Below are 65,127 nucleotides of genomic sequence, written 5' to 3'. Positions count from 1 at the left end.
ACCAATCAGAATCAAGCATTCTAAAGGCCGGAGTGTTTATATGTAAATGTTTAATTTGTGGGTGCATATACCCGTGCACAGGCACTGCAGTGGCGTTGTGTGCTTCTGCTTGGCGTACTCTCTGTGACATTGTTGCTTTTGTTCTTCATCTCTGCTCCTCCAGCCTGACCAGATGCCTGAAGTCAATACAAAGACACTTATTTAAAAACGGAGCCATTATTTATTTAAACAATAAAATATTCTCTTCCAGTGCACTCCTCAACCTCCCCGGATTTTCTGTAACCATGCATTACAGATCTGAAACGGGGTCACAATGTACCTTAAAAATCTCTAGTGGGCATGCACATTTCTACAGTAATATCTTTAATTTGTCAAGACGTAACTAAGTCAGTGAGCGGATTTCACTCTGAACCATCACATATAACGGAACATTCTCAGGAATTCGGCTAACATTCTGGCAAGCTTTTCTCAAAGTTATGAACAAATGTTCTTCCAGTAACGTTAACAGAATGGTCATTCAAAGTTATCGGTTCTCAAACGTTACCACAAAATATTATACATTTATACATTATTGATTATCTGAAACATCTTAGTTTGACATTTGTCTTTTATTGTGACAACTTGTTTCAGAATGTTAAGAGAACATTCAAAAGTAACGTTTCCATAATGTTTGCAAAATGATCAAATGGAATGTTCCTTTAACATTAGCATAACCAAGAAAAAAACACTTTTAAAACTTGACATTTTAAACATTCAGCAATAACATTTTTTAATAACTTATTGGTAACGTTAGCTAAATGTTCTTAGAACATATTTTTGTTAGCCAGGCTTTAGTTTTAAACAATGCATTTACTCTCTAAGATACATATGTTTTCTACATACGGTTTTCTTTGGCTTTGTCTTCCTTTCTTGTACCAGCTTTCTTTGGCTTTCCTCAGTCTTCCCTTTTTTTCCAGGTTACTTATTATTGGTGATATTTTCAATATATAGATCTCTCTGTCTCTGTCTCTGTCTCTCTCTCTCTGCGTGTGTGTGTGTGTGTGTGTGTGTGTGTGTGTGTGTGTGTGTGTGTGTGTGTGAGATATCAACAGTGACAGCATATTTATTCCTTAGAGAAAAGATGCTTTTTTTTTTGAGTATGAGATCCAGTCAGTTAGGTGCGTTTGTGTTGAATCACATTGTGTACAGTTCGCTGCTTTGGGTGACTTAGTGCACATGAGATCAGACTGCAACCTAACCCTACTGCACCGTTCTGCCTGTGACCAAACAGTCAGTCAGATTGTGTGTGTCTGTGTGTGTATGTGTTTGTATGTATGTGGCTAACACCACATGCATAATGGGGTGTATGTGTTTTTATATGTACATTGTGCCTAAAAGCTTGAGTGCAGTAGTGTGTAAGCATGTTTGCATGTTACATGCCTAACAGCATCCCTAAGGCAAATGAGGGGGCACAGCGCCACCAACTCACCCACTGGGTCTCTCTCTCTCACACACACACACACACACACACACAGCCTGCCCTGCAGGGCGATAGAGGGGCGATGGAGGAGGAATAGAAAAGGACAGGATAGTGTAATATTTATTCTCTCTGCTCTTTGTGTCAGGACAGTGTCTGCTGTGTCCAAAAGAAAGCCACGATGTTCTCTCAACTAGCTGGTTAGGAGTAAAGATAGGGAAATAACTGCAGTTTCTGCTGACAAAAACTCCTGCGAGGAATCTGGGAATAGTCTTCTATTCCAGGCAGACAAAGAGCATGTGTGGGTCATAATACAGCTCAAAAATCAGACAAAACGAGAATTTATGTGTTACATCAAGAAAATGAAGCCTATTTTTAGGACCATTAAAAGTGCATTGCGAAATTTTCATGACAAGCACAACTACCCCCACCCCATTCTCATTAGCATAATGCATCTGGATGTTTTTCTTAAGGGTTTGTTTGTATTTTTTAATGGAACACATATTAAAAAAGAAAATTAGATATTACTTTTACTCAAATAATATATATACACTACAGAAAAGTAGGTGTTGGTAAGATTTTTTTTATGTTTTTGGAAAAAGTATCTTATGCCGACCAAGGCTACATTTATTTGATTAAAAAATATGAGTTAATATTGTGAAATATTAAAATCTAAAATTACCATTTTCAATATTAATATATTTTAAAAGTAATTTATTCATGTGATGGCAAAGCTGAATATTTAGCAGACATTTCTTCAGTCTTCAGTGTCACTTGTGAAAGAAATCATTGTTTTTTTAAGAGTTTTGTGAAAAACATGATTTTTCACAAAGTCTTTACTGTCAATTTTAAACAATTTAATGCATCTCTGCGGAATTTTTTATTTACTAACAAAATCTTACTTAAATGGTAGGGTAAGTACATTACTTTTATTTGTACAGAATGGTAGTATTTGTTGAACTGAAAAATATATTTTTTATATTTATTACTCTTTTGGGGTAAAAAAAAAATTGTACAATTATGTTCTTGACAAGCTTCATGAGATTCACCTTGATAGTCATTGAGTATAACAAAGCAAAATACATTTCTTAAAACTGATTTTCAGTGTCAAAACAGGGTCTTCTTAATAATCAGACATCTTAATATTTATAAACTATAAGAAAGCCATTTGTAGGTTAAATTCCCCCAAGCTCTGTAATGCTCACAGAGTTTATTTGAGCACCCGGACCAGCTTGACCCAACAACACTGGATCAACCAATGGTGTGAGCTTTGAGCAGGGCCATCTGTCTTGCCAACCAATCATAGATTCAGGTTCAGAAAACCTGTTTGAATACAATTACTGCTTTAGCATTTCCATTTGGTAAAAGATAAATAATGCTTAATTTATCAGTTCAGCTAAGCATTTGATATTCTGCTTCACTGGGACATTTTCCAGATTTAAAATCCCGCAGCTCCTTCACTTTCTTCCCATTCGTGTTGTCCCACATTTTGTGTGTGGAAAGAACAGTATTACTCTGTGCAATATTCATGACATGGCTTTATGCCATCGCTGACCTTCCCTCCCTGCTCTGAAGGGGCCAGCAGGCTGCTCTCATGAAAGATCACAGGCACACAGTGATTGTATAGTATCTTAAGGGCACTCAAAGCAAGTCGCGTGTGTATGACAGAGGAGAGTTTCAGACTGACACTCACAGCTCTATAGCGTTGCTCTTCCCGCAGTTTTCTCCTCAGTCTGAAGAATTCTTTATGTTGCCGAGAGACAAAGTTAACTGCTGCGTACTCCAGCAAAGCAGCAAAGACGAACAGCAAGCACACTGCCATCCAGATGTCAATGGCCTTCACATAGGACACCTGCATGCATGCAAACACGGAATATTCTGGATTTAACAAAAATGTAGCATCTGTCAAATGCTGTCAATTAACATAGAAATCCATTTGAACAAAACATGCAGGTTTGGAACAACATCAGGGGGATTAAATAATGACTGAAAGAAAGTGGATGATATGGATAGATAAAGTAGATTCCTACCTTAGGCAGTGATGCTCTGGATCCAGAGCTCTGTGTTGTCATTGTGAGAACTGTAGTGATGCCCAGGCCAACACGGGCCGGGGCGGCATCCATGTTGATCCAGAAGGAGACCCATGACAAGATAACTGTTAAGAGGCTGGGAATGTACATCTGGATCAGGTAGTAACCCATCTGCCTCTCTAGATGAAATTTCACCTCTATACAGGTGAATTGACCTGGGTTAAACACGCAATCATGTTAGACAGTGAAAATAAATGCATGCCATTTGTATTCACCAACAGAGCTGTACATACATTTTACATACATTTTACATGTTAAAACATACATTTTAACATAAGATGTTAAATCCACTATTGTTTTATATAGAATTTTTCTACAGTCTATAAAGTAACTGATTCCATGTAATCTGTATTACCTAATCAAATTCCAAAAACTAAGTACTTATAATTAAATTAAATGTCATTTTAAAATACTCATAATCAGATTAGTTACTTTTTTATGGATTACATGATTACATATTATTTACACCGTTAACAATGAATTATATCATCATATTCATAATTTATTGATTCTCCCTAATTCCTCTTTTTCATCTTTTAACTTTTCTTTCTAAAATAGCCTACTGCTTATATACACTCAGAAAGTCTTCCAGTTTTGTGGACGAGATCAGTCATTAATCAGGTGGCTATACAGCATTTGACCACTGGATTAAAAAAATCATTTCAGGTTTAAGAAGTGTTTCAACATTGCATCAACTACTGATTGCATCAACTACATTAATTTTTATTTGAATTATCACTCAGTTGGTTACTTTACCATGTATTACTTTGGAAGGCTTTTGTCTTTCAAACACATTAAAATGCACAAATTCACCAACTTTTCTGTCATCTGATCCTCTTTCACCAAATATATTTTTATATAAAGTACTCCTGAGATTTTAAACTAAATATTTTAATAACAAAGCATCACATTTGCATGGTTACGGTTCTCTGACATTGGTTATGGTCACATGACATGCACGTAAACAAATAAAATATTTCTTTTTTTTTTCATTAAGTGTTTTATTTTGATTCATTTTAAAATTCTTTGTTTTAATTTAACATTTTTATGATTTAATTAATCATTAGCTTTTCATTAAACTCATGAACCCTCTGCAGTTCCTTCACAAACCCCATAAGCAACCTTGACATAATGTAATGTTTAATGCACTTCATGTTGTTCATAACAATAAATGGAATATGTTTTCCTCTCTTTTTATTTTTAAGTCAATATGGTACAAGATGATCCTATTTAAATCAATGTGAAAAACAAGAGAGGGCAAAAGTAAACTAAAAGTAATCAAAAAGTAGTCTGTATATTACCTAAAATGGCAACCACTCCAAACACCTTAGCAACTGCATAGCAACATTCTAAGAACCTCTTTAAACAACTGAGAAAATGCATAGCAACCCCTTGACAACCACTCAAAGCAATACTAATTACATTCTCAACAGCGTAATTAGATTACTGTACTAATTACTCTCTCTAAAAAGTATTGTGTTACTTATTACTAATTGCTTTCTAAATCCCATATCAGCATCAATCAGTTGAACAATACATGATACTGCTCTTTTAATTCTATCAAATAAATAATGTAAAATTGCATAAATTATTCTTGAATGGACCAAAGTATTTAAAGTGAGAAGGTTATATTAAAAACATACATTTTAACATAAGATGTTAAATTTTGATGTTAAATCCACTATTGTTTTATATAGAATTGTTCTACAGTCTATAAAGTATTTAATGCAATTACATCAGAGGTAACTTGAATCAAATTACAGTAATTCCCTACTCTACTTTTTCAAAGGAAAAGTAACTAAATTAGAGTAAGCTTAGTAATGCATACACTCAACACTGGTTGTAAAATCAGTAAAAAAAATTATAATGGTGGAATTGCAATAACATACCAGTGTTGTAGTGTTTTGTACAGTATCCCAGATCTTTCTCCTCTTTCAGGACAAACTGGGGCAGCACAAGGTCATCAGCCACTTGCACTGGGCCTTCATCCAACCACTGAAATATCAGATCATTCATAGTGTAGCCAACTAGAGAGAGAAAGATGGAGAATAATGAGCATATAAAAGAGAAATAAGACAAGCATGAGATTAGTTGATGGAGGCTCAGTCTTACAGCTCTCTAACTGCATAGTGCAGGTCTGTGTGTCCATTGGAAAATTCTTCAGATCCATAGGACACGACAGAATCAGAGTGAGTCTGAAAGAGAGAGAGATTTCGGATGATCATTCATGTAATGGTTTGGAATGATATGTAATCTATAGGGGGTGATATCGCACCTGATGCTATACAGCACGTTTCCATTCTGGAAAATCCTCAGCAGTTTGTTGTCCGTGGTGACCTCGTGAAAGTTGGCGCCTTTCTCATTGGCGAAGAACAAGTCTGGCTTCCAGATGGAGTCCAGCATGGATGGGTCCAGATCCAGGGAATCATCTGGATACTCTTTATAAACCAGCCGTGGGTCATTCCACTGCTGTCGTAGAAAAATGTTCAGCCGATAATCCTGAGGAGTTAGTGTTCAGAAATACATCAGATCACATTCACAGCAGCTGAGGCAAAGACATTTGCTAAAACATGACAGATGTTAATGTACAACAATTATTTCCAGTCCACTATTTATTTACTTATTTATTTATGACAAATTAGTGGACTTAATTCATGTAACAGCACTGGACCTTTCCATATCACTCCACTTGCCTGTGTTAATTATGGTTGCCAAATTGTGTCTAAAATGTCAGTTACTAACTTCTTAATAGCTTTAAGAATCTATCATTCATAAAACTGAGTCTGATGATTCTAGTCCGAATAAAGTCTGATTATCATGTTCAGGCTTGATTCTAATTATTTTAACTCTGTTTTAAACAGTGTACTGTGGTACATTCTAGACCAAACATATTTCTGATAAGCTATATATGTGTAGGCATCCCTCCCATGTAAATATATGTGTGTGTGTGTGTGTAGATTCCTCAAACTCTAAACCAATGTAATGTGTAAATTTAATGATCATTCATTTAATGCATACTGAAAAATTCTCCCTAGTAGATATGAGTATATGTTTAGTGTGTGTGTGTGTGTGTGTGTGTGTACCATGGTGGTCTCTGTGATGGAACCAAAGCTGTTGATAAAAATGTTGCAAGTAACATTTACCGGAGGACCTAAAAAATGAAAGAACAACACAATATGAAACATTAGCATATTTCTTAAAAACTTAAACCAGCTTAAACCGCTTTGCTGGTCTTTGCTGGTTTAGAGTGGTCTAGCTGATCCCCAACCTGGTGTTTTGCTGCTCATCAGCCTGACCAAAAAGGGGCCAACATACCAGACCAGTCTGGAAAATCAGCAAATCATATTAGGCTGGTCTAAGCTGTTTTTTTTTCATCAGGAATAAACAATCCACTAAAGATAAAGCTAAACTGAAAGCCAAATGTAATTTGCGCAAATCTTAGCTGAAAGAAAAACATTAAAAACTCAACCTCTGCGTCTCCCATTTTAACATGTTAGATTAGATGAATAATTCACACAGAATTGAACTTCAGTGTCTTGAATAAAAAGAAATCCACAAGCAGCAAATATCAACAGATAGTTTCCAAGACAAAACACTTGAAGAGGTTGTCCAAGACTGTTAAGTCCAATTACAAATTATCAAAATAAATCATTTTCGCAAACATAGAGAACTAGACAACTGTAAAATGCCCCATTTACTTAAAATGAACTACACAGCTGTTCACTGCTATTCAGCCAATATGTTTAATTAGCATTCAGTTACTTTGTAAATATTTGATTGCAGCATTTTATTTATTGATTTAACGTTCATGACATTAGTGATATATATAGCTTATCAGAGGGGACATTTCCCTCCACACATGCTGACAGACAGCCACATCTCTAAGATGTAGAACAGATATGAAATATACACGAGCTCAGCGACGCCTACTGAGAGAGAGCAAGAGATCATGAGAGAAAACGAGAGGAAGGAGGGAAGAAAAAGTATGAATAAAAAAAAAATTCCAGTTTTAAAAAACATAAGCAAGAGAATTGAGAGGAAAAGATTTATTTAGGTCTGTGGGTTAACACGCACTCGAGTGGACAGCACAGCAAACTAAATGGCCCTGATGCCAGCTGAGAAACTGCCCCTCACGAATCCTCACAGAGGCTGTTGTGACACTTTTTACGGAGAGAAATCTAGCGTGAGCTGACAGCCGTATCCTGCATGTTTCTGAAATCATTCTCATCGTCTGGGGCTGAAATTCTGTCTCATATTCTGTCGGTTTTCGTCTCTGAACGCCTGTGGGTTTCTCTTGTTGAATGGTGGGGATGGTAAAAAATAGACCTGAGAACCCATGGGGCGGGGTCACATAGTTTAATGAGATCTTATGTTGCTCTGTGTTTTCGGGCCGCAGCACTTTTTCACACACGAGGCTCACAGAGAATGTATTCTTTAAATATATATATATTCTTTGCTGACCGCATCACATTTTCACAGAGTTCTTGCCAAAACAATCTATGTAAAAGAGATTAAGCTGCAACAGCAGTTTTACTTACTTCTGTGTTGCTTTATATGATGTTGAAAAAATGACCAAGAAATCGTTGTGGATGTCTTTAGTATGGTCTGCATGTGATTGCTTTTATTATACAGTTAATAAAATCATCATATAGGCTAAATGCATTTTTGCATTTGGTTTCCAAATGTCCATTGTATACATATAGAGATGCTTTAATAAAAGAATTGGGGTCAGTAAGAGTATTGTTTTGAAAGAAATGAGTACTTCTCTATCCAGCAATGGATGCATTCATTCAAATGATCGAAAAAGAAAAACATTGAAAACTCAACCTCTGCGTCTCCCATAAATAAATGAACTTTTCCACGACATTCTAATTTATTGAGATGCACCTGTATGTGACCTTGGACCCAGTCATTGAAAACCAGTCATAAGGGTCTTTTTTTTTTTAATTGAGATGTATACATCATCTGAAAGCTGAATCTTCATGGAACATGATCTTAATATCCTAATGATTTTTGGCATAAAAGAAAAATCTATAATTTTGACCCATATAATGTATTTTTGGCTATTGCTACAAATATACCCCAGCGACTTAAGACTGGTTTTGTGGTCCAGGGTCACATATTAGATTAGATAAATAATTCACACAGAATTGAACTTCATTGTCTTGAATAAAAAAGAAATCCACAAGCAGCAAATAGCAACAGATAGTTTCCAAGACAAAACACTTGAAGAGGTTGTCCAAGACTGTTTACAAATGATAAAATAAAGCATTTTCACAAACATAGAGAACTAGACATCTGTAAAATGCTTCATTTATTTAAAATGATCTACACAGCTGACTACGTTATTCAGGCAATGTTTAATTAGCATTCAGTTACTTTGTAAATATTTGATTGCAGCAGTTTATTTATTGATTTAACATTCATGACATTAGTGATATACGTATATAGCTTATGAGAGGGGACATTAAGCAGCACAACCGTTTTTAAACTGTGATGACAATAATGCATGTTTTTTGAGCACCAAATCAGCATATTGGAATGATTTCTAAAGTATAAGACTGGAGGAATGGCTTTGTCATTCTTTGCCATCACAGAAATCAATTTAATTCAAAAACATGCAGAAAACAGTTATTTGAAATGGCATGTTTGACAATATTAAAAACATTCAAAAATCTTACTGACCCAAACCTTCTGAATGGTAGTGTGATAGAAATTGGCTGACAGTGACCGTCTTTGCCTCTCAGTTGCATAAAGATGAGCATTTCACAGTTTTTGATGCACTCATCACTTGCTATACTCACAGAAATCACATTTTCTTTAATAGAAATTAAAACTATAAATTACATTAGAGCAGATTGGAGTTGAAGTCAAACCTTTAAAGTTAGGCCTGATGCGAGCATCATATCCAGATGTTTTTCCCATTAATTTATCCAGAAAATCCGATGGTGACATGGGCTTCACCCTGCTGCTGGGCGATTTCAGCTCCTTACTAAACACACACCTGGGAAAAGTTAAAAAAATACACATCAGAACATCATATCTAGACCTGCCTCCAACAGATCATCATAGAGAGCTGTTATTGTTTCACAGCGGGGTCCAAAGTCTAAGACCACTAATTTGAATCTTTCAAAATCTTAAACTTTTCATTTATATTCTGGTTTTGTTAGCAACCAGATCTCACTCCACCATTTATATTGAACAAATGACACTCTTTGCATTAATGTCTTCCTTTTGGTCTTCAAAAACTTCAATTAAGATTTGGATTTTAAATGCCCAGATTTACATTGTGGGCTTTTGGACTGTATATGTGCGTGGTTTATTAATAAGTATGCTCTCTATGAGCTCTTTCAGTTGTTCTTTTTAAAATTCACAGTGGCCAAAAGCCTTTGCTATCATTCCATTATTGACTGAATGCTTTGGTAATAATGTATGCCAAATTGAATATTAATGCTATAGAGGGAAATCTGGTTGCTAACAAAATACCTGAGGAGTCTACTTAAAACCTTTAATAAGGCTTTAAATGAGCACATCAGAACATCTGTCTCATGTTTTATTAAAACTCCTCTCCACCTGACACGTTCTGTCTGTTTCTCTGTGTGTCTGCAGTATAGCGGTGACATCTTTATTGCCTTAAACTTAATTGCAGGTTGTCGTAGGTGTTAATATTTTATTAAAAAAGAATTCAGTAGAAGTCCAAGCAGAGAAAAGGACAGCACTTTCTCTCAAACGCTTTGAATCTTATTCCATATTTAGAGAAATTTTCCGGTCCAGTTCCTCTTCAATTTCCCTGTCTGTTTGTGAGCAGAACTGTGGCAAATCTGATTTGTGAAAGTATAAAGTCCGTCTCACACAGCGTATAGGGAGTGGAAATAAGACACAGAATGAATGCATCCTCAGGTGAGACTTACAAGCCCTTATTGTCATTCTAAAGAAACGTCTCGTTCCAGACAGGCCAATAATAGTTCTATCTCATTATGTGGACTTCAATAAATCTGCAATTTCAGTAACAGTGAAAATGACTTCAGACAGAGCTGTCTCTATGTGTCAGCCTCATACTTCAGAGACCCAGATACATAAAGCCAACAAACACAAGCACACACACACACACTCAGAAACATAAGAACGCTCTCCGGGATTAAAATAAACCTATCACCCATGAAGACTACTGAACTGAACACACAAGCCAAATACAGACGACTGAGCACACAAAAGCGAACAAGTATGGAAATTCAAATATTAGGGAAGAAACAGGTCATTTTAACACCTGAAAACACTTCAAACTATATTTAAATCTTCACAAACAGCCTCTACAAGTGTTTGAATGAATCACACGGTGATGCCAGTGAGGAATGATGGCACACCTGTGAAAAACTCACCTGATGACCCCTTCAAACATCCACCAAACCAGTAAGAGCTCCAGCAGGATCCTCCAGAACAGAGAAAACATCCTTTCACTATTCAGCTGCTCTCTTTTTCTCCCTGGTGTCCTGTGGCTAAATCTCAGTAAGCAGATGTGTTTTGGAGGGGCAGGGCGCCCATTCCGATGCACTCTGGTCTCTCCTCCACTGCCATCTGACTGAGCACCGCATCCTGAGACGGGCACACTAAGAGACGTCTGTGTCTGTGTGTGTGTGTGTGTGTGTGTGTGTGTATACAGGGGGTCTTCTGCTCTTTCTTTCTCTCTGGCCACATGCTAGCCTGAGGTGCAGTTCTAGCATGGAGAAGAGAGAAGGCAACAGGGCGTAAGATGCGTTTAAAGACTTTTATCAGAATAAACAACTGTAACACGACTCCACCGGAGGGGCTCCAAATCCACATCCCAAGACGCACTGCAGCAGAGGACAAACATCCATCCATCCACCTCCTCTGATATCTTGAGTATATTCAGTAGATGACAGAACAAGTGCTTCCTGTTATTAAACAGCAAGAATTTAGGTTCAGCATTGTTCAGTTTTTTTTATTTACATTTTAGGTTCTGTGACTTGTCACTATTTCTTTTGAATTTTCCAACATTTTTAATTACCTTTGTGTCTCTTGCAGTTCACGTCAATAGTCCTGTGGTGACAATATAATAATGTCTCAGTTTATATGAAACATAATGTACACACTACCATTCAAATGTTTTCTCTCATGCTCACCAAGGCTAGATAATGTTTATTTGGTTATATGAAACATCTTTTAATACAGTTTTAAAAATGTTACTAAAATGTAACTTATTCCTGTGATTTCTTTCAGAAATCATTCTAATACGCTGGTGTTCAATAAACACTTTTTATTATCAAGAATTATTATCAATGCTGAAAACATGCAAAACATCATCTAGCAATATTAAGAACAAAACAATATATTATTAATGATAAAACATTTTTTTCCAGGATTCTTTGATGAATAGAATGTTCATAAGTTTATATACATTATTCGTAACATTGTAAATGTTGCTCTCTATATATAGATGTGTGTGTGTGTGTGTGTGTGTACTGGTATTCACTATGTAATGGGGACCAAATGTCCCCACAAGTACAGTAATACCAGTAGATTTTGACATTTTTAGGTCCCCATGAAAAAACAAGCTTATAAATCATATTGTGTTTTGAAAATCTAAAAATGTAGAAAGTTTTCTGTGAGGGGGAGGTTTAGGTGTAGGGTTAGGATAAGGGGATAGAAAATACTGTTTGGACAGCATAAAAACCATTACGTCTATGGAATGTCTCCATAATGATAGGAATACCAGTGTGTGCTGTTGAGAGCAAAATGTACAGCATCCCCCAGTTTCCATCATTCTCCCCCATCATACTGTTTTACATGAACCGGCAGCTGTATAGGAGAAAGACATGGAATAAAGAGGAGAGAGAAAAATAAGACAAGAATATAGTTAGGGTGGGTGTAAAAAAAAAACAACTGAAAGAAAGAGAAATCCGACTGAGCTTTATGTGCGTGTTGAGTCACAGTGGATAACTAGGCCAGTGTTAATTTTAATGTATCTTCACTCCAGTGTGAACAAAACTAAAGAATAACAGACCCAGTTTTCTCAGAAATCACACACACAGCGGTCACGTCGATGATGTGTTTAAACATTGCCTTGACTTGCCTTGGAATTAGAGCAAATGCCTAAACTACACCACACACACACTTTTGCTCTCAGCTAACGTAATTATCCAAGACCCTCCAAATACACACACACACACACCACTCCACTGATTTCTACTCATTAACATGCATGAAAACAGTATTATTAATTAATTGATCGTAAAATCTGAAATTCGCTTCGTCAGTTTCCACAGAGGTTAAAGGTACTCAAGTCAATCTCGACTGAGAATTGCTGGCAGACTCCAGAGTAACTAGCAGGGAAGCAGACATTTATGTGTTTGCGTGTAGGCCTATGTATGTACGGGTCAGCGACATCCACCCTGTTCATATGCTTTAGAGAATATCAGTCCTGAGGAAGTTTATCTCGGAAACATCTGATCTTGTTTTTGTGGACAGATTTTTGTCCCTGCATCCTGGTGCTTCTACGGAACTCAGTTATTGCAATCTACCAAAAACACAAATTATCTTGCAAAAAAAATAAAGCGTTTACTCAGAAATTTTGATTGATGATCGCACTCCCCACTGATAATATTCAGCTCCACAGCAAAATAAAATTACCTGAATTGTGAATGTTATCCAAAACGAACACTGTGTACAGAGAAATAATGCCAAAATTGTCTTTCTGCTAAGCTGTCCTTGCAGGAAAACAATGCGACTCTTATGATCAACCGACTCTTATAAACTGGTTCCTATTAGTGAATTAAATACTGAGTGTGACCAGAGCAGTCCAATGCACTATTAATGATTCTTATCAGCCGGTTCTTTTACCAAATATTAAAAAATGAAATAAAATTTAAATAATTATAATAAAAAAAAACTAATTATAACCAACCTTACTGAAAAGCTTAATCTGGAAACTCTTGAAATCTAGGCATGTTTGATCCTCTTTTTTGAACATATAGGTTTATATATCATTTTAAATATACATCTATATATATATATATATATATATACATATACATATACATATATATAACCAGAGCAGTCCAATGCACTATTAATGATTCTTATCAGCCGGTTCTTTTACCAAATATTAAAAAATGAAATAAAATTTAAATAATTATAATAAAAAAAAACTAATTATAACCAACCTTACTGAAAAGCTTAATCTGGAAACTCTTGAAATCTAGGCATGTTTGATCCTCTTTTTTGAACATATAGGTTTATATATCATTTTAAATATACATCTATATATATATATATATATATATACATATACATATACATATATATATATATATACACATTTTTTCCTGCAAAAAACGTAGAGCTTAAAAATAAATTATTGTAACTGTCAGTGAAGTCAAACACCTATAAAGGCATAATCTGTACATGGTACCCAACTCAGTGCTGATTAAAGTGTGACTGATGCATCGAAATAACATTAACAAACAGTATTTGGAGACATTAAAATATTTCAATAAACATCAAAGGCTATTTTTTCTATGGCTATCACTCAGCAGAAAGACAGAATGAGCAATTTGCTATTACTCTGACCTGTATATCAGAGCACTGGTGCATAAGGAAATAGGTCAAGGCTACTTTAGGGAACATGTTTGCAGGCAATCACAGGTTTAATGAGCCTTAACATATTGCATCTTCTCTACATATTTCAAAAGCCTCGGGGTCACACCCATACTAGACACACAGGCATTCAGTGTCTTGCACTTGGCAAAGGGTTGGTACAGTAAATTCCTCTGACCTCTGGATTGGCCAGATAATCACTGTACATTATTGTGTTGGAAAATGTTTTAACAAACACCAAAATTGAGACAAATTTTGAGAGATAATTAAAAATAATTTACTTTTATTTAGTCTTCATTTGTACCAGCTGCTTTGATCATGCAGGCAGAAAACACTGTGCGAACAGGTGTCAGAGGAATGTCTTTCATCTGGCTTTGTTTTATTTGAAATGCAACTTTATTGCAGCATTCAACGGAAGTGGATATCCTGTCTGATTTTGAGGAGGTGTTTACATTTAAGTAGTGAGATAAACATTTACTGACCTCGACAGAAAAAACCCAACACACAGCACAAATTTTCAATACAAACAACAGGTATAGATTTCCCTCAGTAGAAAATTGAGTGGTACAGTTTTAAACAATCCATGGGCACAGCGCCATCTTGCAGCCTGGAGTCAGCATGGCATTTCCTGATCTCAGAGACTTCGAAGTCAAAATGGCAGAGGACAGGCTGGTGTAAGCCTGTATGTGTTTGTTCAGTGTGTCTTTCCCAAGTTCACTCCACATAGATTTGGACTGAATGCCCTTGATAGAGTAGAAAGAGAAATGATTGTTCAGTCTTCATGGATGTTGAAAAGCTTGGCCACCTCATTGAGATCGGCATGTTGTTCTCCATCTTTGATTATCTACAAATAAACAGAGAAAACAACCAATTAAAATCTTTCTCAGAGAAACACTGAAAAAAGACGGATAAAGAAAGGGAGTGATATTTCTGCTCACCTTCCTTGCGATGGGCATTCTGTTGAAGACGTTCCACAGTACAATACCGACCACCACTTGGTCCCTCAGGTAGAATATCACGCCTTTCCCATAATCCTCCTCCTGCTGGATAGGAGGTGGAGTGGCCGTTGTTTCTGCCTTTAATGCCCCGGCAACTGCCTCTGTCTCACTCTCTGAACGGATTCCGGTGCCTGCAAGCAGAGAAAATGTTGTTTTAGTGTGTATTTTTGTTTGCACTCTGCTATTGATGGTACCTTGGAAGTGGTAATTCACAAATCCATAGTAGTTGCGATCTACATGTTAGCAAATGTTTGTGTACCTGACTGTTCGGTTGCAGCTTTTGGTGTGTCCTTGGCTGTGGCTTTAGCAAACACTCCCACGGTGGGCAGACTGCTGTCCACTATACCGATGGCTTCATATCCTACATCTGGACCTAGATCGCTCCTGAAGGCAAGGGCACATTGTGAGTGCTGAACAATGTAATTAAAAACACATTAAAATGTGCATTTGTTGAAGATTTGTTGATTACCAGAACATTGACTGATGCCAATAAGGTTTGCTGGCTCCAGTCATGTTCTCTCCAGCAAGCCTGCCGCTGACCACCGCGTGATCGTGATGCTCTACACGCCGACGGCCCAGGTTGATGTCATAGAAACATGCAGCATCTCCTGCCTAGAACACAAACATTGAAGAACCTTACTTTTCAAATTGATGATGCAATCAGAACCAGTACAGTTCCTATGAAAACTGAACCAGCCATTCTTTAGGATCTTCTGGCTTGGTACTGTCTCCTGAATACCAACAATATCAGTGGTATTAAAAGACCTCCTTTCTCTCTTTATTTTGTTTTTGCTGGAGAAGCCCTCAGCCTTACGTACCACCCAGATGTTGGAGCGAGCCTGAAGCTCAGCATTAACCCGGTACCCTCCGAAATCAGAGTCCACCTCCAGCCCGGCAGATTTGGCAAGTTCCATACTAGGCTCCAAACCTACTGCTGCCACAATGTGGTCTGTCTTAAACTAAAACAACAACATAATAAAAGAAATTACAAAAATATAACTATATTACAATGTAATTAGCATACAGATGATCAGGCCAGGTTATGACTGGCTGATGGAAAAGCAGACTCACCAGTCGTCCATCCTTCAGTTTGATCTCCAATTTGTCATTTTTGTAGGTCACATTTTTCACTACAGCATCTGTGATTACGCTCACACCCTCTATGAATGGTCAAAAGGTTAGCTGTGGTTAGCTTAAACTTTTCAGAATGCCTACATTAGATCTGGACATTCACAGCTAAAGGAAGCAATTCCTGTGATAAACTGAACTAGGAAAAAACACAATAGGTTTCAGACAGGTTTCTCAAACACTGAAACAGGTCATCCTACTCCCCCAACCTCAAAACACACAGTATTTGTTGAGCCAATGTTGGGCTGCTTAAGCAAATGTCCTTTATTCGTTCTCTCACCTTTTCTGACTTTTTCAGTGGTCCAGTTACTCAAGTATTCAGGCAGTACTTTTCCCATGTTGCCCTTCTCTGGGAACATCTGGATCACCTCTAAACCAACGTCAGTGGCTACAGAGAGAGCAAGGGGAAGGTAAAGGAGAGAGAGGGAGTAGTCAGTAGCATTTTCATAAAAATAAAAATAAACTTTATAACATGAGAACCTCAAAACACTCTCTCGCTCTCTCACACACATATACATGAATGACGGCTGAGTGTTTGGACTCACATCTGCGACCCAAGGCACATGCTAGCTCGCTACCGAGAAAACCTCCGCCAATGATGGTAATGGACTTAACCTCTCTGGACATCTTCTCTAGAGATCTAAAATCTTCAATCTACCAAAAAGAACATATGAAGGTTATATATATATATATATATATATATAGACAGGGTTCTGTCCAACAGTACCTTTTGACCAACACGTTTCCATTATTTTTCCAGTCACTACATTTTTTTTAAGGATTTACAAGATATAAAAAATAAATAGAGAGACTGCATCAAAGAGCAATTTCAAGTGAATAAAATATTTTACACATGAGAACTAGAACTTAATTTACTACATGACTTTCCATTTCCAATTTCCACTATTCTAGGACTGTAGGAACAAGATATAGAATTTGTGGCCATATTTCAGAATGCTAATATCTAATATATACCACAACACTTATCGTTGTAAAATTTGTACACTCTGCTTAATGTTTTATAGTCCTTTGGTTAAAAAAATAAAAAAAAATACTCTAGTAATTCATAGTGGTGTGCTATATGCTCCAGTGGTATTTTTTCACATTTACATTTATGCATTTGGCATCTCACACGATGATCTGTGCTTAGTAAAAGAGCTCTTCTTATTAAACATCACATTCTGGCTTGAATTTCTAACTATGCTGACACTGTAGATTGAGGTATAACTGGATTCTGTCAACATAAAACCACGTTCACAACCCATTTGACGTGCATACGGTGAAGAGTTTAAATAACAGGATATTCAGCAAGGAAAAAAAAAACATGAAGGACTTTATCCATCATCTGATAAGGAAAGTTTTCATTGTCTGAATGATGTATTTTCCTAAATTTGATTTCATGTTGACTTTAACATACTAATGGAGGATCTCATTTGGACACTGGTTTAATTCTGCTTGTCCAAAAACCCAAAAATGTGCAGTAAGACATACTTTTCTGAAGAGGGTTGTCCTCTTCATCACCTCCTCTCCTGCTCTGTCAATCACTTGCAAGTTCCTAGGCACCCCACCTAATACACACACACATATATATATTTATAGGACAGTCAGCAATAGATTTTACACCTCTGTGCATGTATATGTGTATATTGTACATGCATTTTACCTGTGGCAATCAGGCACTTTTCATATGAGATCTCTGCACCATCACTCAGTTTGACTTTATTTCCTCTGACATCCATGTGTACCACCTACACCACAGGTACAAACACACACACACGGGGGTACGATGAGGACAACTCATCCACACACACTTATGCATCCATAAAACATTTTCTCCTCTCGTGTGACCTCAGCATTTTTAGACTTGTTCATGTGGATGTAATTAAGAGCACAGCTTCGCAGTAACATGAGATGCTGATGTCAGAGTTTCCCACCTTACGGCCTGTGAGCACAGCCACACCCCCATTCTCCACTTTATCAAGATCCGTGGGACTGACGTAGAACGAGGGAGGCTGGAAGTAAATGCTAAAACAAGCATAAATAAATAAATAAATAAATATCACATTTTTTTTGGTATAATAAATATCAACATTTGCAATGGTCTGAAAAAAAAGCCAGCACATTAGCGTGGTCTGGTCTTATGTGGTCTGGAAAATTCGGACACACACCTCCTCTCTTTGCCATTCCATTGTTTGAAGCGCAGTGTTTCGATGGCCTTGGGGTCATCGGAGAACCAGAGTTCTTTAGAGAGAGGAGGTCTCATGTAGGGCAGGTCAGACTCCTCTGTTACAATCAACACCTGTGTAACAAACAAAAATACACTTTTTGATTTAAGCTAGTTTAAAGCCAGAAGTAACACAAACTGCGCAACGATACAATCAGAGGACTTTTCAATCTACAAATCTCCATCATTTACCATGGATTTACTGTAGTAACACTAACTGCACCACAGTATGGTGGCAGAAATGTGGGAAATTCATATAGAATTTTATTATATTATTAATGTAGACGTATTAAATATATTAAAGGAGTAATGGAATATAATTACAGTATTTTTTGTGATTAAGCTATAGCGTTTGTGCATTTAAATGTATTTAGACTATTGTTTTTCATACAAATACCTAGAAACCATATAGTTACATTTGTACCATGGTATTGAGGCACTCCATGTGTGGTTTTAACTGTGGCTATCACAATCTAAATGTATGCTACTATGGAAGACCAATGATTAATTAGAATAAAACTCAAACAGTCAGAATAGATACATTTCTACATATAAAAATGAGGTTGTAACCAACTTTCACTTAGGAGCAAAAATCTGCCTTTCAATTTGAAAGAAATAAAGATTTGAAATTTATTGTCATAATTATCGAAATCGACTGATATGAAACATTTGTGACCCTGGACCTACACGAGTTTCACAATTTGAGTTGAATTACTGAAATAAACAAACTTTTCCACGACATTCTAATTTATTGAGATGCACCTGTAAGGATCAATTTTCGAAATTGATCATCTGAAAGCTGAATACATAACATTTCCATTGATGTATGGTTTGTTAGGATAGGACAATATTTCGCCGAGATACAACTATTTGAAAATCTGGAATCTGAGGGTGCAAAAAATACATAAATATTGAGAAAAAAAAAATTTGAAATATTGAAAAGTTGTCCAAATGAAGTCCTTAGCCATGCATATTACTAATCAAAAATTAAGTTTTGATATATTTACGGGTAGGAAATTGACAAAATATCTTCATGGAACATGATCTTTACTTAATATCCTAATTATTTTTGGCATAAAAGAAAAATCTATCATTTTGACCCATACAATGTATTGTTGGCTATTGCTACAAATATCCCCCGTGCTACTTAAGACTGGTTTTGTGGTCCAGGGTCACATTTTATCATGATTATTTTTTTGGCCATATCACCCAGCCCTAGTAAACCTCTGCTCTAAGTATTGATGATTACAATATCATGTGAGTTTTATCATAATTCTGCCAAACTGACACCAAACTGACAGACTCACCCTGGCACCAGGGTCACGTGCTCGGATGGACCTAGCTGCAGCGAACGAAGCCGTGCCTCCACCAATCAGCAGATAGGGAGCATGTTCAGGGACATCTGAGGGAGCAGCAGTGGGTTCAACGGGCTCAGCAGCAGGAGCTGCTTTAGAATCTGCAGCTGGTTAAATAAAGAGATGACTAGTACAAACAAACAAGCGTTTTTGAATAACTTGACCTGAACACTGAATTAGTGAATGCACATAACATGATCCGTACAAGAATATGTGAGTGATCTCAGGAACACATCGCTAGATGAGGGGAGAGATTAGCATTTTATAGTCATTTTAGTGCAAGCTGTACCTCAAGTAATCTGGAAACGTGGCTGCAAATTGGTCATAAGTGTGTGACCTTGTAACATTAGCATTAGCCATTAGCATTACAACAGTCACACAAAACAACCATTCAAAGCAATGAAATACTTGAGTGGGGAAAAATATAAGGCCTTGAAAAGAAGAGAGGACAATGTGGTTTATACAGACAAGAAAAACAAATGAAAAAAAAAAATCTAAGACAGGCCAAGACATAATTCATAATTCATAAATCAACTCAAAAAAAGAGCATATGTAGCCATAAAAATCAAAAGTGTAGTAATGGAAAGTTTTGAAATAGGTGTCCGTATGTGTGAATGAAGCAATTATCAGTATCTTTATCGGTAACATGTTTAAACTGATTCCCATCCAGTCAAAACTGGACTCTTACCACTCTCAGAAACAGACGAAGCCTCCGGAACATGCTCAGCGATGATTACAGGTGTAGGCTCTGTTTCTTAATCCCAATGCAAGAGGAGAGTAAAGACGTTAACCTCAGTTTCCAAAAATATTTTCCGCTGTAAAAAAAAAATTTGACTTCCATGCAGATGTGTCAAGCTTACCACTCTCAACTACAGGAGCTAAGGGCTCTTCGCTCTGTGCAACTGCTGGAGCTTCTGCAACAGGTTCTGTTACAGAGGCTTCAACAACAGGCTCTCTTATTGGGCTTTCCACTGTGGGTTCCGGAATAGAAGCTTCTACAATGGGTTCAGTTACGGGAGCTTCTGCAACAGGTTCAGTTTCAGTGGACTCCACAACAGCTTCTGTTACCAGAAGTTCTTCAGCAGGAGGTTCTGTTAGAGTAGGTTCTTCAGCAACAGGCTCTAAAGCCACAGAATGAGCAAAACACAAGAAGGTTTGACTGAAACAGAAGAAGCACCAGAACAATCCTCCGCTCTATATTCTTCGGCTCTTACCACTCTTAACTGGCTCTAAAGATGGTTCGGGGATGGATTCCAGAGGTGCAGCATCTAAAGCAGGATTATGAATAGATAACGGACTTAATGAAAAACACCCTTAGCATTTTTTCACCGCTCTAGATCGAACATTTCATGCTTTGATGGGTTGTATGAGTGGTTCATTTGGGGTAGGTTCATCCAGTGAAAAAAAGGAAAAATAAAGGATCCAGGACCAGGAATGAATTTGTAGGACGGAAAAGAATAAAAACCATGAGGAAAGGTTAAGTTATGGGTGAATGTGAAGGTGTGTTCTTCCACTTCCTGCATTAGTTGCAAAATCTTCTATGACAGGATCTTCATGTTTTGTTGAGGATTACCATGTTATCATGAAGAGCATCATATCTTCTGAAACAGTGTCTGCACATCAGAGACTATCATGATGGATAATTCCCTGGAGTTCTCTCTTAAGACTACTCCACATTTACACTAATCTCCTTCCAAGAATCTAACTCCAAAAAACTGAAAGCTCCTCTTTGGTGCTTTTCTGTTAACACTCGTAGCTGCTAGTTGAATCTGAGGCTGGGTCCATGTGTCAGTGCCAATCAAAAGGTCCAACAGAAACTTGGGCATTAACAGAACATTTTTCCAGAACAAGTCCTGATAAGAGTTTCTCCAAAACATCAGCTTCACTGTGCAAGCGGAGGACAGGACAGATAATCCAGACAAATGGATAGTCTAGCCATCTAAAAACCTTTCCAAACACTTTAACATCAATGAAGAAGTTAAAGCAAGAAAATTAACAAGGCAAAACAGCTTTTTTTCTAAACAACTGAGAGTTAGTGGGACGAACGGAAAAAGGAGGAAAGAAAATAGTGGTGTCCTTGTGGTAGAAATGTTTGGTTGGTGACACAGACAAAGTATGATGCAAAATACACAACTGACAAATGAAAGACATGACGAAGAAGACAAGACAAGCATCAGGCATGTCCATCAATGAAAGAACTTCATAGAACATCACCTCAATCCAACCATTTTTGGCCCAATGGCAGAAAGAAATCTCCGATACATTTTGTACCATATTACCCTCTTAACTTGAAAAGGCATAGTACGTGAAATTTAGAATAAAAACAAATGGATAGTCAGGTGATTGGGTGAGGAATGTCAATGGAGTTACCCACAAAGCAGTCGCACAGAAACAAATACCCACAGTCAAACGCCTGACAGTGGAGAAAGTTCACCATGTATGAGTAGAAGTGGAAGGTCTCAGTGACAGTTCTAAAGACGGCTGACAGTTTACATGAGCCCCTTTCACACATACAGACTTTAGTGGAAAATTACTGGTAAATTGCCATAAAGAGATCATGTGTGAACAGGACCTTTTCAAAAATACCGTCAAATTCGTGTGTGAACGCAGAATGAAGATTACCAGTATGAGCATGTACGAGCTCAGAATACTGTGGCGTAAGAGGTTTACTCTTTGAAACCTGTGTGTGAACGGTGTTTTTCTGGAAAAAAAAGACAGAACGTCGTTGCCTGTGTGAACAGCACATTTTTTATTTTACTATTATATTATATATATTATATTTTTTATTGTATTTATTTTTATTATATTTTATTATAATTTAATGGTATCACTGTGGCTGCGTTTACACTTGGCTTTAACATGCGATCACCGTGATCTGATCAAGCAGATCGGATCACCAGTCAATCAGGACACGATGCGTTTACACTTGGCAACATCAGCTGACTTCTAGATCTGTTTAACCAATCGGATCTGTATTTCCCACGCAATATTTAAATAAGTCTGCTGTGCAAAGTCAACCTGAAGTGGTGGGTTTTCTTTTCAAAACTATTTTCAGTCGCGGGACATTTTACAAATCAAAATAAGTGTACGAGTGTCACTAGCACTCTGTTCTTCCGACAGATCAGGAGAGAGGGGGCAGCGTTTTGCATGATGTCGACCTGCGAATGCAGACACGATGGCTGGATTGCGTTTACATTACACTGAGATCCGATCACAATGCATCCTCGACTACCTCTGGACCAGGACACGCTGATCGGATAACATTCCAATCAGAAGCGCATTAAGCGCATTGTCTTTTCAATGTGTATGTGGACAACATCCGGATACAGGTCGCATGTTAATGCCAAGTGTAAACGCAGCCTGTGTGAAAAGGGCTATTTATAATTCCTGGCAGATGCTTTTTAAAGTTATTTAGAGAAAAGTGCATATAATGTAGAACTGTTAGGAGAGTAACAGACAACATTAAAACAATGCAAAAGACAATTAATAGGAACATTAAATAGACAGTCACATGCAGTGTGCTGCGCAGTGTCCCAAGAAGCATGCACAACTTAATGTGAGATAGTTCATGTACATTTGACCAGTTTTCTATTACAGCCTATACTGTATAGAGGAATTAAACAGGAAATGGTCACCATGTATAGCCCACCGGGCACTAACTGAACATGTTTGACTTTCTCTTAGGTTTCATTAGAAGCTGATGGTTGATCTATGACAAAACATACATTCTGGATAATTAAAAAAAAACATATTCTAACTTTGAAGTCCAAATCTGGAACTCCTGCTGTTGTATATTGTATATTAGTAGAGACACATCTACACTATCATTCAAAATGTTGCAGTTGGTAAGATTTTTTCATGCTTTTGAAAGATGTCTCTTATGCTCACCAAGGCTGCATTTATTTGTTACTGTGAAATATTACTACAATACAACTTAATATATTTTGAAAATGTAATTTATTATGATCGTGGTTTTGCGCAGCTCGTCAATGAACAACGGCTCTGTGTAGTTAATGCTGCTCAATGTGAAAGCCCGCACGTGATGTAGATTTACCGCTGATTACAGGACGGCTTTACTGACAAGATGCGCGTTAAATATCGCATGCGATTTATCGTGCAGCCCTAATATTTATTTAGCCATTACTCCAGTCTTTAGTGTCAAACGATCTCTCAGAAATAATTCTAATATGCTGATTTTGTGCTCAAGAAACATTTCTTATTATCAATGCTGAAAAACGTTATGCCGCTTAATTTTGGTGAAACATGATATATTTTGTTCAGAAAGTTCAAAAGAACAGCATTTATTTGAAATAGAATTTCTGTAACAATGTAAAATACTTTACTGTCACTTTTGATCAGTTGAATGCATCCTTGTTGAATAAAAGTATTAATTTCTTTCCAAAAAAAATCTTACTTGAACGATAGTGTATATGCATTTACATGCACAACTCATCACAAGAACCATAGATTTGTTTATAACAAAAGAAGGGTATGCATTTATTGATCCTAAACATTTCCCTAATTACTAGTCCAGTGTTGCATGCTCATCTACTGAACTAGCATGCTAAAACAATTTTAGTAGAGTTCTAGAGGCAAAAAAAAAATGTGCAAATTTGAAAACAAGAAACTGCCTGTTTATTTCTAAGAGTAGGTAAAACCAGAATAATTAAATCAGGAATGATTTTAGCATTAAAAATGTTTTATAAAACATAAAACACAATTTATAAAAAGCTTGATATGACCTAATTCAGATTGGATTTAACACTAATTTTACTAAATAATCTGGTTTATGTTAAGCAATACTATGCTCATACCAAAGTTAAGATACTAAACTTGCAAACAGGAGCTGACTTGATCATTGTACATAATACAATGGAATATACCATTTAATATGTTCAGGTTGTTAATCCCTTTTTCAGACTAAGCAGAGTTAAGAATTCCAAGAAACATTCCCTACTGAGAGTGTTGTTTCATCCTGCATGAATAGGACATTCTGTGCATGTTAACACCCATATGTGCACCAGTGACATAGACAAATACCAACCACAGCCATACAACCTCAGAGCACAACAGCACTGCATTACTTATATCAAGTCTTTATCTTAGTTTCCCAATCAATTCAGAAATAAAAAAAAATTAAAATTACACTGTCGTCAGATAACTAGCAAATGTAAGATAAGGCTTAAAGGGTTAGTTGACCCAAAAATGAAAATTAGCCCATAAATTACTCACCCTCAAGTCACCCTAGGTGTATATGACTTTCTTCTTTCAGACGAATCCAGTCGGAGTTATATTAAAAATTGTCTTTGATTTTTCAAGCTGTTTCATGGCACTCAGCGGGTGTTGCATGCATCAGTCCAAAAGCACTTAATTAAAATGCGCCCATCCATAAAAAATAAATAAATAAATAAAAAGTGTCTCACACGGCTCCGGGGGGTGAACAAAGGCCTTCTGTATATATATATATTTATTTATTTATTTATTTATTTATTTAATTTTTTTATCAGTCTGGCGAGTAAACAAAAACATTTACTAGCCAATGGCGATTCAATTGCCAAGGTGTCCGTAGAGGGCTGATGCGCAGCACTGACCTCGTCGGTCATTCCCCGGAACTGCTTCCAGTGTACAACAGTGAGCGCAAGCTACATTAAAGTGATTATTATGTTTTGAATATGGATATTTTTCTTACAAAAACGCATCAATTCGCTACAGAAGGACTTTGTTCACCCCCCGGAGCCGCGTGAGACACTTTTTTTTTATGGATGGGCGCATTTTATTTAACTGCTTTTGGACGGATGCATGCAACACCCTCTGAGTGGCATTAAACAGCTTGAAAAATCAAAGACCATTTTTAATGTAACGCCGACTGGATTCGTCTGAAAGAAGAAAGTCATATACACCTAGGATGACTTGAGGGTGAGTAATTTATGGGCTAATTTTCATTTTTGGGTGAACTAACCCTTTAAGTTTTGCATTGAATTCAGCAACAAATGCACAGGGAGTGCAGTGCTTTGTGTGTAAGGCTGTGAATGATGTGCATATACAGACATACAGATAGAAAAAAAACACTTTCATCAGCGTGTAGAATAACTACTCACCTTCTTTTGATTCTGCCCCAACTTCAGTTGAAACACAAAAGACAACATGCCACCGAATTAAACTGTATATATATGAATTGAAACAACTTGATAACTGCTAATTACACGAGACCAGTGATTTATTATTTCATTAGTTCATGTGTTTAGTGTATTTACTTACCTACAGCCTCAGCTGCTTGTGGCTCTTGTTTTGGTCTACTGGCAATTTCTATCATACGCTCATTATATCTTTCCTTGTCCCCTGAGACGGTGCGGTATGCCTTAAAACCAATAAACAACAATCACTTTAAACTCTGCAAATCTAAGAATCAACTTATTAACCTGCTTCACCAAATGAGATTCATATCAAATTCATGTGTGATAAAGTCTGCTACATGTTAATACTAGTTATATGTATGGCACTGTAGGGATTTCTTAATACCACAAACCACAGGACTGTGATATGCCACTGAATCAACTCATCATGAGGCTTCGAATTAATTCAATCAGGAGACAACAAAGCTTTCTTTGTATCAGGACTGGAAAGTTCGTTCACAACATATAGAAACCACGATGTCTTGAGACCACCAATGAATGAACTCTTACATCCAACAGGAAAAGGATGAGTAAATTAACTAACCTAAACTGCAACACGGGATCTATACGTGACTAACACATGATTCCCATCACATCCTGCATTCCAACAGAACGAAGAACATGGTATCTGGAAATGTTCCAGCGACAGACTCGCCTGGACCCCATGACCGTCTAATGCATAAATTGCTAAATCCGATAAACAGAAAGCGACAGATTAAGAGCTCTCTGTCCAGGAGAAGAATGGCAGACACCCAACTCGTGACATGGGCATGACCTCAGGACACCTCCCCTTTCCGCCCTGCATTCCAAAAAAGGGACGCATCTTTTAATACTTCCCAGAAAATGGGCACGTTTCTCCTGTCACAGACAAAGGGACACGAGACTTACAACAGTCGTAACTCTGCAGAATGCAAAGTCTTGCTAAAGCAGACTCTCTCAGAAGAACCAGAGGCTCCTCTGTAACCCGGCAACCAACCAATCCAACGAGGGCTTCCCCAAAAGGGACGCCATCCTGACGTCATCGCAGTAACCAATCAGCAACGGAATTCCCACCACAGCCACAAGAGCTTTTCAGCTTTCAGCAAAACGCAAGTAATTAACAAAATCTTCTATCTGCTGAACTGACGCTGATGATTGATTTAAGCAGTAAACGTAAGACAAATCTCTGCTTTGTGAATTCTCTCAGGCTGAATTTAAAACCACTCGTGGACACGAGTGTTAGAACCAAGAAAACTTCATGCAACTCCGTTAACTCATTTCCTTCATTCTTCCGAACTGTATATGTGTGTGTGTATGTGTGTTTTAGCTTAGTTTAATGTAATCTAGAATAGCTAATAAATTCATGTTTCCTTTATAAAGAATCATTGTCTGGTGTCGTATAATTTTAAAGTCAAAACCCTTTTGCCAAGATCCTTGCTACCTAGCTCGTAGCTTACTTATCAAAGAACGTATTATCCTGTGGCCAAGGAAAATACACAGTCGAGTCCTTTCAAAACCTGAGCTAGAAATAAAATTAATGATTAATTCCCTTATAGAATTAATGAGTTAAATTCCTTACAGCACACATCTAACATCATTTTTAACAACCTACAGTTGTTAACAACCTGACAGAGCATAGCACAGCAATGGTATGTATATGTTGTATATTAGTATATCTTGTACATTTGACAGACACTTTTTTTTGAGTATGCTCATGTAAATAAACATCAACATAATTCACAAACTAACCACAACACACACGAGCAGTAACAATTTTAATATCAGTTAAACTTGAAGCAATTACCTAAAGAAATATATTTTGTGCACTGTCAATATGGGACTGATGAATAGGCCAATCATAAAGGGGTGCTTACATAAACTCCTGCCCCCAGACATGTTGCTCCAATCAGGACGTAATAAAGTGTGTTTTCGCCACCCCCTCCTGCTGGCCCTGATGACATCTGGGCTTTCTGAACCATCTCCAGCCTTCTCCCATGTCTCAGCGCTGAGAAGTCAATCATAAAAACAATATACATTTATAAAATGATTTTATATACACAGCATATTAAATGCAGCATCCGGGTAAAGTGTCTACTTTAATGTTTCAAATAACTGTTGTGAAAATAAAATGTCAAAATATGGGTAAAACAATGTTCCATTATTTTTTAGCGTAACAAATATTTTAAATTAAAAACTGAAACAACATACTTATTCTAACCTGTATTTATTTAAATATATAAATGAATAAGTGATCAATCTAAATATTATATTTTAAACTATTAAAAACGTCTTGCTGACAAGTGGATAAACCCTAGTGATTCGAAGGAAAAGACATTGGCAAAGATTGGTAAAGATTTAAAATTACAATCAATTAATAATTTGGGGCTGCACTGTGATCCTTAAATAGAGTATCAAATAGAGTATTACATAGAGAATCGAATGATTCTTGTTCTAAACATGCCTGACAAGATTTTTTGGTATAGAAACTATTGTTAAGCTTAGGGGTGCTCCGATTGATCGGCTACCGATCACTATCGGCCGATAATCACATTGGGATGATTGATCAGCGGTCTCTTAAAAGGCCGATCTCCAAAAACCGATCTCAAGCTGATGACGCTGCCGTCAGAGGTTTGGCACGACATGCAGCGGCACCATCTCAGTCTCTGTCCGGCGCGGGTGAAATAATTGAATACTCACCTTCATATTTCTTCATTAAATAACTTAAAGTAATTTGAAAACCTCGTGTGAGACGTAATTTCACAAACAGCGTGAGTGAATCACACTCGCAGCGCACACACATAATGCCAAGTTCACATTACTCTGTTTGCAGTGCATACGTGGTGCGTATTTTTTCCGCTCTCATGTTAACGCTCATGTTAACGGATTAAAGCGTTCACTGCACACAGCTGCGGTCTGGCAGTGCGTTCCAGGAGCGGTGCGTCTGCAGCAGTGCAGAGATCGTTTCTGCACCAAGTCTATTGCTGCGCTGCAAGCGCTGAATTAAAGTGACAGCGCATTGTTTGCGGTAAATATGAATATGGATTGGCACGAAAATTTAGTAATTACACCATAAATGCATATTATTAAAGTCTACTGTGTTTCACGGTCAACACATGGCCTTTTGGCTAGGTTTAAAGGGAAAAAGCACTTTTAGATAAACAAGGCAATAATAGATGCACTCCTGGAGGTAGGAAAACAAAGTTCTTTATGAACCGCAGGATTGCTTGTAATAAAGACTTCAATGCAAAAGCAGTAGAGCTGACTATTTCTGTCAATGGTAAGTTTGTGATAACATAAGAAAAGTAGTTTAAATGTTTTGCCACTTGCTTGAGCAACTTAATATATAAATCTAGAAGTAAATGCTAAATTAAAATGCATTGAACAATGTGTTGCTTATATTTATTGTGTTTTAAACATGTCTGTGAAAGATTGTATTACTGTACTGTGTAAAAAAAGAATTGCAATGCTGAAAAAGCATTTCCAGTGACAATGTTTGGATTTGAAATCAAAATAATGGATAAATGTTGTGTTTGTGGTAAATAGCCACGGATCAGTAGCGGACTCCTGTGTGAAAGCTGCTTCTCCTCTCACAAGAGCAGTGATGGGCAAACTTGGCCCTTCCAGGCCACTTTCCTGCAGAGATTTGATCCAACCCTGATATGACTCACCTGCCTGTAGCCTTCTAGTAGTCTTGAAGACAATGATTAGCTGGTTCAGGTGTGTTTGATTAGGGTTGAAGCTAACCTCTGAAGGAAAGTGGCCTGGAAGAGGGGAATTTCCCCCGTTTTCAAAAATGAAATTCAGGCCCTGAATAAATGTCTAAAAATCCTGATTGGAGTATCACTATAAATAGTTATAAATGATAAAAAGAAGGCTTTAAAAAGATCGGTATCGGTGATCGTATCGGCAGATACTGCTTTCTGTGATCGGCCTCAAAAATCCTGATCGGAGCACCCCTAGTTAAACTGAATGACATTTTTTAATTCATGGGGAAATTTTTAAACAAGACACATTCTAAGGTATGGGGAAAAAATTAAAAGCAGTTTTATTTCCAAAGAACAAATAAATATGTCTGTAATCGATTTTTTTTTTTATCAGGGTCTCATGAGTCAGACAAGTACTTGCATTGAAAAACCTGTATCGGAAAAAATGATACATTTTAAATCTACGCAACCAATATTTAAAATCAACATTTAAATGTCTGTTTTATTTAGTTGGCAAGTAACCTTGTAATAAGCGGAAAGATATAGTCATTACTGTAAAATTAACTAGTTGAATGACAGCGTCATCATGGAGCTGTCAGAGCCACAAGTGTGTGAGAGGCAGGCTTTATGTCCACCGACCTTGGCCCAAAAAATACTGTAACTCTTCGTGCAGTCCTGCATTAACCCATACAGCGTGTTCGTGACAAATAATCATTTCGACAGAATTCCCACATAAGTTAGCGACTTTTGCCTGAAATCGCGCGTGACTCCGTGAGGAAGTTTGTCCATTTGCGGTGTGACCGCAGTGCTGAATGAAACTTCAACAGTGTTTATCTACGTTACTCAATTCAGTTAAGTGTCTTATTAGTTTCAACTATCTATACGGTCAAATAAAGTGCCTAGCATTTAGCCAGCACCCCAAAGCAGGCGCTTGGACTTGTGTCTCCATAGAAATTGTGCAAACCTTTCTGCTAGAAATAAAGTTCACAGGTGATTAGCTGAGCCACGGACTTCTGCCGCTTTTTTCAACTTGCCTGATTTCCTCGCATTCTGCAGACACAGCATGGATGAGGCCCGGGCCAGCGGAGCCAGTTTATTCCATACTGTCTTGCACTTAAACATCGCAGCTCTGCTGTGCTTTTCGGAAAGACAGCCTGGGGAAGTTCACAGCCACGCTCACAGTGCAGCTCTAGCACAAGGCCGGAGACCTTCTCAGGTCACACAGCTCCTACAGGCGCTTCCGGTTTCCGCTGACGGCCCGCCCTCTTTCTGCACTGATTGGCTCCGGCACTGACGGATTATTTAATAATTGGTTAGTGTTTCTGTCAGTTACAATTTATCAGCGTTACTCAATAGACGATTGGTTATTTGTGGGATACGCCTTAACTACGCAATAGGTCGTGTGACAAGAGACAGAAGGCATACAGAGGCAAGTGATTTAAATTTGTATTATTACAACTGGCGTTTCAGTCATTTTTTGTACTTATAAATAACTTGAATTATTTAAAAAAATATAATTTTTGCTTTGCATTAAGAACAAATTGAGAACAAACGCACGCACAATTTTTTATATGCAGACTGAAAATCTAAAAGGATGGTTGCAAGAATATAAAGGCTAATTCACACCAACGGACGATGAACAACGCTGACAATCACCAAAGATTTAAACATGTTCAATCGAAATAGGCTATAGAATAAAATAGAATTTTCTGTCATTAATTTAAGACCAAAAATATGAAAGCTATCATGTCCAGTAATGGCAGTTTGTTTGTTTGTTTGTTTTTCCAAATGTTTTTAATTGGTACTTTTTTGGACTTTTTGTTGTGATAGATAACAATTTTATACGTTAAAGTTTCTTTCTGATTAAGTTGTGCTGCTTAATAGCTTTTGGAACCTGTGATACTTTTTTCAGAATACTTTAATGAATAAAACGTTAAAAAGAACAGCCTTTATTTACAATATAAATATTTTGTAAGAATATACACCCAAAAAAATCACATTTGGGGTGAATAAATGTTTTTATTTTTTTTAATTATTGAAAGAAATTAATACTTTTATTTAGCAATGATGTGTACGGTGGTCGAGAAGTGCAAAACAAATCACAATTCTGAAAACAAAATAACAAATTACAAACGCAAATGCAAGTCTAAAAAACACAATAACAATTCAGAAAGCACAACAACAATTCAGAAAACATTATAACAAGTCAGAAAACACAACAATTAATCAATTAATCAAACAAGTAATCAATTCACCGTCGGCTATTAAAGAGGCAGAGGCTCACGCAGCGTGAGCAGCGAGAAGGGTGTTCCTGCACAACCGGAGGCTGCAGTTTCAGGACCGCAGTTCTAGGACCCTATTCTTTTGTAACAGCGCCACCTACCGAATGGGATAATATAGCGGAGGTTGCAGTTTCAGGACCGCAGTTCTAGGACCCTATTCTTTTGTAACAGCGCCACCTACCGAATGGGATAATATAACGGAGGCTGCAGTTTCCATATTTCGGGGCATTCATCATTAACTAAGCAAAACAGCAGCGTTTTATTTCAGTTGATTTCTTACAGAGATTATGTACTTGTCATTTGTTTTCCAGAGAAATATTAATAAAATATATGTATACTGAGATGATGAATAACACTTTTTTTGTAACCAAACCAAGACTAAATGTTTTTATGCAATGTTTATTGTAAATTAAATTCTTTTGTATAATGAAAATACGAATAACAGTTTATTTTATTGACATCAAGACTTAATTTTGCACTGTTTTAATGAAATGTTTACTGTAAATTAAAGTACATAACATATGTGAATTATAGGATTCAGTCCTGTTATTATAAGTGTAGGTGATTTTAGTCGACAGCCAAAACAGTTCAAAAGCAGTGTAAGAGAATTTGATGTAATTTATTAAAGAAATTAAAGAAAGCTGTGATTAAACACAGATGTCTTAAATGAAATGATCCTGATCCTGTAAAACAGGGGCTCTCAACTCTGGCCCTCAAGGTCCACTTTCCTGTGGTACACATATTCTAAAATCCAATATAACAAATATGGGGAAACATAGATGAATACTATAGACTTCTCTAGAATATTAATGGCAAGATTTCCTCTTCAGGTGAAAGATGAGGATGTTCAGCCTGTTTTCTTCTGTGTAGAAGCAGCAGCCTGACCCTACAATGGGGAATGAATGGAGAGCTTTATTTGATAAATATTTTATATTCAAAATGTTGCTAAATGCAGATCGACAAGCTTTACAGAAATCACAAGGCTGTTAGGCTATGTTTCATTATAAAACATTAGGCATTTTAGTTTAAGAAGATGCAGATCTGCAACAGAACAATATTCAGTTGTTAATGTTTCAGATTTTGACACATCATAACATACACTGCACAGAATTGTAATTTATTTCTGTTATGGAATTTAAAAAAAAACAGTTCTGACCTTCGGTGCTTTGAAAATAAGAAGCTTCCTCAGGGTGAATTGGGGCTGAGGGGTCATCTTTGCATCTACTATATCATTGTTCTCATCTTCTATAATGCCCTCTTCACGGCTTACATCGTTATTGACATTAGTGAGGATCCTCAAGATGTCCTGGTCTCTAAAAATAAAAGAAGAAACCATTTAACATATAAACACTGACAGGAGGCCTAAAATAAAGTGTTACTGCATGTAATAAGGCCAGTGTAGTGGATGCTCACCGTTTACTTCCTTCTTTTAAATGCTTGCAAAGGGACTGTATAAACCATGATCCACTGTATTCATCGCGGAGTGACACATATCCCTCCACAGTGGACAGGGCAATCAGAAAATCAGAATCTTTGGCAATGCTGTATACTTTGCCAGATTTCTGGATACGACTGGCACCAGCACCATCTGTAACCAGCACTTTACTCTGCATCCCACATCCTCTGCATGCCTGGATAAAGAACACTTTCGGTTTGCCAATGAGAGCGGGACAGTTGTCTCCATCAAATGGGGAGGTGATGTCATTCAGGGGACATATTTGCTCATCACATCCCTCGACACCACTCTTATTTCCATGACTCATTACGCAACAGACAAAGCAGTCTCCATGACGAGCATCTTTACTGTATTTGGCCATAAGCGCTTTTATTTGATCTGCAGTTTTGTCTGTCTTGACTTCAACCAGAAAGACCAAAAATTCAAATATGGCCTTCAGAGAATCTGAGAAATACATAAAAGAAAAGCATAAAAGATCAAGCTAAGAACATAACCATACATAGATCCACAGAGCAATTACAACAACAAATGAAAGAAAGAAAATGTAGAGGACAAAAAACAAAACAAAACAATAAGCATCTCTTAAGTCATACGTCTCTTCTAAAAAAAGAATGGTATGTGAACGGTGTGTGAACGAATGCCTACCAACATCATTTTGGGATCCGTTTCGTTTATTTTCTGGGTCTACAAAGTTCTCGTTATTAATAATTACACACAGTCCACGTGGATTACTGTCCATTTTGTACTCCTCATCCTGGAACAAAAGAGCAAGTGTTACAAAGCACAAGCAACATTCAAGAATGAAATCTGTCTGAAATGTTTCTAAATTTAGAGAAAAAAAGGGAAATCATGGGAAAATGTATAATGAGAACATGTTGCATCACTTACTCCACTGACCAAATTGCTTTGTTTGTCTGTGGGGAAAAGATATTGTCAGTAAGTCTTTAAAGTTAGATCTTTTTCAATATATTCATGAATGCCACAAAACCAACAAAAACAATAGTCTACAAACATGTTTTATGAAAAATGTGGTTCATTTTGAAACTGTAAAACTGGACCGAAAGAGGAAATGTGATAACATATTTAAATGAAAAGTAAACATGATTACTAAATGTTTCATGTAGCTGTACCTGTTGTACTGTGTGGCGCTGGTGCAGGGCTACAGGTCGCTCCTCTTTCAGGAATTGCTAAATGGCTGTCTATGTTTAGGTTGTCGGAAAGACAGTTGTCTCTGTCCTTCAAGCATGCTAACATAATTTCACTTGCTTTTGTCCCCTTTCTGCTCACACCATCAATCAGATCTCGAGCTTGATCGGCTCGCGGTTTGGTCTTCTGCACTATTTCTTCAATCTCCTCATTTCCTAGCACCTTCTTGACCCGAAGATCATCCAACAAATTTTTGATGACGGCCTCGGTCAAACCTTCCTTCAGTTTAATCCGAAGTTGTTCCAAGACTTTTTCTAAAGGAAAGCACTTTGGTAAGTCAAATGTTCATCTATATGTTATTTAAATATAAGCTTATTATTGTCACATAGGCATAATGTAAGGGGAGACCGGGTATGGTTGTGGTCACGTAACATTTCCAATTTCTCAAATAAGGAGCAAGTTACAAATCACCTAATTCACTTCACACATTCTCTGTTTAGTCCTTATTCTACATGTGAGGAAGTAGAGCCCATGGCAGACACTGCATATCTTATATGAGAATACATTTTGTACTTCATTATTTTTGTGATGGCAGTCCCTGCTTTGCAGTATATGCAGCGTCCGTGTAGATATTTTTCATGTAAGTTGTTAGTGCTAATGTTTTGGCTGTTAGCTGTAAGGTGAGCTAGTTCATAATGCTATGTAACACACATACACACAATTGTTGAAGCTGGCACAAATTTGCTCATTTTATTCAGTTACATACACACACACACACACATTATGTTGAAAAGTCAGTGTTGAATAAAAAGCTTTCAAAATCCTTTTTATTATTTTTTTTTTCATAATCCTTGTTGTACAATCTCACCGCAGGGTATGTTACAACTAACCCAGACTATGTGGTGAATTGTAACATTTCATAATTAAAACTAAAGCATGCATTTTCTGTTTGTGCTGCAAATATAACATTTACAGTTTTTTTTTAATTACTTAGACACTAAAAGTGATACTTGAGGCCCACTTTGTGAAACCATTCACTCATATATCTAATCTTTAGACCAACTCTGCTAAACTATAAGCACATTACATGCTTTAAACTCAGTTTGATATTGTAAAACAAACTTTTTGCAAACTCTAAACACAGTTCTCTACATTACACACAACAATTGAAACTAAAAGCTCTTTTGTGTAATTTGGGAAACACTGCCATTTTTATGCCACACTCATTTACTGATGACCTACACACAGCGATTATGTGTGAAAACACTTATAAATAATTTGTTCACTTAGTAATAAAAACTCGCTTTATAAATAAAACTAACTTATGCTTGCATACAAGCCAAGTCAGAAAGTCATCTTTATTTCTAAAGTGCTTTATACAATATAGATTTTCACAGCAGCTTCACAATAGTATCAAATTCACATTCTGCTGTAAAGTAAATAGTGTCAATCTACAGCTCAAGTTAAAAGTTTTCATAGAAGTGTTTGCTATTGCAAAATGTGTGTGACGTTTTGTATGTTGTGTGTGTGTTTTGTGGTTCTGTGTGTAGAGTTCTGAGAAATGGAGGCATAGTTTCAAAAACTGTGTGTAAGCATTTTGAAAAACTGTAATAGTAAACAGTTGTAAATAGTTTGATTCATATTTTGAGCGCACGGGTTTAAGATACAGACAGAAATGTCAAAAATGTTACAACCATCCACAATAGTAGGCCTATACGTACAATGTATTAATATAATATTTTCTCACAGTTCTGAATGTCATTCTTGCATATGTTACATAAATCTAACATGTAAATCTAAAATATTTTCAGTCGCAGTTTTGTCTGTCTGCTAAATGCCTTAAATTTGACCATAAAACTGAAACGGCGCCCTCAAGTCTTCTTTAACTGGTAAACTTTAGTTGTTTTTTTATTTTCACTTTCCATCTCATAATTCTTCTCATTTATTCAAAAAATATTCGTCATATAGACTCCAAATTAACTTTTCTTACTCACACACATATATTATTTATATTAATTAATCTTACCTGCCATTTCGTCGTATATAACATTTTAATACTATTCTTATGTATAGCTCTTGCTAAAGTAAGTATTAAAACCACCCCCATAATGTGGGTTGTGGGTGGGAATGGGCGGATCAATCTAGATAGTGTTTGCGTGACGCGTCTTGTATACGTATTTAGTATTTTATATATTTTGTTTGTGTTTTATGTATTCATGTGTATTATAAATGAGCCCAGGGCCCATATGCGCGCAACAAAAAACTTGCACTTGGATGGGTTAAATGCAGAGCACTAATTCCGAGTATGGGTCACCATACTTGGCCACATGTCACTTCACTTTCATATATATGTATATATATGGTTGTCTTTTCTGAAGTAAATAGTGTTATGTGACTATTCAATTACGTGCCCTTCATTTAGTAAAGATTTCCTTTTTTACATTAGACATACTGCTGATCCATGCATGCAAAAAGTTCCAGTTTGGTCACATCACTCCATAAAACATTCCTCCAGAACTCCAATCGAAACTAATTTTAGCAAAGTTGGCCTTTTATGTTCTTCTTGGGCGTTCTTGGTCAAGAATGGCCTTTCAGCAAGTGTCTCAGCATGTTTATTCATTTGCATTGAAATGTTTTTCAGCTTTGATCAGGTCATCTTGCGAGTCTTGGCAGTGAATCGAAAGTTTTTCTCAGTTGCTCTAATCCAACAATTTATGATATTGTGCGTTTTCTTCCTCAAAGGTTTTCTGGTACAACGCATTTGAAACGTATAAGGCTGCCAGCTGTGTCTCTAGGAATTTTTAGACTCTTTGAAATCTTCCTGTAGCCATAGACTTTCTAATGTAAGAGAACATTTTCTTCTTTATAGCTTTTGTGAGAGCTTTTTTGACTTGGCCATACTCATCTTTAGCACATGCATGGGCTAAATAAATGTACGTGTAACAGCTCAAGCTAATTCAGTTATAGTGTTTCCAAAGGCTTAATTGTCTCTTAACACAATTTTGGACCCTACCAAACAAACTGACTTTAAACAGCAATGTTGAATAATTTTAACAGCTGTGTAACAAAGAAACCCTATAACTCAAAAATATTCCATTATATATTGACATTATCACTTTTAATATGCCACTTAATTCAGTTATTTGTATCTTTTGCTGTAGTGTGTCAGTATATCAGTTTACATTTCCAAACATTCATTTGCCATTAATTGTAATAATCCAGTGAGATTTTTGTCTGACAACAGCCAGTGCTCCACACAGAGATCTGATCTGATCATCATGCAATGGATTTGTTTTGACAAACACTCAGCTTTACGCTTTCCAATATGTTAATTGATGGACTGGAGTGGTGTAGATTGCTTGTGGATTATTATGATGTTTTTATCAGCTGTTTGGACTCTAATTCTGATGGCACCCATTCACTCCAGAATATCATTTGATACATTTTCAGCAAATTGTAATTTTTTTTTGGTGAGCTATTCCTTTAAAGAACAAGAAGTAAACAATTTTTGCCACGTGTGCCAGAAAAAAAATAAATAAAATCATATTACGAGACAAGGTTGAAAGTGTTTTCATCAAGGTCTCTGTTTATTGTGTTTATTGCCCAGTGACTCCCTGTGGCCTTAATCAGTTGACTGGCATAAGAAAGGACAATGTTTTACTAGTGTGACAACACTACACAGCACTGGACGCACAATACGACACAGTAAACAACTGAAACACTGACACAAGGCACAGTCTCTTTCCTCCCATAATGCATTGCAGAGAGCATGCGGTAGGTATTCACTAGAGGCCTGATTAGGGCGAGTCAGATGTATTGAATGTGAAACATGTTTATTTGCCAAATTAGCACCCAAATAAGTGACATATGTAATCTCTCAAATATATCCCATAATGGAGGGAAAAAGAGGGGAGAGAGTGTGAAACCCCTCCTCATCTTCTTCCTGAAGCTCATAATGATGAAGTCTGTATGTGTTCTGTGCCTCATTAATGTGTGTCAGCCTTGACAGAAGGAAGGACATGTTGGAAACAGTAAGGCTGCTTCGCTTGTACTGCATGAACACATTTTTTTTTACTAGCTACAATAAGCTGTACACAACAACCTTGAATTGGCTGTATACAATGTGCTGCGCACAACAACAAGTCTGTGTGTAGAACACAGCTGATGTGTTGTGAGCCTAATAGAAGACAACAGTAATGAACATCAGATGGCTTCATACACCAGTAAACAATGTGACATCATGCTAACAATAATTTCATCCAGGGTTCTCATGGTTTTGAGTTTTTTATTAATTTGTATTTATTATATATATTATATATGTTTTATTTTTAGTTTTTCTATATCTTTTTGTTGAGTTTCGTTATGTATTCAAAACACATTTCATACAAAAAAAAACAAAGGTCAGTTGCACACAGGTCAGTTGCAACACTTTCAATTTCTCAAATAGGGAACACAATACAAATCACCTAATTCACTTCAACTATTCTCAGTTTAGTCCTTATTCCACATGTGAGGAAGTAGAGCCCTGTGGCAGATCTAGCAGATTTTAGAGGAGAACAATTAATTTTGAGGTAAGAAAGATGTATCTTTTTATACATCATTTATTGTTGTGATGGCAGTCCATGCTTTGTAGTTAAACTCATCAAAGTAAAATTATGTTTCTTGTGTGTCTGTGTACAGTGTGTAGATATTGTTCATGCAGGTTGTTAGTGCTAATGTTTTGGCTGTTAGCTGTAAGGTGAGCTAGTTCATAATGCTATGTAACACACATACACACAATTGTTGAAGCTGGCACAAATTTGCTCATTTTATTCAGTTACATACACACACACACACACATTATGTTGAAAAGTCAGTGTTGAATAAAAAGCTTTCAAAATCCTTTTTATTATTTTTTTTTTCATAATCCTTGTTGTACAATCTCACCGCAGGGTATGTTACAACTAACCCAGACTATGTGGTGAATTGTAACATTTCATAATTAAAACTAAAGCATGCATTTTCTGTTTGTGCTGCAAATATAACATTTACAGTTTTTTTTTAATTACTTAGACACTAAAAGTGATACTTGAGGCCCACTTTGTGAAACCATTCACTCATATATCTAATCTTTAGACCAACTCTGCTAAACTATAAGCACATTACATGCTTTAAACTCAGTTTGATATTGTAAAACAAACTTTTTGCAAACTCTAAACACAGTTCTCTACATTACACACAACAATTGAAACTAAAAGCTCTTTTGTGTAATTTGGGAAACACTGCCATTTTTATGCCACACTCATTTACTGATGACCTACACACAGCGATTATGTGTGAAAACACTTATAAATAATTTGTTCACTTAGTAATAAAAACTCGCTTTATAAATAAAACTAACTTATGCTTGCATACAAGCCAAGTCAGAAAGTCATCTTTATTTCTAAAGTGCTTTATACAATATAGATTTTCACAGCAGCTTCACAATAGTATCAAATTCACATTCTGCTGTAAAGTAAATAGTGTCAATCTACAGCTCAAGTTAAAAGTTTTCATAGAAGTGTTTGCTATTGCAAAATGTGTGTGACGTTTTGTATGTTGTGTGTGTGTTTTGTGGTTCTGTGTGTAGAGTTCTGAGAAATGGAGGCATAGTTTCAAAAACTGTGTGTAAGCATTTTGAAAAACTGTAATAGTAAACAGTTGTAAATAGTTTGATTCATATTTTGAGCGCACGGGTTTAAGATACAGACAGAAATGTCAAAAATGTTACAACCATCCACAATAGTAGGCCTATACGTACAATGTATTAATATAATATTTTCTCACAGTTCTGAATGTCATTCTTGCATATGTTACATAAATCTAACATGTAAATCTAAAATATTTTCAGTCGCAGTTTTGTCTGTCTGCTAAATGCCTTAAATTTGACCATAAAACTGAAACGGCGCCCTCAAGTCTTCTTTAACTGGTAAACTTTAGTTGTTTTTTTATTTTCACTTTCCATCTCATAATTCTTCTCATTTATTCAAAAAATATTCGTCATATAGACTCCAAATTAACTTTTCTTACTCACACACATATATTATTTATATTAATTAATCTTACCTGCCATTTCGTCGTATATAACATTTTAATACTATTCTTATGTATAGCTCTTGCTAAAGTAAGTATTAAAACCACCCCCATAATGTGGGTTGTGGGTGGGAATGGGCGGATCAATCTAGATAGTGTTTGCGTGACGCGTCTTGTATACGTATTTAGTATTTTATATATTTTGTTTGTGTTTTATGTATTCATGTGTATTATAAATGAGCCCAGGGCCCATATGCGCGCAACAAAAAACTTGCACTTGGATGGGTTAAATGCAGAGCACTAATTCCGAGTATGGGTCACCATACTTGGCCACATGTCACTTCACTTTCATATATATGTATATATATGGTTGTCTTTTCTGAAGTAAATAGTGTTATGTGACTATTCAATTACGTGCCCTTCATTTAGTAAAGATTTCCTTTTTTACATTAGACATACTGCTGATCCATGCATGCAAAAAGTTCCAGTTTGGTCACATCACTCCATAAAACATTCCTCCAGAACTCCAATCGAAACTAATTTTAGCAAAGTTGGCCTTTTATGTTCTTCTTGGGCGTTCTTGGTCAAGAATGGCCTTTCAGCAAGTGTCTCAGCATGTTTATTCATTTGCATTGAAATGTTTTTCAGCTTTGATCAGGTCATCTTGCGAGTCTTGGCAGTGAATCGAAAGTTTTTCTCAGTTGCTCTAATCCAACAATTTATGATATTGTGCGTTTTCTTCCTCAAAGGTTTTCTGGTACAACGCATTTGAAACGTATAAGGCTGCCAGCTGTGTCTCTAGGAATTTTTAGACTCTTTGAAATCTTCCTGTAGCCATAGACTTTCTAATGTAAGAGAACATTTTCTTCTTTATAGCTTTTGTGAGAGCTTTTTTGACTTGGCCATACTCATCTTTAGCACATGCATGGGCTAAATAAATGTACGTGTAACAGCTCAAGCTAATTCAGTTATAGTGTTTCCAAAGGCTTAATTGTCTCTTAACACAATTTTGGACCCTACCAAACAAACTGACTTTAAACAGCAATGTTGAATAATTTTAACAGCTGTGTAACAAAGAAACCCTATAACTCAAAAATATTCCATTATATATTGACATTATCACTTTTAATATGCCACTTAATTCAGTTATTTGTATCTTTTGCTGTAGTGTGTCAGTATATCAGTTTACATTTCCAAACATTCATTTGCCATTAATTGTAATAATCCAGTGAGATTTTTGTCTGACAACAGCCAGTGCTCCACACAGAGATCTGATCTGATAATCATGCAGTCTGTCTGGAATGACATGAAGAAACAGAACAAACTGAGACAGACTAAATCTAGAAGATCTGCGGCAACGGCTCCAAGATGCTTCAAGAGACCTACCTGCGTAAAGAATTTGTTAAAGAGTGATTCCTGAAGAACATTCAGCTTTTAAACCTGGAATTCTTAAAACACTTTTTTTTTTTTTTTTTACATTTTTATTACAGATATTTGTTACTTATTTTTATCTATGGACAGAGGCTGCATCCACAATAACATATTTTTTTGATTTAGTAATTACTCCACGACTGCAAGAGTATGTTCTATATAGTATGAATGCGTGTAGTATGAATGCAATCTGCACGTACTACATTCACCATGTTGTCATTGTCACGTGACCTACCAGCATCCTCTGCCGTGGCCTCATGAGATAGTAAAGTGTCCATTGTACACACACTTAATCTAGACTGGAAGTACAGTATTAGGTCATCTGGGTACTTTTTGCCTACTCTTTTATGAGCACTGTGAATTCAGGCATACTTTTGTCACAGTTTTTCGCCTACTATATAGTAGTTAAGTATGTGATTTTGGATGCAGCCAGAGTTTCTGTAAATTAAAGTTTTGAAGACAATTTTTTCAGCATTACAGCAGATGTACCAAAGGAAATCTATTAGCCTACATGAGGGGGGCCTTGAATATTGTTGTGGACAATGGAGTCAAAAAGTTCAAGGTGGTTTAGAAGACAAAGGGTGGGTATATATATATAAACATAAGTGGTACATTGAACTACTTTTATAATTCTTTTCCATACCTTTTAGCGATTGAATGGATAGGAGACAATTTCGTTTTAAAATTTATGTTGTGTCTTTCCTTCTTTGTAACAGCTGTACAAAGACAAATCACAAAATGTAATCCATGAATGCTGCCAGCGACACTGGACAGTATGTAACATGTAGTTATGAATTTATTTAAAGTTGTCTAGAAAGGCAAGCATTGCAGAGGGACAAGATGGACAAAAGCTAATCTCTACTTTAGAAAAGGTCACTGCTGGGTGAAATACAAAAGAGAAGAAATTAATAAAAAAGAAAAAAATAGGGCTATACAAAGCTGAATGTCCAGCCAGGAGCTGTTTCCATGCACAGATAAACCCTCGCCCATAGATGAAGCATCTTCAGTCAGAAATCATAAGCATAAGGGTCCCCAAAGCTGGACTTTCTGGAAACAGTCCCTTGAGGCTCCTGCTGGGGATGGATAGATCTTACAGGGTAAATTAAAACATACACTTCAACCTGTTTACATTTGCCTACACAATTTCATTTGTGAATGTGAAATGTATACACAGGTCCTACAAAACCGCAATATGCACTTAAAAATATTTTACAGTATGTTAAAAAAAACAAAACAAAAAAACAAAGCGAATGACTTTTGGCTGGTGGTCTCAGAATCTGCGGCGTTTGTTGGGGCCAAAGTCAACAGGAGGTCCAGGACGAGGGAAGGGAAGAGGGAGACCACCTGGATTACCGGCAGCCCCCTGCTGAAAGAGACCAAGACAGAAGATTACATACTGTACACTTCGCATGTTGAACTGAAAGTTGTCAATGTGCGTTGAGAAATCTATACCTCACTAGAAGCCAAGCTGGAAGCCCCTGCTGTTGTGGTATTTCCACCCATCGGGTTCCTGTTCATGGCCATTCCCTGACCTTTCACCCCCAAGAAAGAAAAAAAAATGTTACGTTCAAATGGGTAAAAACACAAACCTGACAAGTAAGAACATATATAGTATTTTGTTACAGAACCCCAAAAAAAAAAAAAGACCAATCATGTACCATGCATTTTCTCTACATCTTAAGTAGGGCAAAACAACAGGACTCCCCTCGTGTTGTGTTCGCGTAATTTTTTTCTTGAAAATGCTAGTTAGCGCATTGCACTCAAACTTACTGACTTCGCTCATACACTATATAACAATTCCCCAAAAGAATTAGATTTTTTGTACTTCTTGGGATATTTTCCTCCCATTGTTAAACTTTTGATGTTTCCGGTCAAGAATTACCGTCCTTCAAAAAAAGCTTATAAATTTCCCGGTATTCAATGTAATTACCAAATAATGGGTGCAATCTTTTTATCAACTTGCTTTCTTTCAATTAGCACAGGTTTTGTATTTCTTTTTGGAACTAACTGATCATAGGCCTCGTTGATCTGTGTTTATACACGGCATTTGAGTGAACATTGCCGATATTATCCACAAATAATGTTTTTGTTTTTTTTTGTTGCATAAGCTCAGATTAATTAGGCTGACGATCAGTTCTAAAAAAGAAATACAAAACCTGTGCTAATTTATAGAAAAGGGGTTGACAAAAAGATTAAATCCAAGACTTGGTGATTTTATAGAATGATGAGACAGACTGACAAACAATTTTTAACCAGGAACACCAAATTAGGTAGGTACATTTTCAGCACAGCATGTGGGTTTAGCAATTCTTGCTGTGACACTGGTGTTTAAAATGTTCAGTAGTCTAAGCGCGAGTTCAGTGTTGTTAATTACTGAGAGTGTTTGAGTGCGATTCTCACCTCCCATATGCATCCTCATGTCTGGATCCCTCTGAAAAAGCAAACAAGCCCATAAATTAAAAATCCTCAGAAATGCAGAAAATAACTGTGGAGCTTAGAAACCCCAGACTCACTTTCTCAGAGAAGTTGCCTCCCTGCCCCTGCTGTCTCCTCATCAGGTCCTCAGAGTGAGCACGGAGCTCCTCCTCTCTCCTCCGCCGCTCCTCCTCCTGACGCAGCTCCATCTGTTTCCGTTTCTGCACCTCCTGGCTATGAGCCTCTTCCATCCTCCTCAACTCTTCCTGTCTGCGCAGGAGATCTAAAACAAAGAGAGAAACAGACATGAATAAGTGCAGTGTGATTGCTGATTAGGGATGTGCAAATCTACAGGGTTGCCTGAATTACTAGTCATCTGAATTGTCCGGTTTCAGGTTCTATGCTTGGGTTCAGAAACTGCTAGACAAAGTGCAAGGGGTCTACAGATGTGATTTTTACTTGAAATTACACTTACATTAAAAACAATGATTGTGATGAGACACTGAAAACAGGTCAAGACATGACAATTGCCACTGTCATCCATGTGAATGGTAATCAGAAGTGCTTTAAAAAAGATGAATTAAAGGAAAATTTTGTGCAAAAAAGGTTTTAATATGGAAAACTGCATAACAACTAATGCCACACATTACATGATTTTAGCCTAGATTTTCCGCTCACCGAGTTTTAATGAAAATCATCGACAAAAGGCCAAACTTTTTTGTCAGAGACAAACTTGCTTGTTCACAAGAGTAATGATTGCTCGGTTTAAATGATCAAAGATGTGAACTGAGAGAAGCGCTGACGCCAAAGAGATATTTAGCAGATTAAATATCTAGACTTGTGTGCAATTCGAGTCCTGTAAGTGCAAGTGCTTTGTCAGAGACAAACTTGCTTGTTCACAAGAGTAATGATTGCTCGGTTTAAATGATCAAAGATGTGAACTGAGAGAAGTGCTGACGCCAAAGAGATATTTAGCAGATTAAATATCTAGACTTGTGTGCAATTCGAGTCCTGTAAGTTCAAGTGCTTTCGCTAAAACAGTCAGTTGTGTAGTCTGAAAAGAACAGACAACTTTCAAAGTCATGTAGTTTATGGGTGGCACAAACATATCAATTATTAAACTTGTGTAGCAGGAAAAGTTTTTCCTGTTAAGCTCTAAAACTGGGTTTACCAAACTAGGGTTTTGTGAGCAAAATGCAGCTGATAAAAGAGCTGATAATTATTATATCATAAAAATATAAAATAATAATAAATATATTTTAAAAAATGCAATCCAACATTTTTAAAGGGGGTGTCTAATGCCGTTTCACGCATTGCATTCTAACTTATTTACACTGCTAACATGTGTGTTAAATGATAGAAATATTCACTTGAATTCTTAGAGGGGTATTTCAATCAAATATTTGAACTCAAAAGGAGTTCAGCTGACAAAAAATTTGTGGTTCATTCATTTTGGGGTTAACCATCCCCCAAAAAATGGCAACCCGTGTGCATCACCTTGTCTCATCAACATGACTTGGTGCTCATGTCGTGCTGCTTCCATTTCAGTCTCCAGCTTCTCTTGGGCCTCTTTGATGTTTCGATCAACCTGTTCAAACTGCTGCTTTTCCATTTCCATTAAGGCCTTCCAGCGCATAGCATACTCATACTCAAACGAGCCTGGCTGAGCGAACCGGGGCAGCTGCTCGCGCTCTCTGATGGACAGATAGAGAAAGTTTATGTGTATGGTGGGTAGCCATGTAATAAGTGGGATAATGTACACTTAAAGAGTCATTAATCACAGTGAGGCCCTTCCACTTTGTTCTTCTGATCAACTCTTCTTTAATTATAACATAATATCCTATTATAAAATCATAGCCCACACCTCTTCGAGCATTTTTTTGTTGTTTAAATACTTAAAGGATACATAAAAAAAATGATAAAGTATGCATTTACAATTTTTATTAAATAAAATATTTTAGTGCACATTACTTTTTATGATTTTGTAAGTTTCCAAAACCTCTCCAGATCTGAAAAACACTATTTTTAATATTTACAGGAAGCCTGGGTAACCATTTGGTTGCACATAACGGTTTACAATGCATATGAGAACATGAACTCACTTGTGATATAGTGCGTTTTTGTTAATAAGTCTCTCAGGAAGTCCTTCATCCTCATCAAGCTGCTCCATCGGCTCAACGGTAACAGGCCTGGGGAAACTGAGTTTGGGAAAGAAAGGCAAACTTTAGTAAACCAACTACCACTAACACACACAATTAAATAAAATGAAAGCCGCAGACACTCACGTGGTGAGAAGGAAGGCTCCATCTCCACAACGGTCCAGAGCTTTCCTGGCAGAGGGTTTGTTGGCAAACTCCACAATGCCCTTCCCAGTTGGCCTGCCACGATCATCGACGATGACAATGGTCCGTTCGATCGGACCGAACATGGCGAAGGCCTCCTCCAGGAGCTCGTTGGACACAAACTGAGGCAGGTTCTTGACCGTCAGCGCAGCGCCGTGAGTGGCAAAACGCACACGGATCTGGCGACCTCGGAACACAGTGTCATCCAGTTCTGCTTTCGCTATGTCCGCAAGAGTCTTTGTTTCCTAATGAGAAGAGAGCAGCAGGTCAGGGTTAATGTTGCATTGGTGCTTTGCTGTCTGAGAACCGAGACATACATACATCATTGGAAAAAAAAAACATGAAAATGCACAAAATATGGTTTCTGCAGGTTTTATGAAGGTGAATTGAAAGTAAGAAAAATTTCAGGAACAAGTTGAATGGAACACAATATGTCAATATGGTCTCTAAATGTAAATGTCTTCTCTTGGCAATGCTTCAAAGTCGTAAAATACCACTTAAATTAAGAGAGATTCTTAAATCAAGATACATTTTCTTGAGAAGCAAAATAGTTTTCATACCAAGCTATCTGTTCTTGTTTTAAGCATAGTTTTTTAGAAAACAAGACATCATATTTTCAATTTGCACCTTAAGTTAATGTATCTTGATTTAAAGATGTTTAGACATTTATACTAGAAAACAAAGCAAAAATGCTAAGGAAGATATATTAATTTTTTGCAAGAGATGCAACATTTAACGCCATGAATTTATCAATTTGAGACTTTCTGCTCCGATTTAATACCTCTTTAGACCTTAAATGTGGAAAAGAGAATTTAGACCTTTAAAGACTTGCAAAACCCCTGATGAAAATACGATCTTTAACTAAAAATGTAGTTGAACAAATTCCAAAAAAAAAAAAATTTGGGGTTATGAATAAACTTTGTCAGGTCAGTCTCATTGAAATAAACAACCATAGTCACTTTCTGCTTCATTTTCTTTCAAACTCACCAGCCTGATGAAGCCAAAGCCCCTTTCCTTGTTGATGAAAATCTCAGAAGGTTTTCCATACTTGGAGAAGAGCTTCTCCACATCCTCCTCTGAGGTTCCAGTGGGCAGGTTCCCCACAAACAGCCTGCTCCTCTGCGTGTAGGTCTTCTCACCTGGCTTCTTGAAGTTCTGCAGGTCTATAGTGAAAGCAGCATCTGCAGGAGAGAAGGTTCAGTCAGCAACTATGGCTTTAACAAAGTCAAAGATCTGTCCCATCAGCCCTCAACTGTTACTTACTCGGGCTGCTCTGCTCTCCAGCATCAGTGTGTTGTCCATTGCTGTCGGCTCCTGAGGGCTTCCTCTGATGTTCCTGTTGGGGGTTGGGTTGCTGTCGGGGTGGGCCGTGATTCTGCTGCTCTGAACGGGGTCCTCTGTTTCCTTGCATCTATTAAGGCACATGAACATCAATACAAACTTGATTTCATTGATTTTTAAAACCGAAGAAGAATAAGGCTCATTCAAAAGTGTAAACAAGGCCATGATGGATGTTGTTCTGGATGCTCTAAGGTGATTCACTGACAATACAGCATCCTTTAATTGCAGACTTCATGAAATGCTTAATGACAAATTCTACAACACACATGAACAAGAGACACTGAAAATCAACAAATTATTCATCTCATTAGGTTATACAATAAAATAGGACAACAGAGCTTTTAAATATAAGTATATTTAGCATTGGGCATGTTTTTTGAATTATACTTTTAACGAAGAAATAAGATGCACATTTAACGTCCAATGCCTTAATTAATGAGTGTTTTAACAGATGATTTCTTTATTGGTGGGTGCAATTTGGCCTTTGTTTTCGATGAATGTTTGATTCTTCGTTATGTACGCTAACGTATGCTTTGTTCACTGTTAAGATTTCAAGCTTGAATTACGAACATTAGTGAGTGTAGCTTAGTACATGCATTTTTACATTATTAATTGTCTGATTTCTTCATTAATAATCGTGTATGGGTTTGCAAAGCGGAGCCGGGCCGGGCAAATACGCTCAACACGGCAAATGGCCCGGATTCGTCTCCAGCTCATATGCGCAAACACATTCATTCATAAATGAAAGCATTCATCATATGCATACAATACAAAAGTCATACTAACGTCTAAATACCTTTTATAAGAGTATTTAATCCGCTCCAGTAACACACGCAGCGTTGATCACAAAGAGGAGAGGGGCTGAACGCCGTACACCTGAACTGCTGCCTGATCTAGCTGCTCATTGGCTGGCGCAGGTTTCTCGGCGTACGCTTTGACGGTGTCGATTGGTCAATTTCACGTCAATAAAATGACGTTTACGAGTTCCAAATGTTCCATTGGTTGTCGTCGTTTTTAAACCCAGTAGGCCAAAGTTGGTTGTTGTTCGTAGGAAATGACGAAAAAAACAAGTTAGTGAGCGGCGTGGATTGAGAAATGCTAATGTAAAAATGGGGAACTCCTGGAGTAGCGCCGACCAGTGTTGAACAAAAGAAGCGCAATCAACAAAACCAGTGTCGATTTCAATTAAAATAAATAAACCAATGTAACTTTTTATCTGGTCACTCTCAGGCACCTGTAACTGAGTAACTGAAGTGAGGGATTTGGGGTTCATTTATATGAGCCTGTCAAGTTTATTTTTAGAATTGGTTTTAAAATTGTTTGATTTTTATATATCATCATATACATTTCTGAAATATTATCTGATAGGATAGAAAGTGAGACAAACCAACCAATACCATAAAACATCAAAGAACGAGTATATCAACTAATATCTGATATATCAATACATATACAAGGGGCATGAAAATGTACTGCATAACAGAAATGACCCATATAATAAATGTTTCTGATTAAGTTTCACCTGTTTCTAAAAACCAAATGGTGCAATGTGTAGTGTCACCAAAAAAAAATTAAATAAAAAAACTCCATTAATAAACTCCATTCAGAGATGACAGAATGGAAAGTTTGTATATGACACGGAGTGAAGTCAAATAGATAAGCATGTTCAGCATGTATTTAAAATAAACCTAAAAAATAAAATAAAAATAATTGTAACAATGCCCACATCCGATTGCAGATCCGTTCTCCACATTCCTCCAAGGCACGCAAGTGTACAACTGCGACAAGAAAAAACAATTAATGCCTGCTTCTGCTTTGGATCCAAATTTTAAAAATAGACCATTATTCTAACTTTTCTGTTTACCAAAACAGCTTACAGAAAACACGTCCAATGGGAACCAAGTACAGCAGTACTATTACCACAGGTCTACTCAGCTAAACAAGTCCCTCAGTCACACAAAGCATCAATGATTTAATCAGATTTGTGAGTTTATTTCCATGCAGTAAGGCCAGCTTTCTTCTGCACTATGTGATCAATCGAATGAGGCCAATTTGGAAGTTTGTTAATCCTATTTGGGTTTAACTCTCTTTGCTCCTTCCTTATAGTCCTCCAGGGTGAGTTTGTAGCCCCAGTGCTGCAGAGTCTGTCTGACCACCGGGGAAACACTGGGGTTGTCATAAGCACAACCAGACCGGACCACTTTTGTGATGAGATTCTGCCGCCACCGACCTTTGACTCCTGCACATTTGGCCCAGCGACTGATCTGGCGTGCATCGTCCTCTGTTCGCCTGCCCTGGTAAAACCTGCTGGGAAGATGGAACAAGAATGTGTAAACTCTAGTCTTCAGTCCTCAGTGTCACATGATCCTTCAGAAATCATTCTAATTTGTTGATTTGGTGTTTAAGAAACATCTCTTATTATCGATGTTGAAAGCAGTTGTGGTGCTTCATTTTTTTTTTCTATGATCATTTTTTCTTTGATTAATAGAAAGGTCAAAATAATATTTATTTGAACTTCAATGTCATTTTGTGCAACTTTCCTGCCACTTTTGATTAATGTAATATGTCCTTGCTAAATAAACAAATTACCTCTTTAAACCCAAACTTCTGAACAATAGTTAATAGTGAGTTGCAGCTGCTCTTGCCTGCAGTACCACTGGAACCAGCCATATGGATCTTGGGGCACAATCCAGCCACTGCTTTCCCACATATCTAGACTGCCTCCACATTTTACATTATAGGTGTTCACGTTTTCCCTGTATGTGGATGAAGCCACCTGAAATAAACCCAAATAATAAAAAAAAACAATGAAAAAACAACCCTCAATGGTGTAAATCCACAAAGTTGAAATTATTTCTCAAATACATGCATACAACAGCAGCTCCACGTTGGAACCGAATATGCTGTTTTTGTCAACTGTGAATGATTGCTGGCTTGTGGCAATCTAGGTGTTGTCAACTACAGCTTGTGGCAATCAACTATTCATTAATTTGTATCAAGTGCAAGCAAGGTCTTGTTGCTACATAAACTTTTATGATTTTTCCCTTTTGCGTGAGAGTCTCGTCACATGCTCATAGCCCTGAGCTTCAAACTAAAGGAATAAAACCACTCAAATGACCCGGTTAATCTGCTGACATAAAATGCTGCATAAAACAACATAAGGCAAATAACACATAAAAAATAACAGTAGAGCTGTAAAACTTATATTAATAATGATCATAAAAACAAGTACTAATACACAACAGTCAATTGAGGTCTCTACCGTGATCTACGATCAAAATGGAGAAAAAGATGAGTCAACAGCATAAATCATACACACAAAGAGAGTACATTCAGCTCTTTTATCTGCTATAGACACTCATAATGAACATGTTTATGTTAACTTTGACAAAAGTGTTTAGTATTGAAATGCTATGTGCTAATGCTAATGAAATGATAACGATTAGCACCTGTTTAGAGATGTTTAGCCCATCCAGCCAGTCTTTGGGAATCTCCTGCCAAACATCTTTGTAATGTTGCTCTGTTTAAAAAAAAAAACACTCTTATGAATACTTTAAGATTTACAGTTGAGTGCAGAACTATTGTTAGACATTTGAGTGCATAACCAACCTCTCTGACTGCCAAAAGAGTTGTGGACAGGCAGAAATGTTAAAAAAAAAGAAGAAAAAAAAGAAGTAAAGACTTGTCCTGTGTTCCTTGCTCATGTCTGAAGGACTTGTGAAGACTTTTTAAGCAGAAAGTACAGTAAACAACTGAAACTTTTTCTGCCTGTCCTGACCCTTAAAGCTACTATTTTCTTTTTACTTGTCCAAGTGAAAATGCAGTTCTTCAAATTGGTCAAAATGTATTACAATTTTACATTTTACAGTTCCATAAGCTAAAGCTGTACTCAGTGTATGCGACTTTGGGAGCAGTTACCGTCTTACAGGTCTCTATCAGCTTTGCACATCTTGCCACTACACTTTCTCCCCAATTCATCTTAGCAAAACTGCTCAAGCTCAGTCAAGTTGCAGAGAGATAAGTGGACAGCTGTTTTTAAAAGAATAGTTCAGAATAGCTTCAGAAATGAAAATGACATCATTTGCTTATCAAGGGATCATCTGCAGTGAATGGGTGCCGTCAGAATGAGAGTCCAAACAGCTGATAAAAGCATCACAATAATCCACAAGTAATCCACACCACTCCAGTCCATTAATTAACATCTTGTGAAGTGAAAAAAGTAACATGTAAGAAACAAATCCATCATTAAGGTGTTTTAAATTTAAACCGTTGGCCATTATTCATAGTAATGTTTTCTCCACTGAAAATGCCCATCCCCTGTTGTCCTCTCACATCAAAATCCACCAACATATTCGTTTACACACTAACAGTGTTGGAATGTTTTTGCTCGTAAACTGTGCTTGATCTGTGGACTTAGACGAGACAACTTTTTCACTGGAGATTGTAATATTATGAATGGAATATTTATATTTCAGCCAGAAGCAATGGTCTGAAGTTTTAAAAAATGTCCTGTTGAAGGATACATTTATTACAAGCATGCAGCTTTTGCTTTCCAAGATGCTAAATGATGAACTGACGTCATGTGGACTTCTTGTGGATTATTGTGGGGCTTTTATCAGCTGTTTGTACTAATTCTGACGGCACCCATTCACTGCAGAGTATCCAGTGGAGAATAAGTGAGGTAATGCCAAAATTCTCCAATCTGTTCCAATGAAGAAGCAAACTCATCTACATCTTGGACGGCCTGAGTAAATTTTCAACAAATTTTCATTTTGGGATGAGCTATTTCTTTAAGTCTACCCTTAATTCCTCAACTAAGATTTAGAGTCTGGCTTTGCCACTCAGGACCATTAACGTTCATGTTTTTAACCCATTAACCCTTGTGTAGCTTTAGATTTATGTCTTTTGATTTATGGTCACTGTGTTCATGTAAAATAAATCTTCTCCCAAATCACATAATTTTTGTCCCTGTAGTTTGCTGCATTTATTTTACCCACTACCTTCATAAGGGCCAGTTGAAGAGAAACAGCCACATAGCATAATGTTCCTAGTGTCATACTTCGAAGGATTCGCAGTTATTGGCTTACACCAAACATGGTGTTTAATCTGATTGCCAAAAGGCTAAATTTTGGTCTCATCAGACCATAGTTTCTCACATGCCTTCTGGCAAATCGTAGATGTCTTATGACATTTTAACAGTGGCTTTCTCACACAGAAGTAACTGGTGAAGCGTCCAGACAGCATTTGTTTGTTGCAGCCAATCTCAGTCATTAGAGCGTGTAACATCTTCAGTGTTGTTTCCTCTCACCAGTTCTATCACAATACTGACCCCACCATACAATAGATCTTAATTAACTATTTATGTGACTTTGAAAACCAATTGGCTGTAACTTTTAGATGACTTAGATAAAGTCCACTCTGTAAATGGGCATAAAATTGAAAATGCTGTAAAAAAAGAAAAAAAAAAGAAAAAAAGAAAAGAAAGACAATTTCAATTAAACAAATGTTCTTTCATTATTTAACAAAGCATTTAAAGTCTCCATTGTGCAATAATTAAAGCTAACAACTGATCACAGTGAGACATACTTGTGATACTGGAGTAGATGGGCCTAAAATAGGTACCCCCAAAACTGCCGGCCTGTAAAACCTCTTTAGGAGACATGTTAGGTGTGAACTCTGGGTGGTCTGCAACAACAGAAAAATGAAAAATTAGTGAATTAATAAATGAATGAATAAATCATAAACCTAAACCACAAAACATACTTAACTTCACCTTTAAACACAAGTTGTCCTTTCTCATTCCTCTTTATTTCAGAGGTATTTTTGCCACCATCTGAGTCGTTTTTCTTATCATCCTCAGACCAGTCTGTTGAGTGGGCAGATTTATTTTTTTTCCCTTTGTCCTTGTCTTTGCTAGAAAGCGTCACATTAGTTTTTGTAGAGTCAGCTTTACCAATGAGACCTGAGGATCAGAGAAAAACACATTACAAAACACAATCTCTAAATAATCTGGCTAGCCTAAAAAGCCTTCATATCTGAAACATAAATATAAAATATGTAAATTACGATAAGGAAAAGTGCAAAATAACAACTGTCTGTCTGTCAAGAACATACATTAATATATATTAAGTAACTTATATATATAAATTCTATTTTCTTCTGCAAATGTGGATAAGAAAATGTGTTGGATGAGAAAAAAATGCAGAGTAAAATAATAATAATATTACGCATGAGATCATATAATGTTCAACTAACACTGTCCAAAATTTAGTGGGTAAATTTTCAAAAAGCAAGGAAGTGTTACTTTTGACTCCACTGAGCTCAGGTGTTCACATTTCCTAAAACTGAGGCTGCATCCGAAATCGCATACTCTCTTGAGTAGGCACTTTTTTGAATAAGTAATTACTTTGCAACCACAAAAAGAGTATGCTCTAGTCTATATAGTATGAACGTGTCTAGTATGAATGTCATCTACTGCATTCACCATTGTCACGTGACTTACCAACATCAGTTTTTATCAGTACTGCGAATTCAGGCATACTTATTTTGTCACATACTGCTTTTCACCTACCATACAGTAGGGTAGTATGCGATTTTGGATGCAGCCTTGTCATGTGATTGGTGCAAACGCTTCTACTGCACTGATTGGCTCTCCTCGTCATTATGATTGGCTGATTACCCTGTCAACACAATAATGCTTGCCTCTCATGCATACTGTCAGTGGGCAAATCTAATTGGTTTTAATGGACAAACTAATTGCAAAGTGAACAAATCAACTAGTCGGATCACTTTTGACCACATCCAAATTAAATTTACTTGATGACTTGAAATGTCCACCGCTCTTCAGAGGACAAGTGCATTGAGAGACAAGAGACAATCTTTGCCTTAAATGAAGATATGTGAGTGAGTACAGGGTATTTTGTGAGCACTCAGATCAGTAGAATTACTGCTGCACCTGCGACCATTATGACACCTGAGGTTAAAGAAGTTACTGTGTCTAATGGCCTTAAAGGGGTCATATGATGCAATTTCAATTTTTCCTTTCTCTTTGGAGTGTTACAAGCTCTTGGTGCATAAAGAAGATCTGTAAAGTTGCAAAGACTAAAGTCTCAAATCCAAAGAGATATTCTTTATAAAAGTTAAGAGTCAACCACGCCTCCCTAAAACGGCTAAAACACGCCCCCACATGTCTAGCTGTTCTGACTCACAGACTGTAAGTACGTTTTTTATATTTAAAGAATTTGCCACTGACGATTCAAACGCGAATTTTGAGCAGTGTAGAGTAGCGTTTGTAGTTTGTCATTTCTCCGATCACAAATGCAGACATGGTTTTATGTTTACGCGGTGCGATGCAATGCAACGCGTAAAAAGACAGTATACGTATACATACAGTATACGTCATTATAATCCGTAATTATGTCCCCACTGGATGCAACAAATGCCTCGTTTATAATGGGTTTTAATGTTTTTGTCTCGTCGCTCCAGCATCACAATATGGCAAGGAGCGTAACATTTCCGTCACACGCTTGAGGTATTCGGCCAATCACAGCGCACTGGATAGCTGGCCAATCAGAGCACACCTTGCTTTTCAGACCGATGAGCTTTGTAAAAATCGACGCGTTTTAGAAAGGCGGGGCATAGCGGAGAAACAATAATGTACAGTATGTGGAAAATTATGTGTTTTTTTTTTTTACCTTAAACCGCATAAACACATTTCATTAGACCAAATACATAAAATAATGTTTTTTTAAGCAACATCATATGACCCCTTTAAAAGAAACTCACTTACCTACTAATTATAAAACTTAAACAACATTTACTAGTAATAGAAAAAAAATACAATAAATATTAGTTATTTTATTTTTTATTCTAGTTAATGAAATGAAAAAAAGTTGAAACGGTATGGCGTAATACGATTTTGATTTTGTTTTAATAAAGACTATGCCAGTATAGTATATACTATAGTATAGTATAGTATATAATAATATGCTTGTTGATAAAGTGAAGCAAATGTGAAAAAGATGTGAAAACGTAGTACATAAAGGTTCACCAACGCTGATGCCACTAAGATAGATAGATAGATCGTCTGATTTCTTCACTGCGACGCTCTTTTCTTCGTTTTTGTCTTTTATTTTCTGTCTCTTCTTCCCAGGCGCCTTTAAATCATCCGGACCTGTTTTTCTTTTCATCTTCCTACTGTCTCTTTCATTATCGTCACTCATGTTTGAATGACTTTTGTAACTTAAGGAAATGTGTTTAATGAGAAATAGGTTACAGACACAAGGACACTTTGCTTAGAAACTGAGCAAAGAGTTTACTAATAAACTACATAAACTGCTCCTTGAGATTGAGAACCGCCGATTCCGCGTTTATGCAACACGTTGTAGTGCGCATGTGCGCACAGGACAGCCGCGTGCCTGTCTGTTTTTTAACGAATCAAGACAACTTAATAAAACGAGTCAATGCAATTGTTTCTTAATTAATATGAACCTACCGAATCTTAGTTTATCCTTTAGAAAGAGTATGCACTAGTTTTCCCAACGAGACCTTAGCTAGAATTCAGTCAATAGTTTGCAAAGCTGTTCTAGCTACAAATTCCTTCAGACAATACAGTACATCGGCTCTTTTTTCCACGTGCATGTTTCTTCTATAAAAGGTGTTGTCAATTTATGATAATTAATTTTGCAGATAGACTTTGATATTCAGATTTTAACATTTTATTTTAATTGCAGTATTTTCATGAAAGTTTGTATTCTGTAGGATATGTTATGGTATTATTATGATAACCATCCAGATAATTGTTCGATTTATTGTTTAACTCTTAATTATTACATTTCAAAGACTTTTGCAGATTCTACAGTGCAAAAGATTCAACAGCAGAACAGTATCTATCTATCTATCTATCTATCTATCTGTCTGTTTCTGTCTGTCTGTCTGTCTGTCTGTCTGTCTGTCTTATAGCTTCTTGCTTTGTTTAAGCTGACATTTGTTTATCTTGTTCACTCCAAGAGACTTCAATAAAACTATTTTTACAGCGTATGCAGTGGATTCCTCTCACACCAGGCAACTTGGCAGTATTTCTGATGGCCCTTTCTGTTCTCTTCACTTTGTTTCGGGCTTAAAGTTCCAAAGTTTTTGGTTAGTTTTATCAAATCTAAGTTGATTATGGCTACATTGTACAACACTAGATGTTCTAAAGACATATTTAGCATTTAATACATTGTTGCAAATATACCTTTAGGAGTACAACAGCTTGGTGCTGGGGCAATACACTTAAAGAGACATCTTTGTATTTTATTAACCCTTTAAAAGTCAATTTAATAGTTATTACGTGCTATTACCTTATAGGGAGAGCTTATTTAGTATTGTATTATTATTATTATTATTAATATAGCCTTTTGTTGAAAGTTATGTTGCACATATATTAGTGTGTGAAACAACTTTTAACAAAAGAGTCTGAAAGTAGGCTATTAGCATTCAAAGAAATAGATACAGGAATCTGGGAATTGACTCACAAATGAACCTTATTGCAGAGTTCAGAGTTTATTCAGTGAAAGCTGAGACTGTTCTGACACATATGCAGAATGAGGAATGACAGGAAGACTAAAACGCTGGTTCGACAGAACCGGAAGACTCCACCGAGAATTGACTGATGACACTGTACGTGGAACATCCCACAGAAAGAGTTAGACAGAAATTTATGGCATAGAATTGTAAACAAGACATGAGACACCTACAGGCATGAGCTCTAGTTGTTTATGATGCCTGTCCTCTGCTTCACTGCCTTTTTTGCATTATAAAATAACTGCATAACTTAATTTTCCCAGAAGGCACTGCAGTGATTGGTATAATAGGCTATAGCCTCTCTCGACCATTTCCCATTGTAGCAACACCATTGTTACACTAGTGTGAATGTAAATATGCATGAGATTGAATGTGGATGATTATTTTTAGCTACAGATTATTTTCTGTTCAGCTGTTCCAGCTCTCATGTCAGGATGCCACTGTTTATACGTGGCCTGCCATTGTTCGTCAGCTTGACTGTTGCAGCCTCCCAAACATCTGTAAATTTGTTTTAAATTAACATAACAATGAGACTATTAACATCATGCAGCGGCAAGTGTGTGTGGCTGGTTGAAGCGATTCCGGGTTAATTACTTATGTGAAGCAGAAAATATTATTTTATAGCCTATAGGACATCAATAAAAATCATATTAGACGTATCATTTAAATATTTTCTGACTTAAATCGATCTTAAAATCTAAAAATAATTTTACAAATATTTTAAAAATGTTTTTATTTCGTCAAATTATCGAATGAATTCTGTAAAAATGTATCGAATTGAATTGAATGTGAAATTAAATAATAGGCTATATAAATATAAATATCTAGTAATCTTGTGCACAGAGGTTTGGCGTCGCTAGCCAAAAGTGGTCTTTTTAGACGACCTCTTTAAAATAAAAATAAGCAATTTATTTTAATTGTGGTAAGTAAAACTATAAGGTGCTGTATATAAATGTGAATTACTTACTGAAAGCGCTCCGGCTGCATACTGTTGTTATGGTTACCTCCAAGCCATCGAGAGTTCCCTTCGCTAACTTTTCTGCTTACCCCCCAAAATTAAAATGTATACTATATTAATATACATATTTATAATATGTGTATGTAGCCTATGTTATCAAAATATATACATATAAAGTAATAATAATAATAATTTATGCATTCTCACACCAGGCAACTTGGCAGTATTTCTGATGGCCCTTTCTGTTCTCTTCACTTTGTTTCGGGCTTAAAGTTCCAAAGTTTTTGGTTAGTTTTATCAAATCTAAGTTGATTATGGCTACATTGTACAACACTAGATGTTCTAAAGACATATTTAGCATTTAATACATTGTTGCAAATATACCTTTAGGAGTACAACAGCTTGGTGCTGGGGCAATACACTTAAAGAGACATCTTTGTATTTTATTAACCCTTTAAAAGTCAATTTAATAGTTATTACGTGCTATTACCTTATAGGGAGAGCTTATTTAGTATTGTATTATTATTATTATTATTAATATAGCCTTTTGTTGAAAGTTATGTTGCACATATATTAGTGTGTGAAACAACTTTTAACAAAAGAGTCTGAAAGTAGGCTATTAGCATTCAAAGAAATAGATACAGGAATCTGGGAATTGACTCACAAATGAACCTTATTGCAGAGTTCAGAGTTTATTCAGTGAAAGCTGAGACTGTTCTGACACATATGCAGAATGAGGAATGACAGGAAGACTAAAACGCTGGTTCGACAGAACCGGAAGACTCCACCGAGAATTGACTGATGACACTGTAAGTGGAAAATCCAACAGAAAGAGTTAGACAGAAATTTATGGCATAGAATTGTAAACAAGACATGAGACACCTACAGGCATGAGCTCTAGTTGTTTATGATGCCTGTCCTCTGCTTCACTGCCTTTTTTGCATTATAAAATAACTGCATAACTTAATTTTCCCAGAAGGCACTGCAGTGATTGGTATAATAGGCTATAGCCTCTCTCGACCATTTCCCATTGTAGCAACACCATTGTTACACTAGTGTGAATGTAAATATGCATGAGATTGAATGTGGATGATTATTTTTAGCTACAGATTATTTTCTGTTCAGCTGTTCCAGCTCTCATGTCAGGATGCCACTGTTTATACGTGGCCTGCCATTGTTCGTCAGCTTGACTGTTGCAGCCTCCCAAACATCTGTAAATTTGTTTTAAATTAACATAACAATGAGACTATTAACATCATGCAGCGGCAAGTGTGTGTGGCTGGTTGAAGCGATTCCGGGTTAATTACTTATGTGAAGCAGAAAATATTATTTTATAGCCTATAGGACATCAATAAAAATCATATTAGACGTATCATTTAAATATTTTCTGACTTAAATCGATCTTAAAATCTAAAAATAATTTTACAAATATTTTAAAAATGTTTTTATTTCGTCAAATTATCGAATGAATTCTGTAAAAATGTATCGAATTGAATTGAATGTGAAATTAAATAATAGGCTATATAAATATAAATATCTAGTAATCTTGTGCACAGAGGTTTGGCGTCGCTAGCCAAAAGTGGTCTTTTTAGACGACCTCTTTAAAATAAAAATAAGCAATTTATTTTAATTGTGGTAAGTAAAACTATAAGGTGCTGTATATAAATGTGAATTACTTACTGAAAGCGCTCCGGCTGCATACTGTTGTTATGGTTACCTCCAAGCCATCGAGAGTTCCCTTCGCTAACTTTTCTGCTTACCCCCCAAAATTAAAATGTATACTATATTAATATACATATTTATAATATGTGTATGTAGCCTATGTTATCAAAATATATACATATAAAATAATAATAATAATAATTTATGCATTTAGCAGACGCTTATCCAAAGCGACTTACAGTGCATTCAGGCTATAAATTATTTTTTTTACCAGTATGCAAAAAAATAAACCTCCACACTCAGTTTTAACGGTTCGCAGAGGTGGTGGACTAGATTGAATCCCATTCTCGTTACGCTAATTGCGGCTCGGTTTAGAGCTGCACAACTGACTGTGCGCTGGAACGGAGACCGAGAGGGATGCGACGCAGACTGCCGCTGATGTGTGTGGCGTCTGAGCAACAGCCCGGAGTGTGTGTGAGAGTCACTGTGATCCGAGGTGACAATCCAGATAACTGTGGGGCTGACAATGCGCCGACTACCAGACATGCATTTGAATTGAATGGGGTCTACTGGGAAATTCGAAGGGGTCCTTCTGTGACGGTTACCGTGCTATGGAAGTTATGTAAAAACGGCTTTTATACTGCATTCGATTTTTAGGTGCTCAGTGACATTTTATGAGTGGAATGGATTGGTTATATTTTCTGGAGGGTGAATACCGGTTCGTTCCAACTTTGCCTTTTTTCCTCGAAGAGTGGATCAAAGGAGAAACCTTAATGTGGCTTTACGCTTTTGCCTAAGAATGGAGTTGATGAAGGCGAACTTAAGCTGTCTGTATAGTTTATCAGGAAACAACTGCCTCCCCGCCAGGAGCTCGTCTCCCGGGGTAGCGGCCACCCTCGCCGGCGTGCTGATCTTCACCACCGTGGCTGATATCGTTGGAAATCTGCTGGTCATCCTGTCTGTGTACAGGAACAAGAAACTCAGGAATGCAGGTGTGAAGAGATACAGAAACTGTAATGCCAGGCAAAAATCACACATCTTTAGATGAGATTAAATTTTTAGATGAGAAATCAAATAGTTGTAGAGTATGCATCTGTAACCGTGTATAGCTAAAAAGCATCTAAACGTATTTAAGTTGAAGCAGCATTGGATATTTATGTTGGCTCAAGTTGTTCCCAGCTGCTGGTGTCAGTTTGGCATGAATCATATTTTATTTCAGTTGATATGGTTTTTAACACTATAGGAAACAGAAGGTACATATAATTTATTTTCATGTTATAGCTATCAAAACACCGGCCACATGCATTTCTCTGTGTGTACAATGTTTTGATGCACCCTTTTCTCCAGAATTACATAAGAGACACCAGCAAAACATGGCTGTCTTTTTAATGTTGTGCAACAACACAAGATGTTGAATGACAAAGTCACTTTTTTTGATGTACAAAGAAGTGTCAGGAGAATGTAACCCAAGGCACGATCACTTCAACAGAAGCACGTCATCAAAAAAAACTCATTTTACAAGGCTTCATTTTATACTTCAGGCAGTGCGATGAACAAACAATTACTAGATATGTGAGACTGTTATAGGGCTGCAGGAACATAAGCAGACACAGTCTCTCCAATGCTCACACATACAGAGATGTCCAAAAATCTGAGACCTTTAGTGAAATTTTTCCTGTATAGCTTTTTCTAATTTAATAGATTTTTATTGCAAATAATATATTCAGCATAATAGTTAAACTGAAAGGCATAATGAATTTGAGAATTGCTTGGAATTTGCACTCCACAAGTTTGTGTAAAACCTGATGATCTACGTTAACCAGCTTGAAAATATTCCAAAGAGCATCAGTGCTTCAGTGGTGGAAAATCTGACATTTTTTGCAGCGGAGTTCACATGGTCAATGTCCCAAATTTGATTATTTGACTAGAAACAGTACAGAATCATCCTTATTCATTTACAACATAACAAAATACTGAAACGTTTTGGCCAATTAGATTTCCTAGATTGTCAGTGTCTTCTCAGACCTTCTGACTGTTGTATTTCTGTTAAAGGAGCCATTTCTTTGCATGTAATCTTATACAGGTGAGAGCGAGAGAGCGGAGCTCTGCCTGCGACGGGTAGATATCTCTATCGATTTCACTGCTATTAGTTCAGGGTTATTTTCACGTGATTACGCTGTTCTAGGTATGAGAATGACCATGATCTGAGCTGGGCAAACAGAAACCCAAAAGATTCCATCAGAGCTGAAGTGCCGTCATCAGACACAAAAGGTTCTTTATTGGCATCTATGGTTCCATGAAAAACCTTTAAAGGTCCCATATTGTCAAAACTGAAATTTCCTGGCTTTTTTTCACGATAACTGAGGTCTAGGGGCTATTTAACTACCATATAAGTTTCAAAACAGTCAGTCCACAGTAAAATGCACACAGCCTGCATAAAGTAGCTGTGATTTTTCACAAACCGTTTTGACTTCCGTAAAAAGTTGACGTCAGAACTACATAGTCACCGCCTTCAGTTAAGGACATCAAAACCTAAAATAAAACTCCAGAAAGGTGTACAATATGTGACCTTTAACATCCATGTAACCTTTCCATTGCTTAAGGTTCTATTTTTAGGTTCTTCACACTAAGAAAAAATTATTGGAATTGGTTCTTTGAGGAACCCAAAGTGGTTCTTCTGTTGCATCACTTGGAAAACCCTCTTTTGAAACATTTTCAATTCAAGTTTATTTGTATAGCGCTTTTCACGATACAAATCGTTGCAAAGCAACTTTACAGAAAATTGAGTTTCTACAATATATTTAGTAGTAGCTTATTAGTGGTGACTGTCAGTTAATGTACATATGGCAGAAATGTACGGAAAAATCAATTAAAGACGTAATCAAACAGACGATGAACACTATTAACAGCAATTATTATATGATGCAATCAAACTTATGAGATGCACATCAATCATAATGAGAAAATAATGCTTCAGTATTGGTAGTGTTGTTCTTTTTGCATATTCCTGTCATCAGACTGTTCCGATCTCTGCAGCTGCTCCTAACTGTTTTGGCAGCGTGTCGAAATGTTGCTGCCTCAGATCATGCAGTGTTTTCCCAGCCTGCCCTGAGCCATGAGCTACTTGAGTAGATGTGTAACCCTGTATGTTTGCAAAAAGAATGGATATCCAGCATTGCTCCTGACAGAGATGGACAAACACCAGACGCTTAGTTTCAAAATGATCAGTGTCTGCACATACTGCGCTGATTTCATCTCAGTGTTCAGGATCTGTCAGTAGGGCTGTTAGGGACAGTGTGGAATGTTAGATTCTGGAGAAGTCTGTAACATCAGAATCCTGTGCGTGATGGCGGGAAAAAAGAGGCACGCGATCTGTTTGTGCAGTTTCAGTGCTTGCTTTTTATATTTCTATTTATGGGCTTTAATGCCTTTAAGCACAGGACAAAAGGAAAGAAAGACAGGAAACCATTATAGGGTCAGAGACAGTGCATGACACAGGCTGTTTATGTGTTGTGGATATGTGCCACAGCTAAAGCACGATTTTTGTATTTGTTGATGGAAATGTTGTTGTCGGTTAATGTTATTCTTAGTAAGTATTTTAACCAGTGAAGGACAAACAGTTGTGCTCGTTTAATTCTGTTTTAAGTATTACATAATAATACTACACTATGTTGTACTTTAGCATGACAACTGAATGCACTGAAAAATTCAGTTAATTTAACCATGAAAAGAATAATGGTAACTGCCAGAAATTACATCATAAGGTTATATACATTTCAATCCATAACAAACAATGACTGTATCATAATATTATATACAATTTTATCCATAAACAAAAACATGTAAAATCTATTTATTTAATTATTTTTTAAATATCATGTATAAATGTCTGTCACAATGATAAACTGATGTCAAAATGTTGACTATATGGGCTTGTACTTACTGCAGTAAGAAGGAAAATAAGACTTGTATACGGCTTTGCAAAAACTGCACTAATATATCAAGATATATGACTCAGAATTTTGGCACAAGGACACTGAAAACTGCATTCCTCTCTTTTCTTTTTAGTTTTCTCTCAGCTCAGCCTATTTCTATAAACGTCAGGTTCAGTTATGGGGCTGTGCAAGTTCTGGCAGCCTGCGTTGGGTTTAATCAATACTCCCTTACCCCCTTCTGCTGGCCCATCTTTAGACTAGAGTGCTGATTGATAGCTTTTTAATGTCCAGCATCAGTTGGCGTTCCCACACGCTGTTAAGGAGATTCTGGCACATATTAGATCTGCCCAAGTCAAGCATCCCAACCGGTCTGAATCATCTAAAACCCGGTATAAAAAAGGTCTCTCATGCTCACCAAGGCTGAATTTATCTGATGACAAATACTGTAAAAATAGCAGTATTGTGAAATATTATTACAATTGAAAATAACTGTTTTCGATTTCAATATATTTTAAAATGTCATTAATTCCTGTGATGTCAAAGCTGAATTTTCAGCAGCCGTTACAACAGACTTCAGTGTCACTTGATCCTTCAGAAATCATTATAATGTGCTGATTGGTGCTCAAGTAGGGTTGCAAAAAGGTGGAAAATTTCCAGTAAAGTTCGAAAAAACATTCCAGAATTTTTGGAAGGTTTCCGGAAATTTACCAGAAATTTTCCACTCCTTTGCAACCCTATGCTCAAGTAACATTTCCATGCAAAAGTCTCTCTACTCTCCCATTTGATCAATTTAATGCATCCTTGCTGAATAAAAGTAATAATT

At 36.7% G+C, this 65,127-nt stretch overlaps 6 protein-coding genes across 15 annotated transcripts in view; 1 reads left to right on the top strand and 5 right to left on the bottom strand.

Annotated features, from left to right (window-relative positions):
- Positions 1–50: 50 nt before the first annotated feature.
- LOC107672842 (glycine receptor subunit alpha-4-like) lies at positions 51–11,063 on the bottom strand. The gene is made up of 9 exons (XM_016466215.1): positions 10,926–11,063; positions 9,423–9,550; positions 6,630–6,697; positions 5,822–6,045; positions 5,659–5,741; positions 5,436–5,573; positions 3,487–3,701; positions 3,150–3,308; positions 51–176 (listed from the first exon to the last, which is right to left on the bottom strand). The coding sequence occupies exons 1-9, from the start codon at positions 10,994–10,996 to the stop codon at positions 51–53; spliced, it is 1,212 nt and encodes a 403-aa protein (XP_016321701.1). The 5' UTR covers positions 10,997–11,063.
- A 3,363-nt stretch (positions 11,064–14,426) lies between these two features.
- LOC107672651 (apoptosis-inducing factor 1, mitochondrial-like) lies at positions 14,427–30,962 on the bottom strand. 6 transcript variants are annotated; one of them, XM_016465938.1, is made up of 20 exons: positions 30,756–30,962; positions 27,892–28,022; positions 26,124–26,223; positions 25,964–25,990; positions 21,080–21,133; positions 20,726–20,986; positions 20,554–20,619; positions 19,818–19,972; positions 18,455–18,585; positions 18,221–18,311; positions 17,950–18,034; positions 17,778–17,854; positions 16,832–16,940; positions 16,567–16,674; positions 16,230–16,318; positions 15,977–16,117; positions 15,628–15,770; positions 15,418–15,542; positions 15,099–15,289; positions 14,427–15,004 (listed from the first exon to the last, which is right to left on the bottom strand). In XM_016465938.1, exons 1-20 carry the CDS (start codon positions 30,841–30,843, stop codon positions 14,933–14,935), a joined length of 2,244 nt encoding a protein of 747 aa, XP_016321424.1. In that variant the 5' UTR covers positions 30,844–30,962; the 3' UTR covers positions 14,427–14,932. The 6 variants fall into 6 exon arrangements, with proteins under 6 accessions (XP_016321424.1, XP_016321432.1, XP_016321438.1 ...); XM_016465946.1 differs by having other exon boundaries at positions 20,554–20,613; XM_016465952.1 differs by having other exon boundaries at positions 25,964–25,984.
- A 1,528-nt stretch (positions 30,963–32,490) lies between these two features.
- On the bottom strand, positions 32,491–40,725 carry LOC107672910 (caspase-8-like). Of its 3 annotated transcripts, none has more exons than XM_016466301.1 (7): positions 40,690–40,725; positions 34,590–34,919; positions 34,357–34,373; positions 34,105–34,213; positions 33,417–33,903; positions 33,160–33,316; positions 32,491–32,889 (listed from the first exon to the last, which is right to left on the bottom strand). In XM_016466301.1, exons 1-7 carry the CDS (start codon positions 40,694–40,696, stop codon positions 32,851–32,853), a joined length of 1,146 nt encoding a protein of 381 aa, XP_016321787.1. In that variant the 5' UTR covers positions 40,697–40,725; the 3' UTR covers positions 32,491–32,850. The 3 variants fall into 3 exon arrangements, with proteins under 3 accessions (XP_016321787.1, XP_016321771.1, XP_016321781.1); XM_016466285.1 differs by having other exon boundaries at positions 32,492–32,889; positions 34,348–34,373; XM_016466295.1 differs by lacking the exon at positions 40,690–40,725 and adding an exon at positions 36,632–36,695 and having other exon boundaries at positions 32,492–32,889; positions 34,348–34,373.
- A 2,034-nt stretch (positions 40,726–42,759) lies between these two features.
- LOC107672625 (non-POU domain-containing octamer-binding protein-like) lies at positions 42,760–49,141 on the bottom strand. 2 transcript variants are annotated; one of them, XM_016465912.1, is made up of 10 exons: positions 48,982–49,141; positions 48,108–48,255; positions 47,832–48,025; positions 46,788–47,089; positions 46,605–46,700; positions 46,000–46,196; positions 44,601–44,785; positions 44,488–44,518; positions 43,540–43,619; positions 42,760–43,450 (listed from the first exon to the last, which is right to left on the bottom strand). In XM_016465912.1, the coding sequence occupies exons 2-10, from the start codon at positions 48,253–48,255 to the stop codon at positions 43,358–43,360; spliced, it is 1,326 nt and encodes a 441-aa protein (XP_016321398.1). In that variant the 5' UTR covers positions 48,982–49,141; the 3' UTR covers positions 42,760–43,357. The 2 variants fall into 2 exon arrangements, with proteins under 2 accessions (XP_016321398.1, XP_016321389.1); XM_016465903.1 differs by having other exon boundaries at positions 42,760–43,453; positions 48,982–49,129.
- A 798-nt stretch (positions 49,142–49,939) lies between these two features.
- On the bottom strand, positions 49,940–56,571 carry LOC107672636 (uncharacterized). 2 transcript variants are annotated; one of them, XM_016465925.1, is made up of 6 exons: positions 56,269–56,571; positions 53,959–54,147; positions 53,772–53,870; positions 51,635–51,705; positions 50,831–50,961; positions 49,940–50,492 (listed from the first exon to the last, which is right to left on the bottom strand). In XM_016465925.1, exons 1-6 carry the CDS (start codon positions 56,405–56,407, stop codon positions 50,255–50,257), a joined length of 867 nt encoding a protein of 288 aa, XP_016321411.1. In that variant the 5' UTR covers positions 56,408–56,571; the 3' UTR covers positions 49,940–50,254. The 2 variants fall into 2 exon arrangements, with proteins under 2 accessions (XP_016321411.1, XP_016321417.1); XM_016465931.1 differs by having other exon boundaries at positions 49,940–50,489.
- A 4,597-nt stretch (positions 56,572–61,168) lies between these two features.
- The window catches only part of LOC107672899 (melatonin receptor type 1B-like), a 21,385-nt gene continuing 17,426 nt past the window's right edge, over positions 61,169–65,127 (top strand). The window contains exon 1 of the mRNA XM_016466277.1: positions 61,169–61,361. Coding sequence (XP_016321763.1) covers positions 61,169–61,361 — 193 coding nt within the window. The remainder of the gene's footprint in view (positions 61,362–65,127) is intronic.

The sequence above is a fragment of the Sinocyclocheilus anshuiensis genome, unplaced genomic scaffold (assembly GCF_001515605.1).
Source record: "Sinocyclocheilus anshuiensis isolate Anshui unplaced genomic scaffold, SAMN03320099.WGS_v1.1 scaffold681, whole genome shotgun sequence".
Classification (NCBI taxonomy): domain Eukaryota; kingdom Metazoa; phylum Chordata; class Actinopteri; order Cypriniformes; family Cyprinidae; genus Sinocyclocheilus; species Sinocyclocheilus anshuiensis.
This window is presented reverse-complemented; position numbering and strand designations above follow the sequence as displayed.

Bases quoted from the DNA above. Each gene is read 5' to 3' on its own strand.
- LOC107672842 (XM_016466215.1), bottom strand. From the start codon at position 10,996: ATGTTTTCTCTGTTCTGGAGGATCCTGCTGGAGCTCTTACTGGTTTGG. The intron at 9,551-10,925 runs GTGAGTTTTTCA...AACTTTTCCCAG, and splicing joins ATGTTTGAAGGGGTCATCAG to GTGTGTGTTTAGTAAGGAGC. The intron at 3,309-3,486 runs GTAGGAATCTAC...GCATGCATGCAG, and splicing joins CCAGAGCATCACTGCCTAAG to GTGTCCTATGTGAAGGCCAT.
- LOC107672651 (XM_016465938.1), bottom strand. From the start codon at position 30,843: ATGTTTAAGTGCAAGACAGTATGGAATAAACTGGCTCCGCTGGCCCGG. The intron at 16,319-16,566 runs GTGAGAGAACGA...GACCATTCATAG, and splicing joins CACTGAAAAAGTCAGAAAAG to AGGGTGTGAGCGTAATCACA. The intron at 15,290-15,417 runs GTACACAAACAT...CTCTGCTTGCAG, and splicing joins AGCTGCAACCGAACAGTCAG to GCACCGGAATCCGTTCAGAG.
- LOC107672910 (XM_016466285.1), bottom strand. The intron at 34,374-34,589 runs GTACAGCTACAT...TTTTCCCCACAG, and splicing joins AGCGCCACACAGTACAACAG to ACAAACAAAGCAATTTGGTC. The intron at 33,904-34,104 runs GTAGGCATTCGT...TGTATTTCTCAG, and splicing joins CGGATCCCAAAATGATGTTG to ATTCTCTGAAGGCCATATTT.
- LOC107672625 (XM_016465903.1), bottom strand. From the start codon at position 48,255: ATGCAAGGAAACAGAGGACCCCGTTCAGAGCAGCAGAATCACGGCCCA. The intron at 46,701-46,787 runs GTGAGTGTCTGC...TCCCAAACTCAG, and splicing joins GGAGCCTTCCTTCTCACCAC to TTTCCCCAGGCCTGTTACCG. The intron at 43,620-44,487 runs GTGAGAATCGCA...TGGGGGTGAAAG, and splicing joins CATGAGGATGCATATGGGAG to GTCAGGGAATGGCCATGAAC.
- LOC107672636 (XM_016465925.1), bottom strand. From the start codon at position 56,407: ATGAGTGACGATAATGAAAGAGACAGTAGGAAGATGAAAAGAAAAACA. The intron at 51,706-53,771 runs GTATGTCTCACT...TTTTTTAAACAG, and splicing joins CATCTACTCCAGTATCACAA to AGCAACATTACAAAGATGTT. The intron at 50,962-51,634 runs GTGCTAATCGTT...GGTTTATTTCAG, and splicing joins GGCTAAACATCTCTAAACAG to GTGGCTTCATCCACATACAG.